General features: G+C 40.3%; 2 protein-coding genes across 2 annotated transcripts; both read right to left on the bottom strand.

Moving 5' to 3' along the window:
- Positions 1–34,487: 34,487 nt before the first annotated feature.
- On the bottom strand, positions 34,488–37,921 carry LOC111581388 (keratin, type I cytoskeletal 18-like). Its single transcript, XM_023289530.3, has 7 exons — positions 37,423–37,921; positions 36,841–36,923; positions 36,602–36,758; positions 36,210–36,374; positions 35,975–36,100; positions 35,258–35,475; positions 34,488–34,865 (listed from the first exon to the last, which is right to left on the bottom strand). Exons 1-7 carry the CDS (start codon positions 37,834–37,836, stop codon positions 34,739–34,741), a joined length of 1,290 nt encoding a protein of 429 aa, XP_023145298.2. The 5' UTR covers positions 37,837–37,921; the 3' UTR covers positions 34,488–34,738.
- Positions 37,922–38,919: 998 nt separating this feature from the next.
- krt18a.1 (keratin 18a, tandem duplicate 1) lies at positions 38,920–45,328 on the bottom strand. Its single transcript, XM_023289529.3, has 7 exons — positions 44,781–45,328; positions 42,248–42,330; positions 41,627–41,783; positions 40,332–40,496; positions 40,083–40,208; positions 39,633–39,853; positions 38,920–39,497 (listed from the first exon to the last, which is right to left on the bottom strand). The coding sequence occupies exons 1-7, from the start codon at positions 45,222–45,224 to the stop codon at positions 39,383–39,385; spliced, it is 1,311 nt and encodes a 436-aa protein (XP_023145297.1). The 5' UTR covers positions 45,225–45,328; the 3' UTR covers positions 38,920–39,382.
- Between the last annotated feature and the right edge of the window lie 26,761 nt (positions 45,329–72,089).

Raw genomic sequence — 72,089 nt, 5'->3', positions numbered from 1 at the left:
CCCGCAGGTGGCGCCACTGTCTCCATACAAACGCTGTGATTTTTAACGAGCACACCTGAAGACTAATTTGTTATAAACTACTAGTTTGTTCCCAGCAATTCTAGTTTTATTTTTTAATTTGTAAGCAATCTCTGTTGCTGGTTGGTTTCAACCTGAATCTATAGAAACATGTTAAGAACCGTGTGTAAAAGCGTGCACCATACAGCAGTGTCCTCCTTCACATAAATGTTATTTAAATGTATATTTTATTAAATATAATACTAATAATATGGAAGAATATGGAAGAATGATTAAAAAGAGGAAGACGTGATGAGGGAGATTTTCAGACTGACTCAGACCTTCTGCTTTCCTCCAAACACTAATCTTTCCTGATTCTCTTGATAGTCACTGAAATCTGTCAAATCAATTGATCAAGTTCAAGTAAGATGTGATCCTCCATTGATTGTAGTGAAATCTGCATAAGGGACGAGGCTGAATTTGATCATTTTTGTGGAACTGAGTGAGGCTATTTGAAGTAGGTTATGGTAAAATTTTCCTTTAATTTATCAGATAACTATTTTCCAATCGAACCATTTTTAGCCAATTAAATATGAAGCTATTTTTGAACCACAATATCTCAAGAACTATTAAAGATAACAGCCTGAAAATTTATACTGTCATTTATAATAATGTCATTGACTCAGAAAGTGGATAAGTAGACCAAACAATCTCTGATTTTTGGTGAATATAAATGTGACAATAACGTGAAGCAGTCATGAGAAGTCCTATCTTTGAGGACTTATCAACAACAAAATAATAACAACAATAATGATGATAAGGCAAATGTCAACTAGTGATATTTTCTGAACCACATGCAGCGCATGTTACAATATTAGAAGATAAAGCACATGGAAATTCTCGGTTAAAAAAAAGTTATTTTCACTGAACTTTCATAACTGATCAAACAAGTATGACAAGCTGTACCACAAAAATATAAGCATCACCAGGTAGCTTAATGCAAGTGAAACAGAATTCTGGAGTTTCAAAGTGGTTTCAAATGCAGGATACTTAAAATACACTCTTATGTATTCATAGTAACCACATTTAAAAGATGGACTGGGGACACAACTGTGAGGCTGTGTGTCCCAAGATTAGGAAGACATAAAACTGCTGCTGCAGGTCTTCCATATATACACTTATGCTGCAAATGATCATTGTACCACTTTATACTGCAGCAGCGTACAGGCCTTTCTCACTCATCCACCACAGACAATCAAAGAAGATACACACTGGTTTTCAACACAGCCGACCACTACAGCCACAAGTGACAATAACACCTTATGAGGCCCTGAGGAGAGGCCCCACAAGCAGCAACAGGACAAAGGTTACAAACTGCTTACAGTAGTTAAGACAGAGTGCAAATTCTTGTGACCAATATTGCTCAAAAAACAAATTATATAGGAGAATAACTGCAGTGTCTAATAGAAAACCAATGGGATATAAGGGGGATACAGAAGAAAGGAAACACTGGTTGTAATGTAATTTAGCTGACAGCTGACAATTCCGTCATCTCCATGGTAACCGGAAATACACATTGCTGGCATTTTTATGAACTTGGCCTGGTTGCCATCGTTTTTTTTTTTTTTGTTTTGTTTTTTTTCCCCAAAATACGTATGTAAATTTACTCAAATTTGATGCTCTCAGAGCAAAATAACTGAGTTTTCAAATCATTACACAAATATTAATAAAGTGTAAGCACTCACCAGGAAATTTAAGACATCATGTCCATCAAATAATCATTTTACATGGAGAAACTGTTGATGAAGTCTTTATCAGTAAATGTGCATTTTGTCCAACTGACACGGTGAGAACTGTTCAGCTCTCAATTCACAACATGAATTTTAAAGACTTTGACATGGAAACTTCGGGCTGGCTCATCGGCTTCTCTCTCCCTCTGCGTGGCTGGTGATCAGCGCAGAGGGACAGCACCTGCGAGGATCCCCACCTGAGACTCATCATCATCACCAGCTCGTTAAAAGCGAGCCCCACACAGCCTTGGGTGTGGGATCGTACTGTTGGACCAGCAGTCCAAGAGAGCACCATCGGCGTGGAGCAACAGACTGAGAGCTAGAGTGACTGTGAGCCTTTGTGAGCCGGCCTACGGGACTGAACGACACAGCTGCCGGCCTCCTCCTGTGGAAACCTCCCGATAGAGGTATTGGACCCACACAGGCCTCCGGACAGAGGACGTGCCCCTCCACCCACGGACTGCACCAACTAGCCCTGCCCCAGTTGCCGGACTCCGGATCCGACTCATTCCGCCGCCAGCGCTGACGTGTGCCTCTCAGCTGCTGAGCCCCAGAGCCCGCTGCCCTCTCCCCATTCGTATGAGCTCCACCACTTCAAATAAAATGACTTTTGACAGTGACAGGCATAGTCTTACATCTGAACTCACTGAAGTACAGGAAGAACCTTGCTCAAGTCAAATCCTACATGACAACATAGTTGTTAATGCATATGAAAGAAAAGATTGAAAAGAGTGTACTGAAAGAGACATTATTGCTTGTACTGCTGCAAGCCTTATGCTAAAATGGCAAGGCATCTCAAATGTAAATATGAAGACAAATCTGATGTGGCTAAGGCTCTAAGTTTTCCAAAGGGTTCCAAGAAGAGACAAGCACAGCTAGATTATATTCGCAACAATTGAAACTATGCTCACAGTGCTTCTGTTATGGAGTCAGGAAAGGGAGAACTGGTTACATTTAAAAGACACACTAAAGACGCACAGAGAAATGATTTCATGCACGGTGTATACTGTCAAGCACTTAATAAGTGAAAGGTCCTCCTGCAACATATGAACACTTGGAAACTTAAACCTGGATCAATTGCCCATAAACCAGGAAAGAACCGAGTTCAGTCCATGTGTACGTACACAATGCCTGTGTTATCACACATGACTAAGAAGCTATGGGGACTAATCAGTGCCATGAATCCCAGTAACAAATATATTAAAAAACAATCAAGTCATTATTGATATTGGGCAGCACTTGTTAAACACAGCAGGGGCATCAGTCAAGAATCAACAATGTGTGCGAGAAAGGATGTGAGAAATGGGAAGGCTGATTGAAAATGCCATGAGATGCACCAGCTTAAAAAAAATGGAAGCTTTCATAAATCCAAAGAAGTACATTGAGACCATCAAATCTATCAAGGTTACATGTGGGTATGATAGTGATAGTTGATTCCATCACTAGCAAACAAAACTTGGGAATACCCTGGTTAAAGTAAGCAAATTGTTAAAAGCTCAGGGTTGAATTTCAAACGATGAAGAGCTTGTGAAGAATGTCAGTGAGTTTCAAGAAGTACATCAGGAAAAGTGGAATGAGATGATCTTGGATACAGCATTGAGGAACATCAGGGAGGCAGAGTGGAACATACCCACTCTCCTGCCTTTTACCGAAGATGTCCAAAAACTGCTATTTAGATATTTTAAGTCATGGATAAACTAACAAAGCTATGGTGAGTTTGCATATTTTTTTCAGACTTCTAGGACCTTGAGAAAGTTTGTTCCCCACAGGTGATTATCAAAAACTTGGTCCTCATCTCACATGGAAACCCCTGTTTGTGTGTGTGCACTTGTGTTTTCAACATTGTGAAGACTAACCGCTGATGCATGACCAACATTGTGAGGGCATTTTTACTTGTGAGGACAATTTGCCTCATCGTTAAAACAAAAATGCTAGGATAGCTTCCTTGTCTAGGTCACTGCACAGGAAGAAAACCACAGTCTAAGACTGGTAGTACATTTAAACACAACTTTGTTGATGCCCATGAAGAACTCATGAACAAAGATGAGTGGGATGGAGTAACTGACTCTGATTACAATGCTGACATTGAGAGTGAAGATGACACAGCATTGTCACCTAGTGCAACAGTAAACACCTACGTCAAAGGAGGGAAACACAAGTAGGATAAAAGACATTATTATGTATACTGCAAAAAAGCAAAAAAAAAGAACAGAGTAAAATGACACAGCATATAATAAGGACACACTGTGATGAAAAATAGGTAACCAAAGCTATATGTCTTCCACCAAGATCAAAGAAACATCATCAAATATTAGAACAACTTCACAGAAAGGTTGATCACCCTCACCAGAGACAGGGCGAGAAAATAACATGCAGACAGCCATCACACATTGTTAATGCAGAAGATTACTTACCCTGTAACATTTGTTGTGGATGCTTCATAAAAGAGCTGAGCTACGGAGACATCAGAAAGGACACAGACAATGAGTGCATCAGTTGAATCGAAGAAGAAACAAAGCGTTCAAATTGCTGCTTTATCTCTGCTTCCAACAGAGGGCAGCCATTAGAAAGGTTCTCCAAAGTTGTCAGCAGAATGGTAATTGATGAAATGTCCTTTGAAGTAAAGAATGACCCACTAATATGTGAGTTTGGTGATAGACTGCTTGAAAACCATGGAAGTGATAGTCATATTTGTTAAAAAAATGAGAGAATTTGGCAGATTTCTGCTCAATGTCAAGTCCCTTGACCACAAGGTCAAGACTCTGCAATATATTCTGGTATCTGGTAGACATGCCACCAATGTTTTCTTTGGCTGTGACAGCTGTGGGATTTGACAAGTCTAAGCACAGGTACAGGACACCATCTCTTGCTTTAATATTAGGACACTCACTCAAGGTAGCATGTGAAATTGCTATGAAACAGCATGTTAAGGCTGAGGATGAAGCAGCTACCAACAGAGTGAGGAGCTTTTCAATCTTGGTAGTTGCAGTGTGGGACCTCTATATGCCACACCAGGCATGCACAAACTTAGAAAAGGGCAGATGGAACAAAAAGGAAATTATCCCACTCACAGAAGATGTGATGAAGTTTTATCAGGTGTTGATATCCACTGAAAAGAATGCAAAAGAGAAACTCTCAAAGGGACCTAATCCTACCACATTCAAGACACTGATCGAATGCCTTCTTTCACAAGTCATTCTCTTCAACTGCTGATGACAAGGTGAAGCAGCAAAAATGCCTCTGCAGACCTAAAGAGACAGAGCTGCAGAGGAACCAAATGCAGTTGTTATGCAGTGCCCCTCAAAACTGGAGTGGGATTTGAGCCACGAGTTTATAATGTTGGTGATAAGAGGGAACAGATGTCACAAAGTGACCGTGTTTCTCAACAAGAAGATGACTAAGTCCCTTGATTTTCCCCTTGAAAAGAGGAATGAGGACAATGGCATTTTGGAAACTAATTAGTATGTCTTTGCAAGACAGAAGTCAAAGTCCTACCTTAGGGGTTCAGACATGCACCTGCAAGTGGGGCAAAGAGGCCAGAGACTCTGTCATCAACACAATTCAGGAAACAAGTGGCTACACTGAGCCAAATAATGAACCTGACAGAGAACACACTCCAGCTTGCAAAAATGAGCAAACTGCTCCTGGCAATAAGAGCGTGGAGCAGAAGCCTACAAAGGCAAATCTCTTGATGAGACTGATTTAGGCCTAGAGAGTAAGTGTAAACAGATTTCATGTTTATAGTGCAGTCACAGTGACTCAGAATATGGTATTCCTTGCTCTGCTTGCAATATAAGAATGTGAAAAGTATGAGGGGAATTTAACACTGACAAAATGCTGTATTTTGTATCACAACAGTTAGTTTAACTGCAAATTGTATGAGCCGTGCAGGAGTCAAAAGTCAGTCAAAGCGACGTTGATGTCTTCAGTGAGCAATGTTTTGAACCAGCTCAAGACTTGGATGGTATGAATTAATTTACTGGATTACTGTTTCTCATTAGTGATGTGTATCATACTTGCTGATGATATTGGATGGTATGATTGGTAACAATTTTTCAGACTTTCCTTCTTTGGTATCCATGTATCTGTCACATAATGCTATGGATTTGTACATAATGCAGTTGTTCATAATGTGAAGGGGACATACTGTACATATTCATGCATGTTCTCTGTTTTAGAAGAACCAAACATTTTGAGTCAGAGGCCAACAACTGCAAGATTCTCAGATGAGGCCAAAAGGACAGGTAACCTGTTTCCCCACCCCTTTGTGTCCTTCTGCTTGACTGCACTAAATGTGTTTTACTATCAAACAATGTTGTTTGTCCTCAATACTTTCATTAAATAGTCTTACATCCAATCTTGACATTGCTAAATTTTATTGTTATTGTGATTTCAGGATCTTATCACTATCCAATGTTGAGATGGTTGTGCTGTTCCACTGCAATGTGTTCGGTCAGAAACACGAGGAGATGCCACTGTAGTTTGTGGCGATAGCCAAAGTATATTATATTGAATGTATTGAGAAAGTGTACATTCACCTGACCTCCAAGCCCCATCAGCCCATCTGCATTCCAGCCAGTAAAATGGTTGCTTTTCCACGCGCTGGGAGAACCGGCACTACGACTTCCTGAAATCTGCTGGCCTGCAAAGCAGTATGGGGGAAAAGTCAGCGACAGATAGTTCATGGTGTTGGCCTCCCCACTGAAACTCGACAAGTTGTCCACAGTTACTGGCTACCGATTGCCGGCGCAAGCTGGATTTTCCGCGAAGGATGCCCAGCTGCAGCACAAGCATCTCCGTCGCATACATGAAACAACAAGGACCTGTGAGTTTGGTTTACTTTCTTTTCCCTCGTTTATGTTTCATCCTCCGTTCCCAAACCGGACGGCAGTGCTTTTCTTTGGATTATTTGTTTCTTTGGAACTGAATAAACAGTCAAAACCCACTTCCTTGTTAGGATTCTTTTTTTGTGGGATTGGTTGGAAAACCTGGAGTGGATGTTTTGTGTTGGACAGGTCAGACTATAAACAAAAGGGACTAACGAAAACCAGGATTGGATTGTAAAATAAATAATTTGTGTTGATTATTGTAAACGTGTATTCTGCTCTTTATTTGTTGTATAGAAGGATTGTGATAGTAGGTTTGATAATGTTTCAACATTGTTTCAACATTGAACCTTTGTAGGGGCAACAGCATAATCTTTTTGTTGAACCGCTACAAGTTTGACGTCTTTATTGAGCACTGCCTCACATATAACACATTCAGTTGAAGTCGAAAGGTATGTCTGTGGTTCTACAAAAGAACAAACCAAGTTTTAACAATGAAATAATCTCACTCAATATATATACAGCAACATAAATTAAGTAGCAACTACTCTGTAAACTAGCCCAGCAATCTAAATAAATGCTCAAATTAAAAAGGTTACAGCCTATAATGAATTCAAACATTTAAACTCCAACACAAGAATACAATTCTACACAAACAGTCATAGTGTTTCAAGAATGCACACAACTCCAACTATGCATATTCTGTGCAGCTCTGTATCTCCCACAGCTTCAGCCTCCTCTCCACTACAGTCAGATACACTGCCAATAGCCGGAACATCCTATTGGCTGTTGGCTGAGGTGCCATGAGGGGTGAGCATGTCACTCACACGTGAGAGAGAGTAACCAGGTGGGCAAGCCTGCTGTAGTAACATCCTATTGGCTGTTGGCTGAGGTACCATGAGGGGTGAGCATGTCACTCACACGGGAGAGAGGGGGCAACCTGGCTCCCAAGAACTGCAATGAATCCTTTTTACATTTATAATGTCTCACAGACTCTCTTGTAGGGTCCTTTAAATCAAAGAAGTCAAAGAGGCATTTTGAACCACTTCCAGATTCAGACGGTATGCACCTAACTTAAAGTTAATTGAAGGTGTGTTTTTCAGTTTAGTAGATTGTAGTTAATGTTGATCTGTTGTATTCTTCATTTTTGTAGAAGATCCACAACAGATCTCCACTCGACAACCAGTGGATGTCCTTAAAAGAACAGAGGAAACTGGTGAAGTCCCTTTCTGTCTTCTTTTTGTTCCTAACCTTCTGCTCCTTTGTAAGTAACAGTCCTGTAGTGTTTGGTTGTCTTCTTTCCCTTTGATTTTGTATTCTTTTAATTCTAATACTGGCACATCACAGATTGTGCTGGAAAATAATTTGTTATTGCCTTTGGGATTTATTTACCACTAAGCTTTATGACTTGATCAATTACAAAATGGCCTCAACTGTGTAGATACAGGCATATAAATTACAAATGACAACTGCTGGTGATGTGGATATCAAGGAACTTTGTGTCACAATTCAATAATCTTGTCTCTCGCTCCATCTCCTTTTTAAAGGGTTTTCCATAAGAAAATAGACAAAGAAGACTTGGAAACCAGCTCAAGTTTCAGATGACATGAACATCAGCAAAATGTTCATTGCAGGTGTTTTATAGTATCTAAAAGCTAATTGTACATTATGCTATAGTAGCATTTTCTTTTATTGTAGAAGAACCAGATATTTTGAGTCAAAACCCCACGACAACAGGACTCCCACATAAGACCAAAAGGACAGACACACATATAAACTTGTTCTGTTATTCCATTTTGTGCCCTTCTGCTTGTGTGTAGTGATTGTCTTATACTTTCTAGTCATGTTCTTTATGCTCAGTACTTATGTTAAGTAATTTGTCATTCAGTCTTGACATTATAAAACCTTATATTGTTGCACTTCAATGTTGTCACTTATTTTTTGAATCAGCTCAAGATTCAGATGGTATGAACATAATTTGGAGTTTACTTGTAACGTGATCATCATGATTTTTGTAGTAATGGCAAACTTGACACATTTTGTCCTTTGTTGTAGATGAACCTGACATTTTTAGCCCGAGAACCACAACTGCAGGACTCTCAGATGAAGCCAGAATGACATAGAAAACAGGTAAACTCCTAAACCCTAATCTGGAACCTTAACTCTAATTTGATGGATATGAGGATGTGATAAATGTAAATATATGTAGGGGTGGACTTGACTTTTCTATGTGACTGCAAGATGAGATGGACTGCAACATGGCAATGATATGTGATATTTCAATAATAATGGGTACTTTATTTAAAAAAAGAAAAAGTATGCTACCTGTTCCATGCCCTTTTTTGGGAAAGGGCATGTAAATCAGGAACATTCATGCATGCCCAGTGTTACATGAGTTGATGTTGATATCTTACACAGGTAAATGATAAACTAAGCACCAGAGCACTGTCTGCAGCACAGGCAGTAGAAAAATTTCAGACTGCATTTCACTTATTACAGAGAGCTTTGAAGGATCTAAAATTGATTTTAAACGCCCAGAAAGCAAAATGTATGATTTTATCAAAGGATTGCTTACAAAATTTTGACAAACTAAGAATCTGATGATAGGTTGATCGAAAGGGTGTCTTCCTACAAGCACTTGGGAATATGGATTAATGAAAAGCTTTCATTTAATGTACATATCTCCAATTTTGGGGGGAAATTTCTATCAAAATGGTAAAGCTGATCATTCACATGGATGAAAGATTTGTAGCAAGACAGGTTTGTCTGTTTCACCTCTGCGTCAACCTGTACCACACAGTGAACCAGGTGAGGAACCAACTCAGAAGGACCAAAGTGAGAAAGGCCGTAGGTCCACATGGCATCAGCTCAAGGCTCCTCAAGTCCTGTGTAGATCAGCTTTGCAGGATAGTTGAGCTCATCTTCAACATGAGTCTGAGACTGGGGAGAGTATCACAGCTGTGGAAAACAGCATGCATTGTGTTGTGGAAATTCAAGATGTTGAACAAATACTTGCAAATAATAGAGTGTTCTTTGTGAGTTTAATTGGATGCACCTGCAAAATTGAACCCAGTCACTCACAAAGCAGTCTTTGGCTGAATGAATGCCTCAGATCTCTACATCTTCCATCTTCCCATTTTGATGGAAATAATGACATTACTAAATTTGTTATTTGCCTCCTCACCTGTCCCTCTGATCCTCCAAAGAAGACCTCATATAATTTCTGCCCTCCATTATTGCATGTGGAGCTCTGTGATGTTTGTCGCACAATAAACAATGTCTTCTTTAGCTGACACAAGGTTTTATGAGATTTTGTTGTGGTGCATTTTTTAAAACTAACTTATACACACATAGTTCATGCCTTTGTGCAGTTTTCTTGTCTTTAGAGTGTCAGAACAGGCAAATGATCAATACACATGTTTGTGAAACAAAGACATCACTTGTGCATTTACATTATCAAGACATCTGCATCCAAGTAATCAGGAACACTCATGCATGCCCAGTGTTACATGAGTTGATGTTGATACGTTACACAGGTAAATGATAAACTAAGCAGATTACATAAATAAATAATGAAACACAAAGTTTCCTTCACAGGTAGTACCAGTGCTAACAAACTCTCATCTCAAGGACTGTAACAGGCTGGTAGCACTGACATTCCACCTGAAGACCTTGGAGAATCTGGTTCTAGTCCATCACCTCTGAGTGACCTCATCAATGGACCCACTACACTACGCTTATCAACCTGGAACCAGGGTGGATGATAGCCATCCTTCTTTCATATGGAAAAAGCTGGAATCATTGTAAGAACCTTGTTTTTGATGTCTCAAGTTTCAACAGCAAACAGCCCACAATTGACCACATTATAGAATTGTGAGCTATAACAAGATTTTGGAAACTCGACTTTATTCTGTGATGCCATTTAAGATTTGAGATCTATGATAACATTCTAGAATCTTGATATATGACATGATTTTGCACAGGGGTGTCCTCACTTCAGTTGTATACTGTCCTAGAACATCCAGCAGCTGCACTGCAGGCTGATATTTTCAACTGTTTTAACTGCTCAGTACACCACAGTACTACAAGAAAGGTTTTACTTGCCACCACACTGAAAACAAAATTAAACTTTTTCATCTTCTGACAAACTTCCGGAGCTTAGATCATGTGAAGAGCCAAAACAATCCTCCCTCCAGCAGACATCCCCACTCTACACCAGAGCGTGACATCACCACGGTACTCATAGCTCCACCCAGTTTGAAAAAAACAAACAAACAAATAAACAGCCATTGATATCTGAAGCAGGCAAGCATCCATTGAAGCTGACTCACTCTCTAAATACACCTGGAAACGCTTGTCACGCTGGCCCTACACTCAGGACAGATCTTCTGGTGACATCCCTCAAAACAAAATCACTGACTGGGTCACCATTTGTCTTTAGAGAGCTTTAAGAGGAAAACTTCACCTGCTGCCACTCTGACAACAAAGCTAAACTGTTTCTCTAGCAGCAATCCACCTTGTCAGTCTCTCATCTTCTCAACAACCTTTCCTCCTTCAGCACTGGGTTGTCAGTTCCTCCCCTTCATACCATACCACATTCCCAGAAACTTCTCTCTCTTTTGCTACCACCACAGGGTTGTCAGTTCCTTCCCCTCAGTCCCCTATTACCAGAAATCCATCGCGTCCTCTCTTTCCCTCTCGCTATCAGCACCAGGTTGTCAGCACATCTCTCCCCATCGCCCCTTCCGAGCAACTTTTCTTTCTCTCATATCTGGCACTAAGTTGTCAGCTTATCCCCACATGCTAGCCTGAGTAATTGTTTCATTAAACAACCAATCCCCTAAACCTCTTTGAGTTTTAGCCTAGTCTCATCCACAAGTCTTTACTGGTAAACATGTTTACCTTGTTACTCCTTCCCTCTCTTGGGTAACCATCTCAACCAAGAACAATTGACAGCCATGAAGGTGTTCTTACCACGCACACAAAAAGCCTGGCTCTTTTCAAAGACCTTTACAGCATTAGAGTTGGCTCATGCAGAAGGGAAGAAGCTCATCTTTATCCCTTGCTTAAACAATTTTGGCTCATTCTGGCACCGGGATGCCAGTTGGACTCATTTCTATTCCCTCATTCAACAAGTTCAGGTCTCATTTTTCCAGTTTCACTAGCATCTTTATACCTCAACACTCTACTTCTCACGCTCCTGGCACTGGGTCACCAGTTTCTCCCACCATCTTACCCTTGTCAACCTTCTGTTTAAACTTCCAGCAAAAAATAGCAGTGGCACATGCCTTCATTGGCCACGCCAACAGATTGCCAAAGAGACATCCGAACCATTTCAAGTGGCTCCTTTTGATGCAAGGAACACAACTATACAGGAAACTCCCTCAGGTTGGCGAGGGAGATCATGCCCAGCCAACCTACGGAGGAGGCTCATTTTGGCTGCTTGTGCCTGCAGTTTTATCACTATCTAAAGCTCATGTGCATAGACTAGGATTGGAATGTAAATTAACCGGTAAATCAGACTTAGCGTGAGCGTTGCCGATGCAGCACCAAATTGCCTCTCCACCTCACACTCCATTTTTCCATCACTCATGAACAACTCCGCAGACATTCACACCGATAACCTCACCCTCATTGTCTTCTTAAGCAAATGTCGAAACTACTCTCCCACAGTCACAAGGCGCATCATGTGGTGGTCACTCTCCAACCTGTTCTTCCTCTATGCTGAACACTTTCCAGGCTTCTGCAACAACATCACCAACTCTGTTCACTCCCTTCAGAATTGTCCCTCCTTTCCATCATTCAATATAGAGCCATTATCCAGCTGCATCTTATATGGCAGACCTCCATCTGGGACTCAAAACACCCACGATACCTCTGCAGCATAATTAATTAAGGTCATTTTCCACTGACATTTGTCCTTCTATGCCAAGACATCAACACATTCCAATGTCCTATGTCCCAACCTCCACAGAGTTCACTGCAGGTCACCACCATGCTTCACTGTAGGGTTGGTATTCTTGGAGTTAAAGGCCTCACTGTTACAGCAGGTTCAAAAGGCTCAGGAGCAGGAAATGAAACACCAGCATAAACGTTTTAAAAATGTTTTTATTCACAACAAGAAACTCAATACAGGAACTGGAACTAGAATCTTAGACAAAGAAGAACTAAACTACTACTAGAACTAAAAAAACAAATCCATCTAGAGGTACGGAGAAATAACTACATGAACATGGAAACTGAAACTAAGGTTAACCCACGTATGGTAACACCAAGGTAGGGAAACAATTGAAAATACAAAACTAACCCAGCCCTGACTACCAGTAATTATGAGCTGAAACCCCAGACTAAAGCTATCCTATGCAAAGCATAAAATACATTAAGTTAAATACGGAACGCTGATTATTTAATTCAACATAACAAAAATAATCTGGTGATACTAGGGCTTGGAGACTTAACTGATGAGCTGAGAACAGTCCTTTTGGCTTGACTTCATCTAGAACTCTCCCTCCCGGTGTTTGCCATGTGCTTGGTAAGTTGGTGTCAGTAGAACCTGGTCATTGCAGATGTTTCCAGAGAAAGTCCTCTTTCCAGGTGTACGTTGATGTTCCCAGGTTAAGCTGGCAACAGGTGGAGATCCTTCGGAGTAGAAGGCAGAATCCGTGGTAGGGTGGAAAACCAGCAGATGAAGGAACCCAGGCAACTCAGCAGGCAGGAATCAGCTTTCTAAACACAGAAAACAGAATTACTGGCAATTCTAGGCTGGAGGCAAAGACAGTTCTACTCCCAGCACTAACTGGAGATTAGACGACGGTCCAGCTTTGAATGACGGGTGCCATCTGCTTTTATAGAGACATTCAGAGACCAGTCACTCAGCTCCACCTGCAGCTCGTCTGCTGATTACAATGAACCACACCTGCTGCCAGCTTCACCAAGAACACACCTAGGAGAGAGAGAGAGCAGGAAGCACTACCACAGCCCACAGCCTTAAGCTGTGGCTATGACACTCACATACAAAAAATAGTATATAGTACCTGATTCCAACCTTGTTAGTTCATAATGATTTATAGCCAGCAAAGGTAGCTCAGGACACCTCATCTACATGTGTATGAACTATGAGAGTTCAATTAAAACTGATGCTTCAGGATCTTACAGCAAAACAACAAAGATTGCCTTGGGAATTCAAAAAATAAAAAATAAAAAAAAACAAAGAAATGTTTCATTTTCTTGCCTATCTTGTGAATCATGTTGTAACTCCTTGAGTAGGTCTTGATCACCGAGACTGGGAACCACTTTCATGCAGTATAGGCTTAGACCACAAAGGGAAGCGGGCAACGTCTGTCCACATTCTGACCACACTGTGATGTGAAACATTTTTACGCAAACGCCACTAGGGAGCAGTGCAGGCAAAGACATCTGTGGGACCAAAGCGCTTCTTGACTCTTGCTTCGGGTTTCAGGAAGAGTTCAGTAGGTTTCTGTGCCTGAACCTCTGCTTTCAGTTTACTTCAGTCACCAAAGTAATTCCTTATACAATGATAATTATGACTGTCCAAGGATTTTCATGAAATATCAACATTGTGCAGTAAACAGGGAAGGCTTTGCACTTTGCTTAATTTTGAACTATCACATTTGTGGACATTTAGAATGCATTTATACCATAGTAATGAGAACTACTATGTTCTAATTCTTAAAATATTTTCTGTTGTTATAGAAAAGAATGAAAGTTTAATCATGATTTTGGAGCAAAGTGATAAAAAGTTGGTTTCATTTCTTAGCACATCATGTTTATTTTTCTGTGTGTCATGTACCATACACTAGTCCACTAAATGAGCCATCAAACCACAGATCCATATCCTTCTGACAAACATCCTCTGCCACATCCAGCCAGTTCAATGACTGTTTCTGTTTTGCCTAAAATAAAACCATTATCTGTTTGGCAGAAACTTCAAAGGGACAAGGTGCTGTTTGTTTTCATGCAAATGCATGTCAGAGCACAAAACTGCATTCATAGGGGCCTAAAATCTGTGAAAGCAGGAGAAAGAGAAACCTGGCAAGAGAGGCAAACAGAGAGCAGAAAAGAACACGAGCTAAAGAGGATTTTATTACTGTTTTCTGAATTTTTCCTGCTGGTCATCAAAACCAAAGCCTGACATTCTTAGTAACTCCCAAACAGTTCAATCATTGTTTTGACAACAGCGACACCCCCTCACATTCCAGCAGCGGCTGTTGGACCTGAGCTGCTGTAGACTAGACAGTTTGATATGTTTTTCATTAATGTACCAACCATGCTCAGCTTGCTCATTCTTGGACGTCGCAGCTTCTGTCTGGGCAATCATACGCTGAACTTGAAGTCAGGAGAAAGACAAGACGACCCCCCCCCAAAAAAACCCCACAGAAGTTAATTTAAGAGTGACAGTGAAGTGTTCCTGTACTGAGAAAGAAATCCATTATTCACCCAGTTTGGGTGGGTTTTTGAAACTGCATTCAGGACATTTACATGCACAGTACTTCTCCTTTATTTGTAATTGTCATGGCAACACCCGAAAGCACAACTGCACGTCAGTCACTTTCCAGTGCCAGACAGGCAAGAGAGGAAATGAACCCTTTATCCTGCCTTTAGTTTTGACATTTGTGTGAATGAGATATTTGCAGGACAAGAGGCAGCTGTGACTCTGATACAGACGAAAGCGCTTTTTAATAGATGAAGACAAACCAAGTTAACTGGCTTGACAATGGAGTGACTTGCACAGAAGGTGATTTCTAATTAAACTTAACTAAAGTTTGTGTTTAGTGAGACTTTGCTGATTGTTCTGGGTCTCAGTGCTTAAAGTTTCTGTGGATAAAAGACAGATTCATATCAGTGCTGCAATAATTCTCATCAGAATGGCAAGGAAGACATTTTAATTTGTTTAAAATGTGGCATTCAATTTCTAGAATCATTGTGCTATGAATAGACTGCGTGTGTGTGTGTGTGTGTGTGTGTGTGTGTGTGTGTGTGTGTGTACGGAGGCAACATGTCTACTTTACTGTGGAAAATTTCCTAGAGTGGTTTTAACTGTCATTTTTCCCCCAGTATTCTTTTTTCCAAGATTGAACTTTAGCAGAGGCCCATCAAGCAGTGACTTATTTCAGTTCCAGAAACCTTACTTAGCTCAAGTTACACTAAAAGACCAAGGGTTTTTTAGAGGTGCTAGTGATTTTAAAATGCAGCCATGGTGTTTTAGTGACAACGTTTCAGTCATCACTTCCTAATTGACATTTTCTAACAACAGCTCATAATTAGGCACTTATAAATCCTGTAAACTTTGCATCATCACCTCAGCTGTATTTAGACAATCAAATAAAACCCCCCACACATAATATATGACAGTGTATTGTACCTGATGTTCAGATGGTCCGTCTAACAAAATAACAATGTGTTGAGGTGTGCTTGAGGTTATATCAATGAATAGTTCCAGGAAACGCAGCTTTCCACCCACAATGTCAGCAACACAGCTTGTGTACTCTTAGTAAATACACTTGTCTAATAATAATTGTAATACAGCTTACTATGTGATAATGAGTTCACTGAGCACTATGACCTGGCCACTGGTGGAAAGTAGATAAGTACATTTACAAGTGCAATTTTGAGGTTCTTGTACATTATTGCAATATTTCCCTTTTGCAATACTTTATTCCTCCACTCCACTACTTTTTAGAGGAATATAATCTACTTTTTACTCCACTACATTTACTAGAAAGATTTAGTTACTTTGAAGATAAAGATCTCACGCTACACATTGTTTAAGATGAAGCCAGTGGTTCTGACTTCTTCTAAAAGAAGGCTGACATTTCAGATGTCTGTGAGTTGTTACAGCAATACCAAACACTGATTTTTACCTTTAGACTTCAATAAATCATCTCCCAAACCTCCAGATTTGTCTGTGTACACAGTTACCATTAGCTGTCACTGAAATGCCAAATAATTCATAACTCTATCACCTCTCAATAAGTTGAACAATAGAGTATATGCACTTAAATATTAAAAGTAACTTTAAATTTTAATATTAAAATGATTAAAATATTAAAATTAGAGGCCCCACGGAAGGAATGGTACAACCAAGGTCAGTACACCTTTCGTTACTGAGGTGCAAATCATTTATTTTTTCAGTCCTTCATATGCTCAACTTTATTGTCAGTGACAGAGTAATGTTTCCTTGGTGTGGAGGATACCAGATTTCATCTTTTGCCCAACTTCTACAGACTGGTATTCATCTTGTCTGCCAGTGTTTTGTTATATACATTGGCATTCATGGAATCTGCTATAAATGTCACCTCCCCAACATCTTCTGCCCGATATCATCACACTCCCACGTCTGTGCTTCACTGTCAGGACTATGCTTTCACTGCAGTAGTCTTGATCGTGTACATGCCAAACATGCTGTACCCCATCTGGGTTAAACACAATTTCTTGGTCTTATCTGATGGAAGAATGTACTGCCAAAATTCATTCAGCTTCCTTTCATGCTCTTGAGCAAGGCTTCGTCTTGCAGTTTTGGGCCAAAGAGCGAGTTTCTACTTTAGGGCCTATATTTTCGATATTCTCTTTCAAAAGTAGCTGGGTGTTTTGTTCAGAAATGGAAATAGTCCTGTTGTACATGTAGTTATTGAGAGATGATACATTTTAAAAATCAGTGAACAGCTACAACTGCAACAATTGCAACTGGAAATCAACTTTCAATTGCAACACGCTGTTGATGCTCTGATAAATAAACCAAGCCAGGATTTTGATATTTTAGCTACATTTTACTGCTAGTACATGCATACTTTCTGACATTTGACATTCTTACATAGGTAAAGGATCTTAAGCATGTGCATGTTCACAGTCAAGAAACTAAAACACTTAGTTGACCCTCATTCTGATTAAGTCTAATTTATTATCACCTTTAATTCATTGTACTTTAAAATTCTTTCAAGCCTCCCTTTAAAAAAAAACAAACAAACAAAAAAAACCCCAGAGGTTAAGAAAGTTAAGGTTGGGATAAGATTATGCTCACAGTTAATAAGCAACTGACCATTATTTGCAGGTCTGTGACATTATGTGAACTTGTGAAGCACTGTGTCCTGTCTGCAATGCGCCCCTGTGCTTTTTTCCCTTATGATGACTGTCACAATTTAAATTTTTCAGTAAGAAATCAGATGTGAGCTCTTAACAAGGCGTCACATCAAGCACTGACCACAGATGCCAGCGTGATTATCTCCAATGGAGAGAAACATGGCTTGATTTCAGTAAGATCACTGTGTGGCTTCTGGCAGAATCACTTCCTAAGATTCCTCAGCATGCAGCTCAGAAAGACTCCTTGCTGAACTTGAACTGAAGGGCTTTCATAAATTCAGATTCACTCAACCACATTACCCCCTTTAGGAGAGCCAGGCCAAGCAGAGAAAGAACTACATTGTGTACATCCTTTTGCAGTGCATTCAGAACAAAATGAATCCTCTAAATTGTTCCCAAGATTTTATTGAATATTTTTGTATTACAGTTTGGTTGGAAGGAAACAATGATATTTGTATTATGTGATTTATGGGAGTCAAAGTGAAATGAACACCATTAAGTTTGTCCCAGGATGACTCCTAATGCCATGTCCTGAATCCACAGATAGAAATTACTGCGTGATGGTGGAATTTATGTGTTTGTGTCTGTGTATGTGTACACTAGGACTTTTAAAACCTGCACTTTCCTACAGATTGTTAGTGCATGTTTTTTGTCTGAGCATTGATGTGTGAAACCCCACAGAAAGAACTCCTGCTGGCATTACATAAAGTGGGCAGACACAAAGCATGATTGGGCGATGATTTGTTCTTCTGCACAGAGTGGGCAAACAAACCCAAATGATTTGTTACAACATAAAAATGACAGACCTAAGTGCTCATTAGTTTTGTGCTCAGAAGCACTAAGCCTGTAAATTCAGGAAGATAAGTTGCTGCAGGCTCTGACAGGACTGCAAACAAAATGATTAAGGCAATGTCTTGGCAACTCACAGTGGGAGGAACTGATCTTGAATTTGACCTGTGTGGTTCCATGGAAAGTTGCTTTGAATCACATTTGCTGACATAAAGTAAACAAGGTCACAGTGTCAAAGATGACTGCTTAAAAGAATGTCACTGTCTTATTTCTTATAAAAGTAACAGTTGCACTTTTAGAGAACTGCACGTATTTGCTTTCTCACTGGGATGTGGATGAAAAGGATAATACTTCTCATGTTTAAAGTCAGATAATTCAAAAATGTGCCTGTAGTCACTCACACATAAGTTAAAATCCTGTGATCACTGAAACAAAAATGAGAACAACTGTGATTCCTATGCAGGTGAATTGGATCTACAGGGTTATAAAATGGCCTGTGAACATGACCTGAGAACTTTCTTAATTGTGGACCTATGGGCTGCATCAGTCTCCATGTCTGCGTCTTGGCTTCATGATACATACAAGACTGTCAGAGGAACAGGAAAAAAATAAATGTGAGACTACAGGGAGATCAGTGACCAACTAAAAACTAATGCCAGCAGTAATCAGGGGACATGGGATGAGTCATAGTACCATGGCCACAGTGGCCATCAACCTAAAATGATGCCACAGTGAGCTATTTGTGCAACCTAGCTCTGTAAAACAGACAGTCAGTGCCTCAGACTCTCCACAGAGATTATCAATGGAAATCAGTTTCTGTAACAGCAGACAGCGTGAAGCACGTCGCATGAAATCAGCCTCTACGGATGGCATCCTAGAAAGAAAAAATACTGAAACTTGCTTTCTTTCTAGCACAACTATAAGATGAAACATTCAAAAATGTATTCCATGACCCATCTTCCTCTTTATACCTGATAGTGTTTATCTCTTTTTCACTTCGCTCTTTACAAAAAATACAAAATCTCCTTATATGTTTGTGCACTTCCACTTGCTGAGAGCATACTGTGCCATAATGCCGTCTGTAGCTTTACAGAGATTCCCTGCAGAGACGCAACTTGCTTACCTTTTCATTACGCACCATATGAGGCAGTTGAAGTGAAAGGCTTACGATGGCACATGAACCCTTTTAATTAGCACTTGCCATAATTATATGTTCCCTTATCTCGACACTTTTGGAAATTTGCTGCGCTCCCCTCCTCTTTCTTCCACCCCATAAACTTGGCAAGCAAAACAGATGTCATGAGGTTTCCCAGAGGTCCGACTCACGGAAATGTCAGCTCCATTCATATTCTGTTTGGAGTGAAGAAAGACACGAATCAGTGACAGCAGGAACTAGACGCCCCATTTATAGCCTTGCATTTATTTATCCCTGCTTTCTAAGCCTGATATCACCCATTCCTGACAATCCAAAAACCAACTCCAGACGTAGTAATTTCCTAAACCAGATAAAACATTCTAATATCCCCACCAAAGTGCAAGTTAAACAAGATAAGTTTAAGTATTTTTGGCAGCCGATGAGGCCATTTCTGGATTACATCACCTGTAGAAACACACACCCCTCAGGTCAAGAAAAGCTTGGAGGATTATAGTATCATACAGTGACGTCATAGAGGGGAAGGTTATACAAACTGACATCATCATTTCGGAACCATTTCCCGAACCTTCTTGTTATTGTTTAATTAAATGACAAACCAACACTTTCAGATAGGTGTACGTCATGGAATCTAATTTTATTAACCGTACTCGCAGATTCTAAATCCTTCAGATGTTACCATAAGAGACAGAAATAATACTGAAGTGATTTTGTTTAATATCCTTCATTTATTTGATGTGTGGCTGCATTGTTGTCTGACATGCCCAGGCTTTAGTCGGGGCTTCTGCTTCATGTTGAGTCTGCAGACAGCAGACAGTGATACCAGCTTAAGGTTTTGGTTTTTTTTCAGGTATTATGTGCCTCTCGGTCTCCAAATTGTTCTGAGATTTGATGGATTATTAGTATGAGTTTGGGTGAGGTCATATAAGAATGTGTGTGTCTTAGGTTTACACAAGTGTCCTTTTGTCTCCACAGTTCATGGGGTAACGGAAAGCTGTGAGTGCCAATTTTGGGATTTAATGGGTTTCCATGTAGGATTGGCTGGTTTGCAAGAAACATTTCCAGAATAACGGTGTCCACAAGTGAAACAAATGAGAAAGCAGCAAAGTCATGACGTCATGTCCAGGCTAGCCTCTGGTTTGCTACCTTTAGCAGCTCAATATAATATAATCTCATATTTCATTGTTGTGTTGTAAAAATAAATAAATGAACATGTGCTAGGAATTGCATTCTGTGTTTTAAATTTGAAGCAAGTTCATTTGAGACTACAACAAAATTAACAATTATTACTGCGCTCATGAAAGAAAATGAAATTTACTCACTGACTCATCTGTTCTGTCGAGCGTGATGTTTAGCACACATACATTTGGAGCTTATGGGAAATGGTGTTGGTTGAAGACAAGTAAAAAAACTGATCTATTGAATAAACAAAGTTAAAATAAATATATGTATGTATGTATTATCTTTATCTAAACACATGAAGTAAGGAATTCAAGATACCCTTTATAAAGGCACTGTTCCAACAGCATCATTGAATGGTTTTTGAATAAGATTTTCTTACTTTTGGAACAGAACCAAAACAGTCTTTTTTTTCTGTGTATAGAAATAATAAAGACCATTAGACAATACAGAATGGGTCCTTTAGACACACAAGAAACTTATATTTTCTTCAGGCAGCCTACAATAAGATAAGATAAGATAAGATAAGATAAGATAACTTTATTGACCCCACAGTGGGGAAATTCACCATTGCAGATACGCCCCAGTTTTGTCAGGCTACGCTTCCTAATATTTTTATAGTAACAGTGAATCGAATCACTATGGATAATGTAAAAAATGTTACTCATAGTGATGAATCCTTAGAGAATTATTACCCGGCTTTGTAGAAACTTCACAGCTCTACAGACATTTTAGCATTTTTCACCTCATTGTCTTGGACACATTCCACCTTTAGCATTTTGAGTCATTCTCACTGCTCTCATTGGTGAGATGTTCAGCCATAACAGGCAGCTGATTTCAGGATAAACACTCTGACAATGTCTGACTAGGACCAGACAAAGCTAGTGACTAGTTGGTGAAAACAGCGAAATGTTTACCAGTTCAAGATGCAGAAATTAAGCTCAAGGTGGAGACCAAAACTGAGTTAATTAAAGAGTGATTGTTGGAAAGCAATAACAGTTGATATGTTGTAATTTTCCCCTTGTCTCTGAGATGTCTAAATACACACTTTTAATAACATGTCACTGATAAATGAAGGAATCTTTGTATTCCTGTCTTTTCTTTGCATCCGATCTACTTTACACTTGGTGGGTGTATTGCAGGGGCCCTGAGGAAATGCAGTATTTAAGTTGTTTTAATGGGCAGTCTTTATATTTTGACAAAAAGTTGTTTTCTATGTCACTTTCACAACAATATCCTCAGCAGGCCTTTAGCAGCTTGTCAGCAGAGCCACAGTTGCTTCTTTTGCTAGACAACACCATCATCAAAGGCAAAATTCTAGGATGCTGCCATCGACTGAAGGTTTCAAGTGAAATGCTTGCATTCTAATATGCACACATTTGTAGCAATCCTGAATAGAAGTCTATGGGAAGATTTTATCACAAAGATGGCAGTTGTATGACACATGTCCCACCCCTCCTCCCAAAATGGCAAACCAAGAAACATCCAGTCAGTTGTGTTGTGGCACTAATACAGTGCCATAAAAATATGTGCATGCGAGATATAATTCATGGGAAAAACAATTTTTTAAAACTTTGTTTGGGGACAAAGTCACAGAACTTTTTAGGCAGTTTTTTTGCCCAATTTGACTTGCTCAATACCATTTGTTTGGATAAGGACCTGTTTTGTAAGCTTAAAAAAACATGCCCCAGGTGGTGGCTGAGTCACAAGATGGACTTTGGTATACCACATTCCTCAAATAGTCAATTAGTAAGTTAGCATAATGGTCAAAATGTTTCGGGTTTGATACAGGATCAAAACAAAAAAATCCATAAATATATATATAAATATATATATATATATATATATATATATATATATATATATATATATATATATAAATTTAAAAAAAAAAATATATATATATATATATATATATATATATATATATATATATATAGTCAGTTTATCAAAAAATACTATCTTAGTCTCAGAGTCCACGTTTCAAACTAAAAGACTGACTAAAAGCAGAGGCAGCATTACTGTAATCTGCAACAAAGTGTCTTTTCTTCTTTTCTATCCTCTGTTTCTTCATCGCATCTGGTGTAGTGTTTTTTTGGCTTTGGTGGCCTGAAATGGGTCAGATAGTCTGTCAATGTGCATTACGTCAGAGTTAAAATGTCAGCGCCGTCATATCTGTTTCACAGTTGAGTAACATTTTGCGTCAGTAGCAAACTAAATATGACGTTATTCTTTTAACACTTTCCCAGTAGGAAGCACCACTGAGCTGGACTCCCCTCTCTGCTCTTATAAGGAAGGCTTGTTGTTAACTTAAGCAGCCTAAATTGAACACAGAGGAAGATGAAGAGCTGTGGGTATGCAGTGGTGAGCCAAATCCCTCGAGGCGCACCAGATTAGGTGAAGTCAGGGCAAAACATTTAGGGGTCACCTCAGTGTGTTCACATGACAGGAAAGAAAAAATGCAAAAAAGGCAAGATGCCTTTAAAATGAGATCACTGCAGGAGTCTCCCCTGCATAGCCTCAGTCACTCCTGTGTCCAGAAGTTGGCCCCAAAGACCACAGTAAGACCAGAGTGCTCTCATGCCTGCTTACGTAACAACACCACATCTGAGCCAAGACTGAAAGTTTGATTCTCCTTAAGAGGCTGTGATCAAGCTGTCTGCTGCGATTTGAATTAATTTCCCTTCACTCTCTCTCAGCTTCTCACACTCTTTTGAAGTTGTTCCTCATTATACTGAGGGCGTACGTGTTTGCACAGTGTGATTACAGCAGGCATTTACAAGGGGAAAAGATCATCGCCTGGTATTCAGTTCTCAGTTAATCCCATAACTTTTTATGTGTTGCTGCTATATCCACTGTCCTGTCGTATCAAGGTAATCTCCAGTTCTGTAAATGTTTGCTAGGACAGAGCTCTTTTCGCAGTGTTTTTTGTTCTCACATACTTGCACTGTGTCAGGTGGATTAGATAATAATTATATGACCTGGGTCTAAGAAGTCCGATACGTCTCATCATTCATCATTATCTATCGAGCTGCTTTCAAAGGTCAAACACCCACATGCGCATGCACTTAAACACGGACGGTTTTACCTTCTGACTGACTCGTCCCACCTCCTGCATTTGCCACAGTTCTTTGCAAAGCTCCCATGTTCACCTCTAGCGGCATTTTGCAGCGGTCCAACCCCATGTGGATGAGAGATAAAGGCCGAATTCCCAGCAGCAGTGAGCAGTGAAGGGCCTTTTTTGGTCATATCAGAGTAATCGGAGGCCACATAAGCCAGCTGTGAGGAGGAACTCTGTAGACTCAGCACTGAGCTTCATTATTACTGCTTGACCCACCACTGGCAAAACTCATTGGCATGCGCTGCCTGTCTGAGTGGGGCTGTTTGGAAGACTTGCATCAAGGAAATAGATCCTGATGATTAAATTAAGATTTATAAAACAGTAGATACTTCACCCTCAGGGCATGACATCTTAAGAATCTTGTTTACTTCCTTTTGTCTTGTGTAATGTCTTTGGCAAATACTGTGAAATAGATATGGCCAGACTTTTGTGGTTCTCTCTGGAACTGCACAGATACAATTGTGCAGTCTGTGTGGAAGTAAAGTGCTAATATTTACAACAACTAAATAGCTGGCTGAACTAGCTTTTCTCTACATAGTCCTGTTATTCACTTATTACCTGTCCATCATGTTTCTCAGAAAGTGCTGCTGTGTAGCACTTGTTGAAACCCGGCAGCACATCCTGCCCAGCGCTTCCAGAAGAAAAGAACAGACTGTGGCACGTCCTGTCTGTTAGTCACTGCTAAAAGTGGCTCTCTTGGGGACAACACTTCCACTGGAGAGGATGTGCTAAAGAATAGGGGAAAAGGCGGAAGTTCACCACAAGAGGAGATGATCCAGCCGAGATAGTCCCATGCAAAAATCTAAAGTACAAAACATTCAGGTATTTAGTACCAGACAAGTATTTTGGAGAAAGTACTATGAGGAATTACAGAGCTTCTGAAGTCAAGAATTAAGAGGCTGTCCTGCATGACTGGTGTGCAGAAGACTGTGACAGTTTTGTCCCAACTCTGTTGTTTGTGAGGTTATGTGGAGGTGTTGATTTGATGACGGACACTGTTTGGCTTGTTATCACTGTCAATGGGCTGTCATGCACAATTGCATACAAAAGCAGACACAAAGAGATTGCTGAGGGACATGTGAAACTGACCGAAAACTGTTAGATAACTGTACAGGTGTCACTATATTTACCTCTCATATGCTTTCCAGCTGTTTGGCTCATGATTATTCTCTCTGCAAAAACTAAACAAGCTCCGAACCCCATTATTTGCTTTGTGTTTAATATACAATGTCAGTTTCCCCTTGCCACTGTGTTACCACAGCAACCAAGTAAACACAGTGCAAGAGGAGCCCTGAACGAACCTAACCTTTGATCCAGACTTGTGCAACCATCAGCCAGTAAGATTAATTACTTCTCGTTTTCTGTGTCTTTGAGCTTATTCCAGCTCCAGAGACACCTAACACCCCCCCCCCCCCAAGAGCATCCTGGGTAAACAATGATGTCAGGTGAGCCTCTGGTGGCTTTGTCTTGTCAGAGAATATATAGGCAAGTAAAAGGTTTTGGAGAGAATACCTCTTTATGAAAGGAATGTCAAAGGGTTTTCTTTTAAGACCAAAGACTTTCACAGGGAACAACAAACAGTGATCTGCTCTGAGTGTCTTAATGGTGCGAACAAAAGGCCAGACCTCCTCTCTATTCTTTATGACCAATAGCATAGACTCATATTACTGCTCATCCTTCCTGTGTCCTCTGACAGTCTGACATGGAAACTGAATTGTTTTCCTGTTGGGTAGCTGTGCACTTGTTGAAATGTTTTCTGGTCATGTGCAGGATAGGTTCATTTAACCCCTTGATGCACAACATGGGTCAAAGTGATCCAAATCCAGTGGAAAATGGGTGTCTCCTGACTCATGCTGCACATCAAAGGGTTAAAACTAAAAAAACAAAAGGGAGAGCGACCTCTCATCTAGTATACAGTATGTAATACTAAATGCTGGTTGTCCAGTTTCCTGATTTACCTTTTCATTTTCATATGAGCCTGTAAATAACATCTAAATTTCTTATCTTTGTTTAACTTGTTATACACTGCCTGGCCAAAAAAAAAAAAAAAAAAAAAAAAAAGTCGTACACTAATATTTTGTTGGACTGCCTTTAGCAGTGGCATCGTTTCGATAAGCTTCTGCAATGTCACAGCATTTATTTCTGTCCAAAGTTGCATTCATTTTTCATCAACATCTTATATTGATGATGTGAGAGTCGGATCGCTGAACAAAGTCTTCTCCAGCACATCCCAAAGATTCTCAGTGGAGCTGAGGTCTGGACTCTGGTGGGATATCCATGTGTGAAAATGATGTCTCATGCTCCCTGAAGCACTCATTCACAACGTGAGCCCTATGAATCCTGACATCGTCATCTCGGAACATGCCATCAGGGAAGAACAACTCCATTGATGGAAAGACCTGGTCATTCAGTATATTCAGGTAGTTGACCTCATTCTTTAGGAACATAATGTTGCTGAACCTGACCAAGCCCAGATTATAACCCTGACCCCCACAGGCTTGTAGGCACTAGCCATGATGAGTGCAACACTTCATCCACCTCTCTTCTTACCCTGATGGATCCATCACTTTGAAACAGGGTAAATCTGGACTTATCAGACCACATTTGTTCCTCGAAGATGATGGTTCACCACTATCCTTCCAGGTTTTAATGATCCGTTGAACAGTTCTTAGCCTGATTTTAGTAGTTTCAGAAATCTCCTTAGTTGTTTTATTTGCTTGATGCAGACCAATAATTGAACTCTTCTGAAACAGATTAGCATCATTTCCATGACTACAGGATATGTCTTCCAACATGGTTGTTTAAGAAATGAGAAGCTCCTCACTGCATCAGCTAGGGTTAAATAAGTTCTTGCAGCTGAAACATATTCATCATTGCAGTAATTATCCAATGGAAGGCTCTTACTTACTTATTTGCTTAGTTAAATCCAGGTGGTGACTCTTTTTGTTGGCCAGGCAGTGTATTTGTTTAGCTCCCATAGGCATGCCAGGTGTGTCACAGTGGCAAAATTTTTTGGCTGGTTTGGCTTAGAAATCCCAACAATATTGGATTGATTGTCCTTTTGTATGAATGTAGATGGACATATTGGTGTATATTTATTATAAATAAGGTTCACTATTATTGTTATTGTTTGCAAATGGTAGTATTTTGAAGAAACATAAAGAACAGATTTACAATCATTTGTGTAAGAAGAAGGGGTGGGATTAGAAAAGCTTCAACTTCTTCCCACTGCTTTTTGAATAAGTTATTCATTGTCTTTTCCTGTTTTCTCTTTATGTTAAAATGTTCAAAATAAATTTTCAAAAATAAAAAAAATCTAATCAGAAATGTTTGTATGTTCATCGTCTCAGAGGATGAGTCTGCTTTAATGTTTTGATTGTGGTGACAGTTTGGTATGTACCACGTGTCCTGTTTGCATTAATTACCCATTGAGAAGCATCCAGGATTTGCCTGAAGTGCACCTATGCCAAAGTGAAATGACTATAGTCTAGAAAGCGAGACACCTGTGTAGCTTAAGTCCCTCAATCCACACTACATGTCAGGACAAAACCATGAAATCCAAGAACTGTGGAAGAACTGAAAGAACGGCGAGGCATAGATCTGAGAGTTTCCACGAGCACAGTGGCCTCAATACTTGTGAAATGGAGAAAGTTTAGACTCTTCCTACAGTTGGCTGACTGACAAATTGAGCAAGCAGGGAAGTAGGTCATTGGTCATTGAGCTGATCAAGAACACAATTGTCACTGTAACTGCTTCAGAAGTGCAGAAATGCAAGAACCTACCTAAAGACGACCATCTCAGCTACACTCCGCCAGTAAGGTCCTTTAATTGCCTTGAGTTGTTGCCTTGAGAGCAGGAGAAAAAAAAAGCTCTAATAAAACAATAACTCTTTTGGACACCAAGCACCACATTCAGTGTAGATCAGGAAATGCTCATCACCTGTTAACACCATCCCTAGAGTGAAGCATGATGGTGGCAGCATCATGCCATGAAGGTGCTTCTCAGCAGTAGCAGGGACAGGGAAATTTATCAGAACTGAGGGGAGGATTAATTATAGAAAACTTACTCCAGACCTCAGACTGAAGAAAATTTAATCCTTCTTTTTTTTCAGCATGACAATGAATCAAAGCATACAGACAAGGAAACTTTAGAGTGCCTTTGGGACTAGTCCTTGGTTGCCCTTGAGCAGCCCAGCCAAAGCCCAAACAGCACATCCATCAAGATACCTGAAAATGGCAACTTACAGACACATCCCATGTAATCTGACAGGGTTTGAATAGATCTGCTCATGCTAAGCTCATAATACAGAAGTCCTCTTCACATTAGGAGGAAAAAATTGGTCTGGGTTCCTTGATCTGAAGCAGCATTAGGCCTAGATTATCTGGTAATGTGGAGAGTATATAGAGTCGGTAAATCTGAAGTGAAAGTTGAAATTGGTATGTTTGTGGCTATCACGCTACTACTAACAGCAGCGAACACTGCTGTCAAGCAGCGTTTCTGCTTCTGTTTGTCTCACTGTAAAATATTATCATCACAGCAAGCTGTTTTACCACAGCCTTCATTGTGTCTCCTTCTGCTTCCTAACAAACAAAAAACAAAACAAAACAAACAAAAAAAGAGCTTTGAAGTCACTATATGGAAAATCATTAGATATTAACCAGATTCATTCTATGTTTGAGCTATATAGGTAGTCTACTAAATGCCTGTTGTTTTACTGCAAACCATTAGAAAGAAGCCTTAGCAGCTTAGTTCCTATCTTTTGTGGTACTTGTTCTAACTCTCTGCCTCATCTACTTCGAGTTATGCCTCACAAGGGGAAACAAGGTGAAGCTTTGTCAAGATTATGTTACACAGATCTTTTGTGTGATAGTAGACTGCAGGAAAATGAGGTATGCAGATGTGCCTGTGTGTGGCTTTGAACCAGATGTATTTGTGTTTGCGTGTCACCCTTCCTGGGCATGCTGTTATGACAGAAGGTCGGTGGAACTTTTTGGAGCTCTTTAAATATGGACCTTCCCTTCCTGTGATGGAATTCCTCCCATCAAAAAAAATCTTCCAAACAATCTCTATAATTAGAGTTCCCCCTCTTTGGAACAGCATCCAGCAGTAAGTGGATTAACCGGGGTTAGGTAAAGAGAAGTAATAAGGAAACAAAGAGGTCTCTGTACAATGTGCTCTTTAAAATCTGATGGTGGTTTTAAAGCTAGAGTGTGGGATTTATAAATATAAATGAACATTCTTTGTGTTCAAGCCAAACAAGTTCACACAATGCTGATTAATCCTATCTGTTCCCGGTAAATCTTGGTGTTTCTCAGTGCACTGGAGCTTTAAATCTGATGTCTGTGGTAACAATCCGAAAGTCCATATATAAATGCATCTCTAGTGCAATGCTGCTGGAACATCATATGACATCAGCAAAGGCAAATCTATGGTGTCAGAATGTAACATCATTATGTGACATCCTAAGTTTGACTTTGATGATGTTGCCTTGCAACAGGGGTGACTTGAGTTCCAACCACAAGCAGCCAAAGGACAACTGAGGATACTGATGTGAAAGCATAACAGAAAACCACTTTGAGCCACAAAACACTGCACTTCCTCAGGTCCCCAGCAATACATCTGGCAAATTTCAAGTAGAAAGGATGAACAGCTGATGAGAAAAGTGAAGAACAGACACACTCACACATACAGACATTCCTTAATTTATCAGCAACATGGATAGGAGTTTAGAAGGGGATAAACGCAAGATATTTCTCAACAAGGTCCAGTGTTATGTCATAGCGAACTAGTCATTCTTGGCTTTTGTAAAAATGTAGAATGATACGTTGTCACTTACACTCCACAAAACTATGGGCCACCATAGGCCTTGTGGATGAGGGTGTGTGAGCAAAGATGGAGGTAAACGTTAGGGTGGAGCTGGGTCTGTGGCCATAGTGAGACAGTTTTATAGTCTCCACTTGCCACTGAGAGCTGTTTAAAATTTCACATGGTTTATTTTTCACCTTACACTTGCGATAGTCTGTGTTTGCTTACTCTTCATTTTATTGAGTAAAACACTTATTCTACATTTTCATCACTGATCTTTTTAGAAACTAAATTTCTAGCTTTGTAGAACCGTGACATGTCTGCAGAACATAACAGTTGGAGACAAAGATAGATTTTTGTACATTCTGTCATTTAAAGTTCACTAGTTTCACCTTGAAACAGAGAGGCATAGCTCCACATGTAGTTTCAATCATTTACCCTTTGCTCTGGAATGTCAGGGAGTTACTCATTCAAAGAATGCCAAGGTTAGTGAAACTGCCTCAGATAACGACATCTGAGTGTATGAAAGGAAAGAACAATCGACTGATGCCTTAAACTTGATGAACTCAGCTTTGGAGTGTCTTCCTGTAGGAATTGTTTTAGGCTGGTTTTATCCACACCAGAGGGCTGCACTGCTGTATTTTTAGCAGAGGATAGGCGGCAATCATCTTAGTCCTTTGGGTGTACAGCTTGCAACTTTCTGGTCACAAAGTCCTTTTGGTAAGTTTCCACGGAAACCAGACGAATGAGTCACTCAACAAGTTCAGCCAATTCATCTCTTCAGTTTGGGAGCTGAACCTTGGATTTCCAGCTCACTCCCCACGCAACAGGACTGGAAAATGAAAGTTGGGAGAGCAAACAGTGGCTGGGTGGTGGCTCACTGCCCAGTTGTGTTCTTACTGAAACTGCCCTCTCTGCCTCCTCCTCCTCCTCCTTGGCCTCCTCTACATCTCTGCTCTCCCACACTCTTGTTTTCCCACCTTTAATCTTTCACTCATTTTCAATTTCGTTACTTCTCCCTTAAATGAACTTTTTTATTCCTCACATCTCCCATGCGCTCGACCTCCGCTGTGCTAAGCTCATTTGCACACTGGCACAAGCTCCAAATAGTGGCGAGACATACCGTAACTGTTTTGAAAAAGATTTTCTGTTCCCAGAGTTCATTTCAGGTGACATCAGTATGTTTACTAATCTGTCAGCCTGTGATGCTGTGAGAGGACAAAAGTCTCTCTTTGGTGAGTAAATCTTTCTCCACGCAGAGCAATTATGCAGCACTGTTTGGATTTTGATTGTAGGTTTTGATAATGAATGCTTCCTGTGTGGGCAATCTGCGCTTTGTAACTTTCACGGAGAGTTTACTCAGCCAATTAGAGAAAATCTGCTGCAGCTTTAATCAGTTTATCGTTTTCTACCTGTTTTCTCACCACTGATCCCATTACTTAACTTCTGCTGTCCTCAAGTCTCACACACACACACACACACACACACACACACACACACACACACACACACACAGACACACACACAGACACACCCTTCCTCCTTCCACTAGTGGTCCCTCACTTCTCCCCCTTTTTTGCTCCCACTGGGAGGAGGCCCAGTGTACTGGGAGCACTGGATGACTGACTTACACTTGACACACCCTACAGATGTGTGGGGCAGAGGGAAGCATCAAGAATGAGTGTCTGTGTGTGAGCGAGAGATGATTCATGTAGTGTCAATGTGAAAGCCTGTTAACTGTTTTACCATGGAAAGGGAGGCAGAGATGAAGCAGTGGCGGTTTATACTGCAGGCCTCTGACCTGTCACGACCGACTCACGCTCAACTTGAAGAAAGTTCTGAATGAACTCCTACGCTCCAACTTAAACAGTTTATCTAAACTCATGATAGGAGCTGATAACTCTTTACAGGCCTGCTCTTGTGCATAACATGGTCTGGTTAAAGGAGCAGGAGGAGTTCAGGAATTTCTACACTCTGGGTGATGCAATCTGCTTGCAACAAAGAAATGTGGAGTTTATCTTTAACATGTAAAATTTAAACAGAGCCACCACCCTTACAGATAATGAGTTTGAAACACTTTTATACATTTTTCTCAGTGAGACCTTTGGGAGTTTCTTTATCTCAGCTGCAGAAACATTTTACCTCAGCCTTAAACATTTGATTTTATTGCTATTTTAAAGATGGGTTCAGAGTTTTTACAGCCTGTAATAACACAATGCTGATGTGCTATAAGTTGAACAGTTGCTTTAATCATTTTTGCTGTCCATAACATCCTCCTCCTTCCCCTAGACAGTTGTAAATCTACTTTTTACTCATGTGCAAAACCATACTCTAAGGTCCTATTAAAGCTGACACGGGGCTTCAGTAGTCTGAATTAGCTAAACAAACAGTTATGCTCTCAAATGTTTGCCTTTTTATTATGTTATCCCCATTTTAGTTTCCACAGACATCCGTCTTTCTCAGCTGGGGTGGAGGGATACATATTGATAATTGCAAAGGTTTGCCACATATAAAGCTGGTAGTATCCCTACACAGGACTATTATTAAAACGAAATCAACAAACAGATGCCATGTGAGCATTGTGGTAAGACGGCCTTGTTGACCCTTTAAGTCAGGTTGTCATGGGAAAACGAAACAAATAAACAAACATCGTCTGACTTGTACACAGCTTTGGGTTGAATGAACTGATATGAAATGCCCATTAATTCAGGTCAAAACTCTAAAGTTTCTTAAGGGGGGGACAGCATTTGCCCAGCCTATCCAAAGTGAAGCCTTGGAGTGAAAAATATTCTGCCAGCTCTCTTTAGGGTTTTGAGGTATTACATACAACAGTGACATGCACTTCTGCCCATAATGTTTTCTATCCTATGTCCTCTTCCTGCCAGTCCTACCATTCCTTCTTTTTTTTTTTTTTTTTTTTTTTTTTTTATGAAATTCCTTCCCTCTCCCTGGTTTGCCTGCAAAGTTTCTTTCAGCAAAACTATAATATGAGGCGTCTGGCTGCAGGGGATGACAGAGTCCTCCAACAAAGACGCAGAGTGTCCGGGACGACAGTTGGACCGCTTCATTCATAACAGCAATTACTGAGATTGTCACATGGAGCGACTCACAGCAGCCATGCTTCCACACACATTCTACACAATAAAATAACAACTTTGGGGCACTGGGAACTGGCACAAACCCATCAGCAGTCTGAAAAAATAGGTCCTTGATTAGGAACAGACAGGAAGATATGCTGTGTCTTCTGTGGAATGTTGAAATTGTGTATTTCCAAAAATGAGGCATTGTGATGATAAGCATCAAGTTGATCTGTGAAGGCTGAGTTCATGCTGTATAATCTTCCCCAAAATATTTCCAGCCAATTACCAAAATCCTCTGCACCGCATATCTTCATTAACAACACATGAACGGCCCGTTAACACAAAGTTATGCAGTGACTCAACTGAGAGCAAAAGAAGTTAGTTTGTATCAAGTGGCTCACAGGAATCAGTCTGACTAATGTGAATGTAAATAAACAGAAAGCAGGGACAGGACTGCACTGGTCTGCTTGGGTATGGCCTGGGAATCACAGCCTTCTGCCTATAATGGGACAAGGCTGAAGAACTGCAGGTCAAAATGTGGATTTCTCAGAAGCTGGAATAATTTCCTGCACTCGCTGCAGACTTGTATGTGTGGGAGGATGATGGCAGGATGCCAGATAGTTATCAGTGTGTGTGTGAATAACATAGAGGTTGTTTTACATCTAGTCTGCACTCGACATCTGTCTATAAAAGAATCATTCATTATTGCTAGTGTTAGATAAGAAGATCAGGACCATTCCTCTGCCAATAGATGTTTAGCTTAGCTTAGCATTAAGACTGGAAGCTGAGATACAAGAGCAGCTAGCTTGTCTTAAGTGTAAAAAAAACAAGGTGTGTTTTTAGAGGAGGCTCTGTGAGGGATAATGTCAGTATCTCCTTGGAGCTTTTGTCATCACTGTGAGGTTAGGAACCAGCCACAGAGGTTCAGAGGAGTCACTGCTCCTGAACATAAAAACAGTCCAGCACATAAACTGCAACTTGGCTTGTTTAACACACAAAAGATATACTATATATGTTTGCGTCCCAGCCTGGGATCTTCCTGCAGAGTTTGCATGTTATTCTTCTGTGCATGTGTGGGTTTTGTCTGGGTTCTCCAGCTTCCTCCCACAGTCCAAAAACATGCTGAGGTTAATTGGTAATTCTAAATTGTTTGTAGATGTGAATGTGAGTGTGATTGTTTGTCTCTATGTGTAGCCGTGTGATAGACTGATGACCTGTCCAGGTCTTCTGCTTTTGCCTTAAGTCAGTAGGGATAAATTCCAGGCCCCCCGCAACCCAAATGAGGTTAAAACAGTGTATAGGTAATGGATGTATAAATCCTGTGTATACATACTGTGCATATATATATATATATATATATATATATATATATATATATATATATATATATATATATATATATATATATATATATATATATATATATATATATATATATATATAATGTCTAATGCCGTCATCAGTGAGCTGTAGCCGTAGAGGTTTATAAACTATTGATGTTTGGGAATTGTGTAGTATGAATGTGAAAAAAATTTATTAGTTTTACTGTGTAACCAATGGATAACTAGCGAAATGATTTGCATAATCACGAAAGCAGTGCTTGTTTTTCTTCTGAAAACAAATCTACATAAACAGTCACAGGCCTGATACTACATTTTTTATGGTTCTTTTTATTTCTTTATTTTATTTTCAGTTTTACAATAACTAGTTCCTCCAATCTCTGTACGTGTCCTAGCAGAATGTGACAGTGTAAACTGGCCAAAACTCATTTCTTCATACTCAACATTTCACATTCCTTAGGTCACCTGCAAAGCAAATTTGTTGTAGATGGGATGTATGGTTGTTAAAATGTACAAATAATACATACAGAGACACACAGACAGAGATTCATGGAAATATAGTTACATAGCAAGCTTTTCACTGGATTTGACATCCTTGCTCTCTGACACTATTTTGCCATCCACCAAAGTCTGAGTGACGGTCACCACTTTGGTCTGTACTGTCTTCGGATCAACTGCATCCTCCAGTCTATTAGAAATAAAAGCAGAAAAGTAAAGAACAAATTTAGTCACAGCTTTTACACTGAAATCCGACACTTTCAGTCACAATTTTGGTGGCATCTGTTCTGCCCTTTAAAATTATCCAGTATCCACATGCTGAAAAACAGCAGTTGAAATGTAAGTGGCTGCATGAGTATTCTACTGAAGCAGATGAGTCAGTTTTACTTTCCATATCAATGCTGCTTCATGTTTGCATGTAGGTTATTTGAATTGAATTTGCAAAAACTCCCCTGGGACGAACAAAGCTGTTTTATCAGGGAGCTCACAAAGCCACACATTGAATGTGTAGCTTTGAAGCAAAGGTAATGAGCCATTTTCAGTGCTTCACCTGTACTTTCCTCCTCCTCTCCTCATACTTACTTTAAGTCACCATCCAGCAGCCTCCTGTACTGAGTGATCTCAGCCTCCAGTTTCACCTTGATGTTGAGCAGGTGTTCATATTCTCTTGAGTTTTGCTGGATGTTGGTGCGGATCTGAGTCAGCTCCTCCTGCAGCCTCACGATGATTGCGTTATACTTCTCCACCTCCATGCTGTGGCGCATCTCGATGTCACGCAGGGTGGCCTCCAGGGACGCTTTCTTTTGAAATGGGAAAGAGAGAATGCAATAGATAAGTGATGTGTTTTATTTATTTTTTACTGCTGTCTTACAGAGAGTTAGATGAGTTGTATGACAAATAAATATCAATGAATGTAGCTGAATTTTGCATCAAGACTGAAAAAAACAGGGAGACAGCTTACCTGTCTAAGATTGAATATAATAAAACTCAGCTTCCAGCACCTTTACGGCTTACTGATTACACCTGTAAAACCACACCCTGTCGTACTTGCTCTTTAGTTTCTATAAAGTTTTAATTAGTGAACGTTGGTAGGTGTTGGTAGTTGGAATATCTGAGCTGCTAATTTCTAAGGAGTATAACATTTGATACACCAAGAACACTTTGCTAGCTTCCAGATGATGAGAAAAATCTGACTGCTGAAGAGAGTGTACTGAAGAAAGGCTCATATCTCAAACCATAAACAACAGTGATACGACAAGAGTTCAAGTTAACTACATAAACCAACACAGGACTTCTTACCAGACTAAGTGCAGACTGCAGTTCAATCTCCAGGCCCTGATACCGCCTCCTAGTTTCGGTCATTAGACTTGTGGCGTCCTTCAAAGCTGTCGAGCTCTCTGTCACTTGGACCTGCACCTCTGTAATCTGGATGAAAGTTGAAATACATACACTACTTAGAAATGGAACTTAAAGACAGCCAAAAACACATAAAAAAGGCATCAATCAACATTTTCTCAGGTGAATTCTGTTTTACCTGAGAGTCGTGCCATGCTTTGAGCTCCTCCTGGTTCTTCTGTGCTATCCTCTCATACTTAGCTCTCATCTCCGCCATAATCTTGGCCAGGTCCTGACCTTTAGGAGCATCGACATCCACATGGACGCCAACCTGAGCGATCTGGGCACGCAATTCTGCAACATCCTGTTGATGAGGAAATAGTCAGGGTGTGATTTCCTGATAAAGGTTATTAGGGTTATCCTGTGCAAAGAGGTTAAGGAACAAACAGAGGGCACCACAGTGGTGATTGTAATGCATTGGGCGTGTATGGTCGTAATCAAATAAGTTTTTCTCTTTGAACTGCAATGTTGTACTTCAGTTAGATTGGACCAAATATTTTTTACTATTAATTTCAAACCAGTGTTCCTCACTGTCTCATGGTTCTTCTTCAGGTTGATCAACTCTTCCCTCAGAGACTCGATGTCGCCCTCCAGGTGCAGACGCATTATGTTAGTGTCATCGAGAAGCTTCCTCAGTCTGGCAACATCAGCCTCCACAGTCTGCCGCATGGACAGCTCATACTCCAGCCTAATGACACACAGTGCATATCAGATATATTCATACTATATGAGGAGCGGGTTTCATTTTGCGTACATAACTGGACACTCACTTGACTCTGAAGTCGTCTGAAGCCAGGCGTGCATTGTCAAGAGAGATGGCAAGATGGGCGTTGCCCTTGATCATGTCAAAAATCTGTAAAAAAATTGAATAGTTTTTGTAATTTTCAGGCTGAAATTGTATTTTTCCACAGTCATTTTGATAGACAACAAACTTCTACTTTGAAGGCCTGAGCGGGTGAAAGAATGTCCTTTGGCAGCTCGTAAATGCCGATTATCTTTTTGCTTTCTATCACAGCGAGATAAGAGACAAACCACAGGTAATAAATGTTGAGAATCAATGAGTCAGAGCAATAAACTTTAAAGTTTCAGCAAATATGATAGTAAAAAGTTATAGTGATTCAGGTGGAGCGACTTTTACTCCAAAGGAAAATCCGATCTCTGCCACAAAAAAGTGCTTTACATAAACTACAATGTAACAGACATCCTTTAGCATTACTTTGTCAAAACTACCTCATCCATTGTTTTTTTTTTTGTTTTTTTTTTTTTAATTGGTGTTCTTGCTACATGACCACTTCTTAATTCATTTTCTGCATTATGTCGGTCAAGACTGAGTGACTGTTTCATTAACTGACCTTGCCCCTCAGCTCGGTGATGATGGCGTAGAATTTGCCGTAGTCTCTCCCCTCTAGGGGGCCTCTCGTCTCGATGGCCTCTCTGATCTTGATCTCCAGCTGGCGGTTGGCCTTCTCCAGATTCCTCACCGTCTCCAGGTAGCTGGCCAGGCGATCGTTGAGGTGCTGCATGGCAATCTTCTCATTCCCGATGGCCAGGGCCCCAGAGGTGGACATAGAGGACTGGTAGTCATACCCACCGCCGAAGCCGCTGCCAACTCTTGAGGTGGTGGAGATCCTAGTTCCATGGCCGCCTGCTCCTCCGGTGACGCTATGTGCGTAGTACTTGTTCATGTGTAGAGGTCCAGGAAGGATTCCTGTTGATGAAGAAAAAACGAAATTTTGAGAGCTTTGGCGTTTATTCAGGGGCTCCATTGTTGACAGAAGTGTGCTGATCAATCAGAGGAAGAAGCAGGACGTCCTGGCACAGAGGAGGTTGATGGCTGAGAGTGGAGTTTGAAGGTGGAGTTCGGGGTCTTATATATGACCCTGAAAGGCAATATTCCTCGAGCCACTCCTCTGTTATCTATTACATTTTACCTTTATCCCTCTTGTTTAGACTTTGTCCCTGAACACTCACTGATGATCGATCTCCATGAAAGGTGTGCTGACATTTATAATTTGATAGTGTGTAGTAAATAAGCTGTATCTATGGTAACTAAACAGCATTGTAACGGATGAGGCTGGGCAGGCTCTGGATTCCAGGATAGCATATTAATTGTAAGAAAAATAAAAAGACCGCATCTTCTTCTAAGTGCTCTGTAGGACACTGTTGTAGATTTAGTGTTGAATACAAATCACTGAGCCACACCAGGGTATGGATTCCTTTACCATCATTAAATTGGGCACTTTACTGCCAGTCATTTATAATGCATCATCTTGTTGTGGTCAAGGTATCACTGAAAAATAACCAGAGCACCTATTGTGTATTTGAAATACATCAGCTGCGTCCTTTAACTGAATGCTCCAGTGAGATGCACAGTCCATAAACCTATATACTGCACAGCAGTTTACAAAACCGAGAGGAAGGATTTTATAGCTTTGGAGAGTTACCAAGAATAATTTTATCCTCCAACTCAACAATCACAAGGTAAACAACACAATTATCTTGTTATGGTACACAAGAACCTACAAGGAATTGGCTGGTCTCTGTTTTCAGTGCAGAACCCTTCATTTACAAGAGGCCATTGTTTCCTCTAGAGCTACTAGTGGCTCCCTGTGGTATTAAATGTGGCTTAAGCCTTGTACAGTGACTGTAGTTTTAACACAACTAAAGCAAAGAGGAATACTTTTCAAGCTAAATCAGTGTCCACACGAATGAAGTAATCTAATTATGGTAAGCATTCCTGTTTGTTTAGATTATTGCCAACAGTTCTATTGTCTATTATTGCATTATGATTGTCAAATGTATGTGACATATATTATTTAAAATTTCAGACAAGACACCATGTCCACAAATAAAGTTTCTCAAATGGACTTTATTAAAATGGTTGAACATTACAGGACAGCAGGCAGACTCAACTGGACAGAAAGAAAACAAAGACGATGAAATATGCAAAAAAAAGAGAAAAATGCAATTTACTGGATTCTTTTATTGCTTTGAAATATTCAATGCCTTCAATTGGTTTGTCTTCTCGTTGTCCAATTCTGAACTTTAGTAAACATGTGCAGATCAACATACAAACACATAAATAGATTGTGATGAAATAAATAAAAGATGATTTGTTTTCCTCTAATCCAGTTTATTATCTGCCTGTGAAAGACCTGTATGGCTAGGATGTCAGACTAATGATGGAGACAGCTGAAGGTCTGTAGGTTAGTGCTGCATGACTAAAAAGTTTGGAGAATTCGATGGAAGTAAAATTTGGCCAATTGTGTGTTAGTGTCATGATGTACTGATAAGGATTGTTGCTTCTTGTATTCACAGGTTCTTGGTCTCTGTGCTGGAGGACACCACCTTGCCGTCCACCAGGGTCTGTGTGACAGTCATCACTTTGGTCTTCACTGTTTTCTGTTCTTCCAGAGCGTCCTGGAGCCTAAATGAAAAACATCAAGTACCAGTTAATAACCATGCAGTTTCTATTGACAGATTTTGATAACCACTGTTTCTGCAGGGTCATTCTGTTTTAAAGTGCAATACACAATGAAAGCCCTTCTTGGTTTTTACGCACTTGAAGTCTCCACCGTCCAGCAGCCGTCTGTATGTTGCGATCTCAGCCTCCAGCTTCATCTTCATGTTGAGCAAGGCTTCGTACTCCTGCGTCTGCACCTGGATGTTGTTACGCAGCTGTGTGAGCTCCGCCTCCAGACCCAGAATGATGCTGTTGAGAGACTCAATCTCCATGTTGTAACGCAGCTCTGTGTCCCTCAGTGTGCCCTCCAGAGAGGCTTTCTGTGAGCACAAGATGAACAAAGGGAAAGGACAGGACGAGTTAAACTTTTACAGAAGACCCAGCTCTGCGATGACAGGCTCCATAGCGACGGGTCACCAGAGTGTAAAGCTTGTGTCAACAAAGTACATGCGAGCAACTTGAAGTGAGAGTGCTGAGTTGGGAATGCAGGGAGTTCAGATAAGCGTGTTTTGAGGTAAATGAAGTGTGTGCTGACTGAGTGCTTCTCACCAGGCTCCTCTGTGACTCCAGTTCAATCTCGAGGGTTTGTATCTGTCTACGGAGTTCGTTCACTTCTGTCTGGGCACCCTTCAGGGCCTCTGTGTTCAGGTTGACCTGGGTCTGCACTTCTGTCATCTAAAATTATAATATTCAAATCACAAGATAAGAAAATCTATGTAGGATTTAATTGAATACTTTGTGCTTGAGAGAAACTTGCATGTTTGTACAATAGATGATACTTTATTGTTAAACATTTACCTGAGATTCATGCCATGCTTTGAGTTCTTCTTGGTTCTTCTGTGCCATCTTTTCATACTTGGCCCGAATTTCTGCCATGATCTGAGACAAGTCCTGTCCTTTAGGAGCGTCAACATCCACATGGACACCAGACTGGGCGATCTGATTACGAAGCTCCATAACTTCCTAAAGAAACAAAATGAAGGAAAGAAGAATAAGTAGCCAGAATCACAAATTTTGAGTTGCAAAAGAGTCTTTGTGAATATTCTAGTGTACTTCAAAGGGGAACATAAAATCATCTTTAAATAATTTAAATCAAAAAGAATACTTTGATGTCTACCACGGAAAGACTTTATTGAACTTTGCCCCAGTAGTGACTCCTAGCCTTTTCCAACCATAATCATACACTGTGGTTAGGTAAATATACATGGGATGCATATAAAGCTGTGTCTGGGTTCCTTAACACTTAATTTAATATTTCGCTTAGTAAACAAATGGTTACATTTTGGCTTATGCACTAAAATCATAGTCATTTAAATTCTTTGGTAATTTGTGCGTTGCCAAATATGGATGGGAACCGGTTTTACGATGAGGCTTCCCACAGGATTCACACTCAGATATTTCAGATTTCTTAACAAACCTCCCTCTTCCCAGTGAAGTTTTCTGAAGCTTGTTTTCAAGAACGCCCATCCTCTTTTTCAGGATGTGTGCAGTCGTGGCGGAGTGCGTAGCATTTGTGTGTAACTTAAGCACACACGGTGACAATGAAGGGGACTACTGAGAAATCCATTGAGCAAATATTTGTTAAGGTCTTCTTTTGTGGGTGTTGTTCAGAAGTACTTGAACCAAGTAGTTTTGGTTCAGGCTTAAATTGTCAACAATCAAGGAGCATGAATACAGCTTTATATTGCCTTTCACTGACAAAATGTCCAAAAGTGGAACCCAAAGACCTATTTTCAAAATCATCTTGTTTTGATAAGATGGGGTACATCAACTGCTGATGTCAGGAGAGTTTTGAGTTACTATGTAAGAGATTTCTGCATTCTTGTTTTTGTCCTTGTTTTGGTCACTGGTTTGAAGTGGGTGGGTCTCAGCTGGACAGCTGTGTCACCATGCACCAGACCTTGGTGCACTGAGAGTTGAGGATGTTGGCATTACTGTCAGTCAAATCTGAGTACACCACATATACACAATCCGAAGAAAGATTAACTACAATTTTCAACGTTAAACTCTTATTAAGAAATATCTCACAGTGTATTTTTTTAACTAAAAAAAATAATAAATTGAGATATTAGGAACACTAAAATCAAACTCACATTTTCATGGTTCTTCTTGAGGTGGATGAGCTCCTCCTTCAGGGCTTCGATCTCACTCTCCAGGTTCATGCGACTCATATTGGTGTCATCAATGAGTTTCCTCAGACCCACGATGTCGGCCTCCACAGACTGGCGGATGGCCAGCTCAGACTCGTATCTGGCAATACAGAGCGAGGCAGGTGAGGAGAAATTCAAAGTGTTCCACAGCTGATCAAATTCACAGAGACTGAGCTAACTCACCCTAACTGTTAATCTATAATCTATAAACGCTATTTAATGTCTTGCTGGACCTAACTCAGACATACAGTCTCCAGAAACCTGTTCTGAGGTGCCTGTTCTTTAAATTTTAATGTATGTGGTCATTGTTTGGTCAGCATACAATATTTTGTCCTCCACCAGTCACCAGCTGTGTTTGCTATGACGTTTGATATATTACACAACTGCAACGTCTCCACCAACTTTTATGCAAAGGTGATGATTTATGACTACAGGACAGAGGGTTGTCTCTTTAGATCATGCCACTATGTATTCTTCCTGCAGCCCATTCAGCAGTAAAACAGGGTGTGTCCACAGCTGTCTGGCGTAGTCTTTCACACTCTCATTGCTACAGGCGGGTCTTACTTCACTCTGAAGTCATCGGCTGCCAGGCGAGCGTTGTCGATGTTGAGAACCAGGCGGGCATTTTCGGTGGTGGCATCAAACACCTAGAAAGGGTTAACAAAAGAAAGAGAGATTGCAAATGTTGGAACATTTGCACTAAAGAAGCGACATAGATAATAAAGGAATAAATGCACAGTTGTTTTATTTTTTATTATTTGTGTCCCCAAGTAACAACAACTTAGAAATGTGTTGTTTTGCAATGTTCAGTGAAAGGATTGATAGCAGAATCATGTCTGGTAAATGTCAGGCTACAGTTAGAAACCACTTAACTTAATCTAACGTAGCGTACAACCTGGAAACAGGTGTTTGAAGGTAAGAAAATCTGCACACAAACACCTAGCCATAGGCCTTAGTGCTTGGAACCTTAGAGTAATGGACAAAACTTAAGAAAATACACAAGTTGTTGTATTTACACCTAAGTTCTTGTTGAATTTAATATCACATGCTAACTAGCTTAGCTAGCTGTTTCCCTCAGTTTCAAGTGTTTATGCTACACAAAGCTAACCGGTTGCTCAAAATGTCCGACTTCTTCATGAATTTTCGGGTAATGTGCTAGTTATATTGATAGTATTGTAAGGTTTGATAAAAACTGTGAGGACATTTCTGGACACTGGTAACGCATTTTTCAAACAAAGTAAAAAAAAGGTCATCAAAATGTGGTATTTATTTCACTGGCAGAAGCAGTAACAGGTTTTGGTTAGAGAATAAGGATCACTGTCTACATGTATAAATGTGAGTAGTGCCAGTGGGCCCCTTTCAAAAGGCAGATGGCTGCAATATTTGCTTTAGAAGTCATGGTGCGGTAGATAAAGGATGGGATGGATGGCAGGGAGACATCCAGGTGCCAAAGTCCATGAGCCAATCAGTGGCTGCCAGGTAGCGACTGTCCTGTCGCTGCAGAGAAACAGGATCTATCCTGTCAGCAGGTAATTTGCGTGAGGATGGTGGTGATAGTGGTGGTGGTGGTTTGGGTGTGGGTGCATGCTTGGTCATATGATTGTGTACGCATGTGTGTGCTTGGGTACTCGACTTTGCCTGCTTTGCTGGGTTGGTTTGTTTTCATGCTGCCTTGAGAGTCTGTGTTTTCTCAGATGGGGGCTGGGGAGAAGGCCGCCATCTGAGTGTTTTTTTTTTTTGCCTCACACCAGGAGAAATATGTGACTGTTTTGACCCTGGGCTGTTTGGATAAATTAAGGTCCTCGGCTGTTAGTAGAACAAACACAACCTAATTTCAATATGTATTTGTTCTTATGTAATGTTTTGAGAAAGATAAGATTTTAAGGAAATACATTTCAAACTCCCTTTTTTACTTTGTGTATGTGCGTGTGTGTGTGTGTGTGTGTGTCTCTAGTTTCAGTTGTGTCCTTATTTCAAAAAAAGGATTTGCTGACCTTGATGTTTCTATCTACTGCCCCACAAGGAAAAAAGATTAGAACATTCTCTTTGTGCACATTTTCCCACAGTGAGAACATGCAAACAATAACAGCTTTCCCATGCTGAACTGCTACCATGGACACAGTAATTAAGTGGCTCTCCTCCTGGAATGTTCCATTTGGACTCTTGACTTAATTTTCTGAAAGGAAATGACAGAACTTCTCTTTCAGTGATTTTGATCTTTTATTTTTCCCCGTGTCACTCACTGGGACAAAACCTGTAATTAATTATTAACATGTTTTCTGTTTGTGAACTGTCTTCATTTACTTTCGGTTCTTAAACCTTTTTTGTGCAAATTTATTGCAGAATGTATATGTATGGGATGCATCTGTTAAGTGTAAAATGAAACATGTTTTCAATTAAATAATAAAATACAAAAGAGTGAATCAAGTTTTTCTTCTTAACCATTTCCCTTTTAGCTTGTATTATATGTTCACACAGTAGGAATGATTAAACTGTATGTTTAATCCTATTTTCCAATGTGCAACACTAAACAAAAAGAATAACGGTAGTTAAAGTTATGATGTATGGGCCTGCAGGTTGACCCTTTAGTCCGCAAAGTCCCTGGACTCTCCTAATTTATGTTTCACTCTGGTTTCCTGTCTCTGTAACCCCTGATGCTCTGACATGCCTCCTCCATACTGTTTCCGGTCCAACCCTCAGCCCCCGGTTCATAGAGTAGCAGCAGGCACTGTGCCAAGGACCGGCAGGAACCCCACGTTTAGGAATCTAGACAGTGTGTATCCTTGAGCACTAACAATGTTATATTTAGGTCAGGAGTTGAGCAATGTATTCATTAGAACACCTTTCCAGTGTAAAATACCTTCAAGCATTCAGGTATTGTTCCCTGGTCACGTCTTAATCTGCTACACTGGCGTCACATCTTCTCAAAACATTTATCATTTCACCACATTTCTTCCTGGTTTTCATCTTTCGGGTCACACATTCCTCATTCCCTCCTTCCGTCAAATTTCCTCCACATATGCTTTTGTTCAACACTTAATACATCAGCACATGCACATTCCCCTAGTCTGCCCACGGCACCCATCCCCCTCCTCACCTTCTTCCTCAGGTCATCCAGGATCACCTGGTACTTGCTGTAGTCTCTGAAGTCAGGTCCGCTCTTCTCCAAGGCCTCCTTGATCTTAAGCTCCAGCTTGTGGTTGGCCTGCTCCAGGTTCCTCACTGTCTCCAGGTAGTTGGCCAGGCGGTCATTCAGGTTCTGCATGGCGAACTTCTCATTGCCCATGATGTCGGCGCTCTTCCCACTGGCACTCACCTGGATGCTGCTGGAGAAGCCCCCGGCTCCGGAGCCCACTCCCATCGCAGATCCCAACCCCATGCGGCTGCTGGAAGAGATGCTGATGCGGTTCCCACCGGCCCCGCCATGAATAGTGGGGGCCCTGTAAACAGGAGCAGAGGTACGGGTGACTGATATAGCCGGAGGCCTGCTACTAGTGTTGGAGGAGTACACGGAGTATGTAGATTGCCTGGAGGTTTTCATTGTAGCTGTAGAGTGTGAGACTCAATGAGAGACTTTGAGTAAGAGAGAGAGGCACAGGCTGGGCAGGCAGAAATTGGAGCTCACAGACACAAGGCAGGAGGAGAGGGGAAGCTGTGTAACTATATAAACCTTGTGGGCCTTCAGGTCCCTCCCTCAGACCACTCCCCCTCACCCTGTCCCCTCCCTCTTTTCCACCGGCCTAAACCGCAGGACTGCTCAGAGCATGCCTTTATCCTTCACAACCTTCCTAAGCTGGTCAATTTTGAGGACTCAGTGGAATTCAATAACTTAGAGATTTGGGGAAAATTTAAGAAATAAAACTGAACATTTTTTATTAGACAAGAATGACACAAAAAATGACTTGGACTTTACCGATAGGATGGTAAAGTCCATGAATGTTTTAGCTACTTATTTCTCACCTGAAGAGACTAAAGCCCATTTCTTCTTGTATGGTTTTTGTGTGCAGTGACGCAGCTACACATTTAATGAATGAATTTGTCCTCAGGTAAAGATAAAATAACCGAAGCCTGTTGTGTGATGCCATACTGGCTTTGTGTTGACACTTGCTACAGAGGGTAGAGATATTCAACAATCACAATAAAAGTGAAAAAGAAAACTTGCACAAATATGTCACAATCTAACACATATCTGTGACATATCCTTGAGACATCATCACTTTAAGTCAAATAATTTCATTGCTGTTTCTAAGTCATTGTGGGCGGTTTGAGATCATGTCATACTGACCTGGATGATGATGTTTCATTTGACGGTAGTCAGTTGAGGAACATGTTATCTGAATCATCCGGATACTATAGTCTTGTTATCTTTTAATTTGAAGTTCACATTATTTGTTTATGTGTGTCGTCAGGTTTACCATGGACAGAGCACAAGGTTTGAAAGAATCTAATCTTGTGACAATGAAACATCTGCAGTCACATAAAGCGGTTCTGTATATTGGTGTCAGTTAATTTCTGTACAGCATGAATACATTTACATAAACAGAATAATACAGGACACCTTTAAGACGGTCCAAACACAACAGTGTGATCAAAGTCTTGCTAGTTAATAATAAGAAGAAGAAAATTTAAAAAAAAAAAACAAAAACTGTGAAGTCAGATGGGACTTTTTGAGGTGTTAGATAGCTCCAGATGTTATGTGCAGCACAGTTTGTTATCTGTCCTGCGTAGCCGGATGTGTGTTTGATTGCCCCCCTCTCATAAAGGATGTGGTCAAACAAAGGAACAATTCCACAGTTTGTCTAGTAGATACGTAGAAACAATGACTTTTCTCCACCAGTAAACATATTTCAGGAGCCCCCCTGCAGGCTTTTAACACAAGCACATTCCGCACACATTCCAGTACTTGGTATTGGCTTGGAACAAGGACACAAATCCATCTTGTCGATTTCTACACAGTTTTAAATGTTCCTTTGTTTGATATTTGAAGGTAATAAAAAAAAACAGAACAAAATCATGTGTTTTGTAATATACCTTTCCATCGGTAAGCCTCCAAATTCTGTTTTCCAGTGTGCAAAGCATTGAGCAACAACAAGTGTTATATAGAAGTCTGTCTTCCCTCCCTCGGTGTTCTGAAACAGCATCTACTTGTTCTCAGGTATTCCTCTCTAATGGTTCAGATGTTTTGTCTCATCGTTGCCCCATGTTTTTGTGTTTATTTTTTTTCAAGAAGGAACATGCAGCAGGATATTAAAGTATAAAGAGCTCCTGATGAAATCAAAACAACTAGTGTACTGTCACTGAGCAGGCAAACAACAAGGGATTCCTGCTAAGCAGAGCAATAAAGTGAGTTCATAAGAAGCTGCTTCAAAAAAAGTAGTATCATAGTGACCATACAAACACATCCCAGTATGTTTGTAAAGTTTTACTTTTGATAGGCAGATAAACATCAGACATCTTGTATTATTTTTATCTGAAGTCAGTAAATAGACAAAAACAGTGGCAGCCACACCGGGTCTTTTTATGGGAAGCCAGTTTCAGGGTTTTGGTTTTGTCTATCGGTGGTAGTGATGGCTGTCGTGTCTTGTCTGGTCCTGATGGCTGCCACACCCGGCAGAGAAAACAAAGATTAAGGTACAGAGATGATAAGGGCTGCAGAACTGTTCAAGTGTCAAGTTTCAAACTCATATGTATGTGTAAGATGAATGATGGAGATTAGCCTTAGTCTCAGTGCTTTCCCATGTAATGTGACACAACAAAGACATGAGCCAATATATTTTGTACTGCACAATGGAAGTGACTATTATGTAGGAATAGTCAAGAAAAACATTGTTGGAAAATTGGGGATGAGAAGAATAACATGTCTCTCTTGTCTGTGTGTTAATAACAGGGTCTTCTGATGAGCCAGGATGTAGTTAGCTTAGCTTATGCTCACTTAATTATGAAAAAAAAACAGACGTTTTTTTACACACGTCTCGTTTCTTTTTTTTTGGAAAAAATAAACAAAGAAATGGAAAACTGAGGGATTAAAGAGTTTGTTGGTTTCTAGTGAATTACAAGCAGTGCACAGTCACTATGACATCATACTTATTCTAATATATGTGCACAACAAATACAGAAATACATGAAAACTTGTTACATTAAAAAAATGTATACGTGTTAACAGTTTTAATTACAAATAAGTAGCAATTACACATGTTGGTAGGCATGTTTAATGAACTTTGGTAAATTGAGCTAGCTTTTTCCTCCTGCATCGAGCAAAAATGCTAATTGCAAAGCTAACCACAGCCTCACTCCAGCTCCTTAATACACAGACGTGACCTTGGTGTCTATTTACTAATCTCACTCAGAAATAATGAGAAATCCTTCCCAGAGGACCTGCCCTTAGTTTCACCAGACCTAGTGATGACATACTGGGGAGATTTTTGGTTTGTAAAGTGTATTGCTATTTTTGCACTTGTTTCTTGGGAGAACTTCAATTTTACTACATGTCAGCTGCCTATGATGCATTAATTCCACCTAAAATCAACTTTATCATAGTGTTGGAAAAACCACCCATGTTCTGACACGGATGATGCACAACAGTAATGACCTTTTGACTTCTGAGAATTGTCGTTGCACAATGATTCAAATGGTCCCATTATGTCCGAATCCTACAACTAACTGCCATCACCTATCAGCTTAAAAAGGATTCTTACTTTCTTTACCTAACTCCTGTTGAGGTTCATGTTACTTTGAACTCCGTGTCTCTCTAATGATTTTAAAATATAAAAGGGAAAATCCCCACCTTACTGTAATGTTAGATGTGAGACATTATCCTGTCCTTTGTCACAAGTTTTGGCAGGCTGCTATGCCAGCTAAGACTAACCTCAGAGGATCTGGCCCAAAATCAAGAATTTTTGTCAGTCATTACCCGGATAGTCATCACCAACCATCAACAGCCCCCCTCCCAGCTACATGCTAATCTCTGTTCCTTCAAAGGACAGATCACAGTTTGTTCCCGTAAGTCTTATCATAGTTTGGATGGCTTCAGGTTTCATCAACGTGTTAACAAGCTTTCCTTATTTACAAAGAACATTTTCACAACTGTCCTTACAATCACAGCCCATCATTTAGTGTGAAATGTGGCGACGTGCAGGGTACACAACCTGCACAACATCACTTCACATGAATAAGAACATAAAATCTGAGTGAAAATCCATTCGTACTCGTCTGCTTCCTTCTCTTAACTGAGTGTCTTGAATGTTTATGTGCCAGCCAAACTTGATTGCATGATCTGAGAAGCTGATTATCTGATTGTTTTATTGATTGAGTGGTTCTATATGGAAATGCATCTGATAAAATACTCAAAATGAGAGGTAATCTTCAGTGTGTGTGTGGTGCTGGGCCTGGGAAGGGCAATGCTAAGCCTCTGTTTACTACAATCCAACACCTTTATCAACCTTGTGTAATAATGCAATTAACCAGGATGGTGTCTGGAGTCACAAGACAGTCACACCTAATGTTTGACAAATGTTCTGGCCCAATCACACTCTCACTTTTGCAAGCTATGTGTGCGGGAAGAAGGATTTTAATAGATTTAAATGTGATTGCCGCTGTAGGAGATTTAAGCTGTTAGCATGAAATTCACTTAAAATGTAATGTTTTTTTTCAGTTTTGATAGTGCTCCCATGGAAATAGGATTTGTGTTTGTTGGTAATGCCAAGTTATTGCACTCATTCATAACAAAGTTTGACTCACGACCATCTGATTAAGTGTTTAAACTCTTCTTTACTGGGAAAAATGAGCTATCAGTAGCGTGGCTGGCTCCAGCAGTTTGGTGGGACTATGAAGTTGTTGTTCTGTCAGACCATCCTTTCTCTGTTCTGACCTCAGGGTCCAGAACACCCACAGAAAGTGGTAAATCAGAGCAAGCCTGACAGAAGCAAAGGATGGGTACTGAAAAGTCTCATTTACAGGCCCGGCCAAGGGATCGTCAAGTATCTGACCTCAGGTCAGATACTGACTGGACCCTTGGCTATTTATCACTCAACACCTCATTCCGTAGGAGGACAAACCACCATAGATGATTTCGGCTGAACTCCCTTTTAAACTCTTACTGACACAAGACACTTCAGTCATAACAAACTGACACATTCACTTACTGTCACTGCAAAGATATCTTCTGACAGCACTGTATCTCTGTGGTACCTCTGACTGGATGTGAGAATATGCAGCACTGTCCACACAACTCACGATGCCATTGTGAGATTAGTACAGCATAAAGAGGCTCATGATGACTCACTAGGTGTGGGGTAACACAGATGGCAAACACTTGTGTCCAGACAATTTACAGGTGTGTGGAACATTCCCACCAGGTGCAGTGGCCCATTGCAAAAAGTGGTGAATCACTCATCTGATCCAGGCAGGAATCAGTTATCGGGAAATATCTCCGTCGTTTTCCTGTGTATCTGTGAGAAGATGCCAAACACTGGAGCGGTGTCAGAGGGTGTTTTTCAGAGAGTGCTCATGATTAAAGGAACAACTGCCAGGAAGCCATGAATGTAATTGTTCAGGTCTGCAGGGGCCGGATTATGCTGCAGGTTTTCCAAGATCAGACAAGGAACTTGGTTGGCTTTTAATGGGGTTTTAATGGAGAGTATACATTTCAAAAGGGTTCAAATGAAAAGGGGCAGATGAGTGTTTTTGTGAAGTAAAATATGATTCTGACAGCTTTAAACTTTAGCTTTAAACTTAATTTAGTACGAGTGCTACAGGTTTAAATCAGAGTCTTCATTGAAAAGTTCTAGGTTTGCCAGACAAGAGGAGAGGACAGATCCACAGACAAAAATGAGGCCAGAGATCACTGGACCAAGGTCAGACATTGGGTGTGTGGTCTTTAGGATGTAGCATTGGGGGGGGGGACAAAGAAAACAACAAATGATAAGTGCAAATAGGGTGTCATAATTCTAGCATATGTTGCTGTTGGAATATTTTATGGAAAGACAAAAATAAACTAAAGAATGTTTCGACAAACATTATTCAAGGGTTTCTGGCCTTCCTTGGCTTCTATCTAGTTCTGTTTTGTCCAGTTTAGTTCATTTTTGTATTGGAACTCAACAAATTTGTATTTTTATGTCGAGTTTGTTTAATAATAGACATTAGCTACATTCTTGATGAGTGTCATGTAGGTAGGGGCCTGATTCGCACAGTTATTTTCTGCACTGCCACATATTGTTTGTGCTTTGCCTCTTGTCTCTGCTTATTTCTGGTATAATCTTAATTGTTTCCAGAAATGTGTTCTCTGGTACCAGGGTTGCAGATGTTTGAAAGTTGACAAGCTGGAGGAGCCGGTGATATGGGTGGGGTTTTGGAGAGATGTACTTTGTTGTCTTGTATTTATTCCAACCAGTTGGTTTTCATGGGGCTAAAGAGTTACTATGTGGCTTAGAGTGGAGTCTGACATGTAACCGTAAATTATCATTGCTTTACCAAGTCAGAGGTTTATGATGGAAACACTTTTTTTTATGAGGATTAATGACCCTCTCTGAGGAGGCCTATTACCCACTGAGTTCAACTGCTGCTCCACTATTCAAGGTGGTGGTAGTCAGCCTGCCCTCCTCTTTCCCTTGGGTTTCAGATTGTTTGGTTTAGCTCTATTTTGTTTGATTTTTTGTTAAATTCCCGTTAGCCCTGTAAAAATAAATTCACTTTTATTGACAGTTCATGTGTGGTCTCACCTAATTCATCCAGCCTTGAATCAGATTGTGAAATCGAATTAAGGAATGAGGATGATGACTCTGAATAACGCTAGAAGATACTCTGTTAGCATACATGTTATAAACTTCACTGGTTGAAGGCAAAACAAAGCCAGGGAGATTACAATCATGCACAACTGTCAGAATTAATAATTTAGTTTGATCAGACAAGACAATTTGCAATTTGTCATTACTGCTCCATTAATATATAGACTCATGTTGACCCTTGTTTAAGGTGACCCCACTCTCAAATCTGTCCATTAATCTGACGCAAAAACTGGGAGAGAGTTAGCCTAGCTTAGCACCAAGAGAGTAAACGGAGGGAAATTTGCACAAAAGTAAACCTACAAGCCCCTCTGAAGTGAAATATTTTTATTTGCTATCTGCTAGTAGCTGTTTTAAGCTCCCACTCTTTGTGCTAAGCTAAGCTAAGCCCACTGGCTCTAGCTTCTAAAACTGCACACATGCTTGGTGCTTGTATCACTCATATCTAAACAAGGTGAATGAGAAGATCTCAAAACACATTCACATAGCCCTTTAAAGACCTAAATAAAGATATAAATTTGGCTTTATTTTGCCAGAAAGTGATTCCAGTTTAAGTTATGCTACTCTTGAAAAGATTACATACAAAAGCGACACAACATGTTTAAAAAAAAAGACATTGTTTGGAGTATGTTACCAAATATTATAAATATTGTACATTTATTTTGGTGGAGTCAAGAGCAAGGCACTAATTAAGCAAAGTATTTTTGACATAAAGGATGGGTGTGTTGGGGAGCTGGCAACTGAGTCTACAGGAGAAGAATGATAAAGGTGTCGGTTCTTTGTAGGTTATTTTATGTGGCTGTGATGGATAAACAGTTCTGAATAGGAACAGGATGTTTTTTTGCATGATTGCCAACTCCTACAAGGATTTGAGAGCATGTTGCAGGAAAATCTCATGAAGGGTGTGTCCATTCTGGGTAAGCATCGTAGGGTGGAGGTTATGTCAGTATGGATGAGCATTATGAGCATAAAGGGTGTGAGTAACTATTTTAAAAAGGGCACGCCAAGTATCTGACGCATTATTTTACTTCATTTTCTGAGATGTATTCGGATCCAGTCACACACAGTAGCAACTCTACTGTATGCTGTGTCAGTGATTTCTTATTCACTCCCCCAGTTAGCGTCCTTCACACACTCAGACATTCTCAGCAGCTGTCTCCTCCTTTTCCCCATCGCAGCCCACATACCCGCTCTGTAATTGCTCCCAGAATGCCTCCCTCTGACGCAGAACGCTCCTAGGAAAAGAAAATTCCAAACTGGGTCCCTACCATGTTACCATGGTGATGAGAAACAAATTTTTCAAGTTCACTTTGGGAAAGCGCTCTGCTCAGGCCGTTATTTTACTACCCCCGCTGGGCACGCATGATGGGCCTATATAGAAGCCTCTTGGCAAATGCCTGCTGAAGTTGACACACTACATTTCACAAGCGTGTGCAAGAACACAGTGCAGTAGCCATGGTCCAATTCTTCAGAGCTGCTTCCCTGCTCCCCTCTGTGTCTGAGCTGCTGGGCTGCATGTTTTCAGACACAATGGGTTCATTTGACTGGACAGGCACAGTGTGGAAAAAGTTCTCCAAAGAGCTCTCAGTCTCAGTGAAGGATAAAAAGAATGAAAAGAAGGGGGAGAGAAAGAATGACCACTGTCTGGTCTCAAAGAATGTCCAAACCGGCGAAGTCTGACTCTCAAGAATCAGGCATTGATAAAGATGTGTGTGAGAGACGAGTGTTCCTGTGTACAACACAGGCTTTAATGTGAAGCCAGGTCCAGGGGTTGTATCCATGCTGGCTAATGTGGGATGATACTACATTTAATAATGGTTTAAAATGACACATTAACTTTTGTAACTAGAAATAATATGTACGGTACCGTTTAAAAGTTTGGGGTCACTTGGAAATGTCCTTATTTTTGAAAGTAAAGCAGTTTTTTTTTTTTCAGTGAAGATAACATGAAATTAATCAGAAATCCAGTCTAGACATTGTTAATGTGGTAAATGATTATTTTGGCTAAATGGCTGATTTTTAATGGAATATCTACATCGGGGTACAGAGGAACATTTCCAGCAACCATCACTCCTGTGTTCTAATGCTACATTGTGTTAGCTAATGGTGTTGAAAGGCTAAGTGATGATTAGTAAACCCTTGTGCAATTATGTTAGCACATGAATAAAAGTGTGAGTTTTCATGGAAAACATGACATTGTCTGGGTGACCCCAAACTTATGAATGGTAGTGTATGTGTGTTCTTTGTGTAAACTTGGTGGGTTTATTACCAGGAACCCGAGGACTTTGAAGCAGAATAGATGAACTAGGCTGGTTTTGGGGTCTTTCTGGGGGCTTTTAGGATTTTTTCTTTGTGGTCCTCAGCCTTGGTTGTGCATTGATGTGACATTGTAACAGCAGGCATTGCACTGGTTTTCTTAAAAAGAAAAAAAAAAGTGATGTTCCAAAATTGTTCCTCACTCCAGAAAAACTATTCACTACAGCAGAGTGGTCAGACTCAAAAAATCCATATCTATCTAAAAGTTATGGCCATAGCCACGATATTAGACAAAGAATGTTTCTCTGCATATGAGTAAAACACTTCATTTGCATAGTTGGACTGTTGTATATATCCTGTTTATAAGCTACAAGCAAGTCACACAGCCTTTCTTCAACTTGAAATGAAAGTCTAGAAACTAACTACCAACTATCTGATGTTATTACCAATGAAAATACTTTGCATAGACCAAGCTTTATGAGAAAAAGATTTGTTCCATCCAGTCATATACTTTGTCACAGGCAAAAACCATGGAGATGAATTGGTTTACCCTTATTTTCCCTTATTTCCATTGAAAGCCTCTATTTATGTCTCTCCCATCTGTTAACGGCTTTTTGCAAGCTGTGTCTATTTCAGGTGGAGCGGCTGACTCATTCCTCCCATGTAATTACCTCCTGGCTGACCAGGCGCCGCCTCGTAGATTGTACAGTAAATGAATCGTGCAGGGAGGGAAGCTGCCTCCGGGAAATCCCTCTAAGAAGGGGGTATCCCCATACCAAGGAAACCCTCTATATCCCCCCTTTTCCGCACCACCCTCAAACGTACACAACGGCCATATGTACTTCTGGAAACCATTACATCTTCCTACAGCTTTCCACTCCTTTTCTGTGAGTCTTTCCAGTCGTTTTTTCCATGCCACGTCACTGTGGTCATAGATGTTTTATATTTCAATTCATTCCAAATGGCGGGAAAAGCACCAGCCTCTTCTTCCATATTCCTCTTGGTGTGACCTTTGTCGCTTCTATAATTGACAGGCAAACACACCGAAGTGTTCGTACATGCTTCCTCACACGAGGCCACACATAGAGAGACAGTGAGAGGAAAAGAGGGAGTAGCAGAATGACACAAAGCTGGAGTGGAAGGAACAGAGAGCCGGTTGGGGGAGTTGATAAATATCACATATGTTCACTGGCTGCAGCATATCAGTATGAAAATGCAAAATGACAATTTGCAGCCACCTCAGTGTTTCTCAGATGGTGCTGATGTCTGGTCCTTGAGGAATTTGTCTGTCTGGCAACCATATGCTGGCATGTGGGAGGACAGCCAATAGACCATTCACTGACCTTTGGCGAATTCACCCCTCCCTGTGCTCTCTTATAGAGCTATGGAAACGCTTTGTGGCTCAGTAAAATGTAACGGCGAATGGATGTAGATCTTTTCTTCTGTGTGAACTCATCATAATATATTTAAAGTTGAACTGAAATTTCAATTCTATTTTTTTATTTATTTTTTACAAGAAAACACAAACTATAATGATGCCACAGCTACTGTGCATATTATCCATTATTTAATGGAAACAGTGTTTTACCTTGAGGCCGCTGGGTGGGCTAATTCCATGACTGACATTTAAAGGGCTGGTGTTGCTAGGGGATGTACTCTGCTTGGGGCACTTTGTACTGTATAGCCTACAAACACTGATACCAGACATCATGGTAATCCTTTTTTTTCACAAAGTCAACATAGCATTGGTTATATAACAACAGTGATTTAAGACTTCTATTCTAAACAACCCCACGGAAAACCCCCACACCCAGTCCACAGTAGCAACATAATCATAATATTGCTCTGAGAGTGAATGTAAAGCTGTACAACATAACATAGTTTATTTGCTTCCGAGTCTAATTTATTTCCATTAACTACACCAACAATAAATGATGGGTGATGCTCATACAGAAAGAGATACACAGAAAGAGTCTTGGTTAATCAGAACCAATTGGAGCCATAAAAATAATAATTAAAAAAAAAAACTTTATTCTTTGGGGCTGCACAGTGGCTTGGTGGTTAGCACTTTCACCTTACAGCTAGAAGATCCCTGATTTGTGTCCTGGCCTTCTCAGGATCTTTCTGCATGTTCTCCCTGTGCATACGTGGGTTTTCTCCAAGTACTCTGGCTTTTTCCCACAGTCCAAAAACATACTCAGGTTAACTGATAATTCTAAACTGTCCGTAGGTGTGAATGTGAGTGTGATTGTTTGTCTCTATGAGTAGCATTGTGCTAGACTGGCAACCGGTCCGGGGTGAACCCTGCATTCACTGTAAATCAGCTGAGATAGACTCCAGCCCCCCTGTGACCCTAATGAGAATTAAGTGGTGTATAGATGATGGATGGATGGACTTTGCTCTGTCTCTTACAAAACCCATAGTGTTGTTTAGTTGCATTTTGCTCCAGGTGTCAATCCCACTCCTACAGAAATCATTACTTTTGTTCATGTTATAGCATTTGTAGCATCTGCTAGCAGATGTGATGACGACAAACAACAAGATTATCCAAACTGATAGGAGATGCTTGTCCAGAGTAGATAAAGTGCAGATTCTTGGATCTAGGAAGTCCTTACATACAGGCTGAAGCAACAGTCCACATAGCTGCTCCCCAGATAGTTACCTGCCTGTAGTCAGTTGAATAGATTTATGTCAAAGACTCTGTCAAATGCCAACATCATTCTGTCTCTCTCTCTCTCTCTCTCTTTTTTAAGCAAAAAACCTTTATTTATTCTCTAATTTTCTGTTTGTTTTGACCTCATGACATACTCTTGACAGTCTCTTGATCAGCATGCACATTTTGTTCAGTGTATTTGTTTGTGTATTTGCACATAATAATATTAATATGTTTGTATTTCCCTTTGTGCTTGTGAGTGTCCCAGCATTCTAATATTAATGGCTGTCATCATGCATATGCAAACATTCCTGCTTTTGTGTTTGCATGCGTGCATCCATTTGTGTTCAGTTATGGCACACACTGCACACGTGTGTTTTTTCATTGTTTCAGTGTGTAACTTCAGGGTGTGGAGTTTATGCTAGTTTATCTTTTTCCTGACCTTTTGACCTGGGAGTGGCAGAGGATGACCAGGAAATCTGTGGACGAATGCAGAACTTACCAGTCTTGGGCCTCCGTTTTTACTTTCCCTGCTGCAACTATCACTTCCCCATGCTTGATATTTTTTGATTTCAGTTGTTGTATTGTTGCCTCTTTTTCTGTACCAACCCTGATGTCGTCTTTGTGTCCTCTTATATTTGTAGTTTTGGCCTCTTCTCTGCTTCATTTGCTTCAGACTTACATTCATTTAGAAGTCCTTCTCCCTCTCTTCCATCTAGCTGTAGCTACACAGTACATTTTGCTGCAACATTCTGTCTCTGCTCCCTTTTCCTCCTATGGCCATGTTCCGTCCACTCTGTCTGTTGCTCTTTCTGTTCCTCCCCTGTCATCCCACTCAGTTCTTTTGTGCAGTTCTTGTGTGTCCTCTAATCATTTTCTGGCTCTGGTGTGTCTCCCTCCTTCTTTACCTCCCTTCTCCCTCCATCGCCTCCTGACCTTCCAGCTGCTGAGCGATGCTTGGATCCTGTTCTGCATGTCAGTCCCCCTGACAGGAATGTGCTGTTTGTACATAAACACAACAAACGAACTGATAAGAGTCCCGTCTTGCACAAGGACATGCCGTTTAAGACCAGTAACACAATACCACCAGGGGAACTGATGAGGAAGGAAGACAAGATTCGTCATTAAATTCTAGGTTTTAGTTGTGTCAGGGGGAATTCCTGACCCCAAACAAAAGAGGTTAAAAAAGACCACTGAGTGGTAGCTGTTTTAGAAATAACTGCTTGATGAAACTAAATGAAGTATCTGCTAATGTCAGTTTTCGGTGTTTCAACTTTAACTTGGTACAAATATATAAACATTATTTACATAATTTTATCCACACTGAATCAAACATCAGTCCAACATTGCATGAATATACCCATATGTCGATGGATATCTTTGACCCAGTGTTAATGTGTTTTCTAGTATAACCCTTGGTGCTATTTGTTATTATTTCTGTATACTTCAAGTTTACCTACAAACTTTTTGTATGACATGAAAAAGTTGATATATTAACACAACAAATATATGACAAAGTGCAATATTTTAGTATAGAAATGGCTAAAATGATGGATGTGGATCATGCAGCACAAACATTCTATGAGGCTTTGATTCTACTTGAGAAGACAAAAATAAAACTTAAAAATGCATAAACTCAAGTTTGAGCGATACTCTTAATGACAAATTCCAGCTAAAACGCTTCGACGCTGTCCTTGCTGTGTGAGCAGGGCACTTGCATAGGGAGAACAGCACACTGCATGTATTCCCGACAACAGCATGCAGTCGTGTGTTTGTGAGTGCTGGTAGGTGCACTTGTAGGATTCAAGCTTAGAATTTAAACTGAAACAGAGAGCAAATACCATACTTTGTGTCAGTCAACCACTGGGACGATTCCCCTTTCATATCCAGGACCATCACTGGTTAGAAAAGGTGGGTCTGCAGGTATAAGCCACAGATTATAAACAGCAATCTTCATACTGGAAGAGTCGCAGTTTGCTAAACCAGAGAAGGCCCATCAGGTCCACTGGCATTCATGTGATTATGCACCAGGAATTAGTCATCCAAGGTCGCACTGTTCAGACAAAGTTCTACTGTAACATTCTAAAGCGTCTGAAAGACAACATTCGGCATAAACAAACTGAACTGTGGCGCAATCGCATATCAGTTCCCCAGTGCACTGTAGAACTGGTCAAAACCTTTTCACACAGGTTTTTTAGCCACAACAGCACAACCGTTGCTCTCCACCTACCTACATGCACTCTCTGCAATTTATTCCTCTTCCCAAAAATGAAACGCAAGTTGAAGGGTCACTGTTTTGGCACAGTTTTAGAGATTCAGCACCCATTGCAGATGATGCTTGACATGTTTATATAGCTGAACTTCCAGAGAGCGTATCAAGCATGTCAGCAGGCCTGGGAGCGCTGTATCACTGCATAAAGAGACTGTTTTGAACTGGATGGCGGCCAGATTTAAATCAGCTCCAGTTTTGGTTTATTTATGGGCACAGACTTCAATAGCTGACCCGACTCAAAATTAGTGCCATCTGCTGTTTATCTCAACAAATCAACTCCTATTATTCACATAACAGTAGTGAACAGGCACTAAAAGATGAAACAGTTCCCATAATCTGGGTAAATCATACAACAATAATGTAAAAGATGCAACTATCACTGATTCAGTTCAACCCCTTGTGGAGAATAGTTCTCAGCCTATAAGTGCTGAGTTAAACCAGTATTTCCTTGGTGCTATATTCATCTAATCTGGATAAAGTCTAATAAGTTAGTTAAAATTTTGTTTTTGGCATGTAGCTGTTTTACTTTGTGAGTAATGATTCTAACAGTAAAAGTAAAAGCAGTTTTCTCTTAAATTGTGTAACTCATTTGGTGTTTGTTTTCTTGGCGCTTTGCAGAAACGCCACACAACCAAATATGACCAAACACACTGGCCCGATCTTCATCTCAACAACAGACTGAAAGATCTGGAGCTCGAATGGGCTGCAGCTGGCTGTCACTACTTAGTCATGGATGCCTGCGCCAATCTCCCGTGAAATGACGGGTGGGGACGCACTGGTCTCCATGGAAACAGGACGTAGCAGCTGACTCACTGATTAAAAATGGGCAAATCTTCAGCCTTCCCAAAAAATAGGAAATGTTGCTCACTGCTGCAAACATCCAGCCTGTTTGCTCGTCCACAGACTGCACATCCACAGGATTCTCGCTCCTCGGATGCACAAAGCTCAACAGGAAGGCATTACATAACGGTGTCAGATTACATGCAAACACATGCAGCTGGACCACACAATAGCTGTGTTTTCTTTTGCCACTGTGGTGTGAAAAGCAGCTGTGCATGAGGAAGTAATGCATACACTTGTACTATTATTTTTTTTACTTCTTTAAAATCATCTCAACTTTAACTGTTGCTCAGCATGTGCAGGTTTAATAGAATAGTGACTCAGTGTCTTATTATAGCAACCGCTACAGCAGAAGGGGGCAGTAGAGTGCAGGTGTTTGCTGTACAGGTAGATCCAGCGGGTTGAATCACAAGAGACGTGAAAATCTGTCCCACTTTAGTCTTTCTAGACCTTTGCGCTCCTCTACTCAGAGTAGGTTTTACCTGTTGCTGTCCTTTATTGCGTAATGGTCGTTTCCGCTCCTTGGGCCAATGTGGGCTAATCTGATGCGGGTTCCTTTCGGCCAATTGAACTTGTGTGTGTGCGTGTGTGTGTGTGTGTGTGTGTGTGTGTGTGTGAGGGAGAGACAGGCATCCAGTGGAGAACAGAAAGTACCTCTGTGGGAATTTGAAAGTGTGTGTGTGTGTGTGTGTGGGTGGGTGGGTGTGTGTTGTCTGTATTTTCTCGGAATCGGTGTTCTTATCAGCACCAGGGGAGCCAGCAACATTAAAGGTGTTGTGACTGGTTTCCACAACAATGCCTTGCAGAGCAAATAAGCTGTGCGTTTCCACATGCCGATTAAACAACAAGAGTGTCCGACTGTTATCTCAGCGCAACATACAGACTGGGTAGGAAATAACAGGTCTGCACGGTGCGCCCCTCCCTGCTTTATTAAAGCTGACTCTCTGTTACCTTTTCCTCACTGCTCCTTGAAGCTTTGGTTTCATTTAACTCTTCTACATCTCTTAGTCTCACAGTTTTTCCCTAACTCTTTTGTCTTTCCTTTGTCCAGAGAGAATAACCTCTTTGCACATACTGATCAGCAGCACCCTTCCTCCCTCCTTTCCTATCTGCAGGTATTCCCCCTTAGGCCAGACCCTGTCGTTTAACCCGTCGGCCTGCTTTCTTTCAAACTGCTTGTGCGGTGGATTGAGCTCTAAGAAAGAGAAGCAGCTCCACAGTTTTGGTAAAATGAGCTGCAAGTGTGGTCTTGGAACAGCACCATGTGGGGGAAAGGCAGGCGTATGATATACTGTTAGAGGAAAACTTCATCTGTAAGTAGAGTCAGAGGAGGTGGAGTTAATGTTGGCAAATCATATTAGCTTCGGTTTTATTTTGTGGATTTAATGGGCCGTGAAGCTGAGGTCCCATTCTCTGAAGGGCAAACTTAAGAGGGAACGTCACAAATACACAGTGTCACAAATACTAATATACAGCATTCTAAATATTTAATTAATGTATTAAAACACTGAAATTCCTATGCATAGAAAATCCCCTCATCACCCAATATGACACTGAAGATAATCAGTCTGGCTTCATGTTCCCAGTCTCCCACATACAGCTCTCCCACGGCCAGTGTCCATCTTTGCTACAAAGACGGAAGAAGCAAAGAAAGAAACACTAAGTGACACAGGATTAGCATAGTTTATGTAACATACAGCTGGTTGATCCTGTATGTGCAGGTGTTCAGTCTCTTTATTTGTCAAGATTCTAATATGTCACACAATACCCTCGGGTAGGCGCGAAACTGTCACAAACTCAGAAGCACAACATGCCCAAGCATAGAGCCAGAGCATTAAGAACTATGTTCAGCGACAAGAGCAATGAGGAGTCCTGCAGCAGATGGAATGCAAAAACCCACCCCCATCCCGCCGGCCCCTGAACCCCCCAGGGTTAACTTGTGTAACTTTTTCTTTTCGGGTCCATTAGCCATTGGACTATAGGTAGCCTGATTTTAGAACAAATACGCCCAACCCTGAAGTTAAATTCAAATTTGCAGCTTTTGCCTCAGTTGTGAAGGTAAAGTCAGATGACAGTAGAGTATTTTTGATCTATTAATTGCAGTTCAAGCCTGTTTAAATTCTATTTCTAGATTTAGGAAGAGCTTGCAAGGCAAGATCATCACAGAAAAGGTATAATATAATGTGATGGTGAAACAGACATTGGTAGAGCTATTGCATTTCTCAGGTAAAAGGAAAAACTCAACATGCATTGCAGTGGACTGTGTGATTATGGAATGTTCTATGTGTCATACTCTCATAGCACACCACAGAATTCCAGCCCATTGGCTTAAATAACTAGACGATTCTGCACCCTCGGGTCTGTTCAATGACAAACTTTTTTAGGTACCATTTCAAAATCCCAAAGCCTGGGAACCAACCATTCACAAACATTTATCTAATATGTGGCTGGTCTGAGCTGATTAGCGCCAATGAATCGCTTTTGTGATTTGATGCTCCATCACACATTTTCGATTGGTTGCAGGTTTAACCAATTGCTTGCAGAGAAATTTTGGTCTGAGCCTGCAGAGAAACTGAAAATGCACTGAGGGGTTCTACACTAATGTACATGTGCATTTTGTTGTGATAATATGGCACTGTATGGTCTTGAAGATAAGGTGGAGCTTGGACTTTACAGAGAGTCAGTGCAGAGAAACTTATGTTGGAGAAATATGATCTCTCTTGCAGGTTCTATCAGAACTCCGGTTGCAGCACTTTGGAGTGTTTTTGCGACATTCTAATAATCAGGAATTACAATAGTGCAGCCAAGAAACATCACTATAACACGGGATGTTTCTAACTGGATATATATTGTGCAAATCATCCACTGATGAGGTAATTCCAGGGATGCTGGGCTGTGAAAATAACCCCTAGCAGTTGAAAACCATAACAAAAATAATGTTGTGTATGGTTACAGTTCTGATAAATGCAAAACACTATTGCGTCATTTGAGCCCATTAGCCAGAGTGTGTACTTCATCTTAGCAAATCCTCATATTTTCTTTAGATAAGGCTGAAATGCAAAGTTGTGAAAGGCACTTTTATTACGGTCACGGTTTGGTGTGAAGGTATAAACAGCCAGACCAGGTGTAGACCCGTATCAATAACTGACACAGTTTAAGGAACCACAGGAGGTGTTGAAGCATCAGCAGCAGTCATGTGATTGGACACGCAGAGCCTCACAAACACAACAGATGACTACAGACACACACACCCACATTGTTCATCTATACCTATGTAAATAAAATGAAACTAAATGAATGCAAATCAGACTGAATGCAGATCAATTGTTCGTCAGGATTCTTTTGGCAAAGTTTGAATGCAAAGTTCCACAATTAATCAGAAACAGTTTTGTGACATAAAGGCTGAATAGCAAGTTGTGAGTAATTTTCTTACACAACAAAATCCAGCCTCTCAAGCTGTGAAATGATTTCTTATTTGCCCCCAAGTGGCCCCTCAGACTCCAACTGTGTGTGCTGATGTTGACCCTATAAAAACCCCAAACAAAATTCCACTCCCCTTCCGTCACGTCACTGAACAAATTAGCTTACTGTCAACAAACCTGAACCCTGTGGAGACAGCAAGTGTGTTCGCTCATCTTGTCATGTATTTGTGTGTTCGCTCATCTTGTCATGTATTTGATCTATCTAAGCACTAAAGTGGGCAGATCTATCCACAAAGCACTAACACTATATGTAAATCAGTGGGATTGTAGGAATTTATTTATTATTTGTTCAGACATAATTTAATCCAATCAAAAACACAAAACTGGGACCTGTTTTGAAATGCTTGACAGATATTTAAATACAGAACCTAACACTGATTAAACATTATATTAATGTAAAGCTGTCTAATGCAGTTTAAGGAAGACAGTTTGTTCCATCAGTTACACAAAAGAACTGTTTTGCCATCTCCAGTTACATCAAAAACAGATATTCACAATGACATGATTGTGTTTTAATCAGTTTTTTTTTGTTGTTTGTTTTTTTAGACAGAAACTGGTATGTCCATGTCTCCATCATCTCGGCCCATGATATAGTAGCAGAGGTATGATCACTAGTCCCATGGGATTTTGGTCAAATTTACATCAGGTATTTTTTAAAACTTCTACAGGCACAATCTTCAAAATGTGTTAATCACACTTTATATCTATGGGAAACAAATAGTTGATATGTAGCTAAGTAGACATCATCGTGTGTAGATGATGACAACAAATTGGGTCAAGCAGTAGGTGAGACACTGATATCACCTCTCCACGCCCTGGTCACTCCTGTGCAGACTGCATATGATCCCGATGACAGCACCCATTTCCAAGACTGTGACACACTCACACACACACACACACACGTAGTCTAAAATCTAAATTTCTAATACTGTGTTGACCCAATTCAGGCAGGCAGTTCAACCTGTTGGTCGACAACCTTAAATCCATCAATCATCAGATCTAGTGACACAGGATGATCACTTGTGTTTGTGGGTGTGTGTTTCATTTCAACCCGTGTGACCGGATGTGGCAGGTTACACACAAACCCATAGAAACAGATTAGTAGGGTACAGGAGGAAACTGCCATGTTGTATTAGGTCGGTCAAGCCCTATTGTTAAGTGTGTCGGCATGCAGCCAGATGTGCATGCATGCGAGACTGAGTTTTTTGCGTGCATGTGCACATGTGGTGCCAGAGAAGTTAAAAGACTGGAACAGACTTCAAAGACGATTCATCTGTTACAATAAATACATTAGGTAACACCCATAGTCCAACGCAGCAGGTTTTCCCCCATCACCATGCACACACACACACACACAGACACACACACACAGACACACACACACACACACAGACACACACACACACACACACACACACACACACACACACACACACACACACACACACACACACACACACACAGACCACTCCCAAACAGGCCGTCTCCCCCTTCGGTTCATGTCACTCATAATTCACTCCAAATGCTTGAGTTATTGAACTGGGCGTAGTATAGTGCACTGAGAGAAGAACAACGTTATGTTATAAATGATAAGACAGATTACAAAAGAAGTAAGTCCAGTAGAATAGATTACAATAGTGAAATAGTGAAATGATATGAAGGTAATATGCTATCATTACTGCCTTTGCTTGAATCACGTAGACTTAGACTGACTTTATTAATCCCCAGAGGGAAATTCTGTTGTTACAGCAGCAGGGATTTTTAACAAAAGGGTAAACAGGATGACAACACAGAATATTAGAGTAGAGTATGAAGTGAAGGTAAAATAAAATAAAATAAGATCAAATAAAACAAGATAAAAAAATGTGGAAAATATAATATAGAAAGAAAAATCCACAAAAAATATACAAGTATATGCAAGAGTGATGCAGAAATGTGCAAATGAGAATGTGCTTAGATGTGCAAATGGCATAAGCAGGTGCAGATACATTTACAGATATAATGAATGGCATTAGAATGTAAAGTGTCCAGTATGTAAAGGGGTTTCATCAGCAGGCAGAGCGACAGAGTCCTTTTGTGATCTGCCAGATGCAGACATATTGAAAAGTCTTATTGCTGTGGGGAGGAATGACCTCCTGTACCGTTGGAGCAGCTGGGTTGTTTCAGGCTGTTGCTGAAGCTGCTCCTCGGATTGTCCACAGCTTCATGGAGGAGGTGGGAGATGCTGTCCATGATGGCCAGCAGTTTGGTCAGCATCCTCTGCTCCACCACCTCCTCCAGGGTGACCAACTGACAGCCAATGACAGACTGGGCTTTCCTGATGAGTTTGTTCAGTCTGTTGACATCCTTTGCCTTGACGTCTGCACAATATAAAGTGGATTTAACTAGAAAAATGATTAATAGTAAGACAGTTATTTGCCTGGTCATCAAAACTATTTGGTCTCCCAACACAGTACACTTCGTCCTGTACCAGTATCCTACAAGTCCACCAGCAAACTCTCACCTGCAAACACATCCAAGCTTCCAAAACCACTAACTTTTAGAGCAGACTTTTTCTTTCCCTTTATGTTAACCCATATGCCGTTTTGTGTCCACTGCTTTGACCCTAAAGGAAAAAAGTTCATCTGGCAATATGGCAAGTCTGTTCAAGTCAAAATACCTTCTTTTCAGCCAGTTTCTGAGAGTAAGATTATGGCTTGTGGACGGAGGACAAGTGAGGAATTGGACACCTCACATTCTTCCCTGAAACCCATAAATCTCCCTCCACACTGAAGCTCTTGTTTGGCTCTGACTCGCTCTCTTTTTTTTATTGCACTTTTACTTCATTCCACTCCCACTGCTTATCCCATAATCCCATGCTTGTATTCCCCACCTCACTGTTTGCATGAGAGACAGTTTGTGAGGTTGTGAAGACTCTCTCCCTCCCTCTGTTTGTCTCCCTTCCTCTCTCGCTCTACTCTCTCCAGCCTTGCTGCTTGCATTCTGCATGTGGTGCTCAACAGCACCCCCTATTGCATGTTATTCATGCTAAAACCTCTTGTCTTGAAAGAAATAATGGGGCATTTTGGGAAATATGATTATTCCTTTTGTTGCAAAATGTTACAGGAGATTGATTGATACTACTCTCATGTGTGAGTGTGCAGGATATAAATCAACAGGCTGCTTAGCTTAGCATAAAAACAAGAGCAGCTAGCAAGCAGCTAGCCCAGCTCTGTGCCAGTACTACAGCTACAACTACAATTTTCCTAACTTTCTTAAAATATATGTTATTACGTTAAGCTCCTACAGTTTCTTTGAGTACCTAAAGAGGACAAGGTGCTCACAGGCTGTCTTTCATTGATTTGATTTTGAAATAATATTGTTGACTCGCATGTTGGATGATGCTAGTAGGCTGTCCAACAGAGCCGCTCCACTTTAACTGTAACTTCTCCACTGCAAAGGCCCAGTCAAGGGCAACTTTAGCCCAGGGGGTTCCTGGCCTGCAAAACACTGGCAGAAGCCACATTTATAATGTTTTGCTGATCAGTGTTTCGCGAGTTCTCCTGCGCTGAGATCAGCAGTGAACTTGGTCGACTCTTGGCATATGACAGCATTCTAGAATCTTATCTTCGGTGGTAATGTGGCAAAGAAGCATGTATTAATGCCAGAACAACCAACAAATCAACAGATAAAGTAGCTGGTAACTAATTTGGTTGTTGATTTTTGTCAACTACATTGATACAAGCTCTATTTGCAGCTTTTATGCTAAGCTAGGCTATTTGTTTCTGGGCTACAGTTCCATGTTCAACAGATGGACATGAGAGAATTTTCCCTTTTAACACTTCTTATAGCATGAGCTGCACATTAGCAGAACAGGAGTAGTGCAATTAGACTTTATGAACAAAACTAACAAATTCAGTTTGCACAACTTGATTGGTCAGTTGCAATGACAGTTTTGAAGAACCGTGTAGGGTCAACAGAATTTTTACAACTTTAAGAGCCCAGGACAAAAATACTATGTTCAAAATAGGAAATCATTGCATTCTTCATTCTAAAGGTAACAGAAACATGGAACTTCAGATGCATTTTCAGAAATCTGTGGAGAATAAGTCATTAATTCATTTTTTTCCACTCTCTACACACAAGACATGCATGTTGTCTGATCATTAGAAGTGATTGGATTTATTATGGAAAGCCTTGATTTGTTTGCTCATTATTATTATTATCATTATTATTATTGAATTACAGAATTTAACTGTAAAGCTTGACACCAGTTCAAAAAGTTCAAGACTCTCCTCTCTCCTGTCCATCTACACTCCACCACCCACATACAGTCACTCCCTTCCACCCCTGATGACGTTCCCACCCGTTTCTTGTCTTTCCTGGCTCCATTTGCCCATTTTGGTGCATTCCAAAGCTCTGCCATCATACCTGCTTTTCACACAGGCAAGTTTTCCTCTCTGCAGTAAACCAGGTTTTGGACAAAGACTCTTTGGTGTTGCTTTGGACTCTCACTGTTCCCTGCTACTGCACATACAAAAAGAGCATAAAAAGCGGATGGAAGTGCCAGTAAACTTGGCTTATTTGTCCAGTTGGGGGACTTTGAGTGCACTCATGTGTCTCATTGTTCGTATTGTAATGCTGAAGTTTAGCTTTTCTGGCACATGTTCACTGGTTTTATAAAACATTGGAGTCCAGTGCCAAAGTCTGCAAATTCTGGTGCAAAGAGCTGCACAGAACCTTATCCGCTCCACATATAATAGCCCTTTATGAGTCATTCGTGGTCTGAACAGGAAGCACAGATCCAGATTTGAGGCTCAGATTTAGAGATGTTCAGTTGATTTTTTTTCTACCGCTTCTTTTTTCTCTTCCCCACCGAGGAGTGGCCATGAGGGAGTGAGTCATGTCAGCTTTATTTCCCTTTCGTGAGTGCCTGCTGTTCCACTATTCACCATTGTGTTTCTCTTTTATTGTTCTCCTCTCATCGTGCCAACGTACAATTTTGCTTACTTTGGAAGGTGTTAAAGGCTTAATTGCATAACCACATTTCAGGTTATGTTTTTGCGGATGAATGCTGTGTTCGAGATGCCAACATCCACGTTTTTTTATGCTTGGGAAAGCAGTAATGTTTTGCAAATACGGGCTGAATTGGGATGTTTGAAGGACCAAGCCTGGGACCAAACAGGAATCTAAAGTGCTTAACAGATCACGATGATGCCTGAAAGTGACAAATTCTGGCTGTTTGGTACAGCTAGTGCTCCAGCAAACAGAAAAAATGCAGGTTAATGGTGTTTATAATCTCACTGTAGCTAAGCCAAAGTGACACACCTTGGCATGAATACAATAGCTGACCGATTACACTTTACCCCTCTGTTTATGTTTAGTCTCTGAACTCCTTTGTTACACCAGTTGGCATGTATTATGTATCACAAAGAGAAATTCAATCACCTGTTTCAAAGAGAACCACAGGGAATTCAGCTGTAACAGCCATATCCCATTATCCCAACTTTCTCCATAAGTTCTCCATTAGCTTCCGACACAACCATGGTAAATTCCTCATATTACAGCAAACAAACGTCCTCAAAGTTATGTAACAGTCATGTTTGGATTTAAATAATTTGGTTGCACACTGCCTCAGACTGTAAGGCACATGTCCACACTGAAGCCTCGCCGTCTTCTTTTACCCCTCACTGCATTTTCAAAGTGCAGATTTGTGCTTTTATGGTGAACAGACTAGGAGCCCTGCTCAACCTCTTTGGCATTTTTCTCTCTGAGCTGTTATCGTCTGTGTCAGTGAGGAGGATTTGTCAGAAAGTATGCCTCTGCAACTCACGCTCAATCTTTGCAACACTGCACACAGATTTTTCATATTTATACTCTTACAGAGGAGCATTTTACTTTTTTATTGAATCGTCACTCTGTACAGGGAAGCATTTCTTGAAGGTGTATCAAAGCAGAATATTAGAGCTGCTAAAATTCTAAAAAATAAAAACAAAAAAAATCAGAAACACTATGAGGACATATGAGGTTTAAACAAAAAGACAAAGATTTAGCTATATGTGGGGAGTTAAAATATCACTTGGCTTTGTTTCAAGGTGATATCCTCTGAAGGATCAGATCATCAAGACTGAAATAGGGACAATAAGCTAGCCTGATTTCATCACCATCCCATCACCTTAAGCCCACTAATTAACATCATGTATCTGATCTGGAGTTATGCCACCAGCATGATGTTGACAGGCAACCAGCAGGGTCTCATAGAAACCACTCCACCCAGCCCATAAATTCCAATAGTTCACCCTGAGTGAACTTGGTGTTTTTAGAATTTGGCTGTAAAACTGAGTAAAACACAAAAAAGCAAGATTGGACGCATTGATTAATGGTCTTTAGAAGGAGTGGTTGTCAGATGTTTCAAACTGGATAGAGCCAAGCTAGAGGATTCCTCCTGCATTCAATCTATGTGCTAAGCTAAGCTAAACCACTGCTTACTCTATGTTTATACTTAGATATGACAGTGAAGTCAATCTTTTCATCAAGATTTAGCGAGAACACAAAAAAGCTAATTTTCCACACTGTGTTTTGGTAACGCTATATCTGTGTCTTGAATTTCCTAGAAACCTTCCTCATGATGTTTTGAACATCAGCTGCAAATAGGAGATAGAAAATGCTAGGATAAATTCAGAATTTGGATTTTTCATGACTTTGAGCTGCCCAGCATTACATACATTTAGTAAAATGATTAATTTAATTGATGTTTATGCTGACTAACGGTTGATCTACATTCTTACCTGAACCACACATAAAGAAACACTGTGGCCAGTGATATATCTAATGAAATTAAGAAGTTTTGTTCAACTTAAATATGAACACTTGGCATCTAATAAGTGTAACACCTAATAATTTCTCTATTTGTCTACAATTAATATTAAATTCTGTAGACCCAGAATCTTGCCTTTGATCACGATGTTTCCAAGCCATAGGCCATGCTAAGGAGCTCAGAAAAAAACATGAACATAAACAGCCATCACTCATCCAATAGACTTACCTAGCCACCAAGTTTGAAATTTGTACATTGGATGAGTAGTTGTTGCAGAATGCAATCAGAGACACACACCAACACACACACAAGGAAAGAGCAAAGTAGGACTACTGAGCCCTGAGGATGCTGATATGAAAGCAGAACAGAAAATAGCATTTAGCCAAAATATGAGAATTAGTCATCCAAACAGCTTTGAGCTTGAGACTGCACTTCCTCAGGTCATGGCAGTACACCCACCAAGTACGAAGGGTTGAGCATTTATCAGGGACGTGTCCTATTAGATAGTTTTCAGGAAATCTAGATCTCCTGTTTTGTAGCTATGAGATACTAAATAATACTTCTCTTGTGAATGTAATAAGCTTCTGGAAAATACAGTTAACTTCTAGGAAATTATGACAAAGATTTCTAGGAAATTAACTGAAAACATGGAACCTGTAAAATAATGATGTTGTTTTTTTTGTTTGTTTGTGTTTTGAATGGCAAAAATATTTCAGACTACAGATTATTCTCCTGCAAGTAAGATATAAAAAATTCACCCCCGGGCAAATAGAGTCATGTTTCCATGGTAACAGTCAGTCACACTTGCAAACCATTGGCCCAAAATGACAAAAAGAGGAACACATGATAAGTAAGCAAGTAATGAGAAGGATGAGGGCGTGACATCATTTGTTTCATTTTTCAAAGAAACTATTCATGACCGACCACTACAGCAGCTCAGCTCCACTACTGCTGCCCGCTCTAAGCTGCTACTTAGTCAGTCATGTGTTTTAGACTGGAAAAAATTTACTTACTTAAAATTATTGACAGAGACATTCTACTTAGTTAGAAGTCTATCAGAAGCCTTTACAGTTACAGTCTTTGTTTGTGGATCCGATACTTCATTGTGCAAACTTTTATATATAATATTGACACAAAAAACAATTCCTGTATCTTGGAACTCTAATTAAAAAAATCTATTTTTTTTTTTAATGAACTTTATGAATGACCTCTAGTTAATATTAGTAAATTAAATAAAACCACTAGCGGTGTCTGTTGTACTTTAAACAATATATTATCACCTCTCTCACTACTATAATGACATAGCACAAAGTACAAATGATAAGATATGGCCCAAATTGTTATGTAACTCTGTTCTTGCCCATGCCACCCACACTAATCGCACTCTGTTTTGTCTTTAAACCCAATTTACCCCACATCACACCAACGTGAAGAGAGCCTCACTCAGCAGTTAAACATTAGAGGAGGCCCAACTTAAACAGTGCAATCAGCCTTTGTATATCATACGCTCTGGTGTGAGTTTAAACACAGACACACCCAGCTGCTTACTTTAAGGCCAAAACAAGCAAAACCCAAGCTGGAACATGACTGTATTTACCTATACACTGAGCTTTCACCATGTTTGCTGAGTAGAGAAGAGAAGATGTGAAAAGATGCAAAAAAGAAAAACGGGTATTTTTTCTATTCGCTTTTCTTTCACCAACATCACACCATGATAAACACTAAATGAAAACATGTTGTGGAACTGAGCTCGCAAATACATTACTTATAGTCTGCACACTACTAATCTCCTGTCTGCTGACTGAAGTGTGTCTGGAGGATAATGTTACACAAAAAATGTCCTCCTGTCAGTGGCATAATCTTGTCTCATACAGCCTGTTCTGACACTATTCCCTTTCTTTGTATTATGCATGCTGTTTATTCTTTGTTGCTGAATTGCTTACAGTGGGTTAATACAAATGAAATGTATTTATGTATTTGATGCATTCAGTAAATATACACCCTATCATTCAAAAGTTTGGGGTCACTTAGAAATGTCCTTATTTTTGAAAGAAAAGCAGTTTCTTTCAATGACGATAACATTAAATTGATCAGAAATACAGTCTAGACATTGTTAATGTAGTAAATGACTATTCTAGCTAGAAACGGGTGATTTCAATAGAATATCTACATAGAGGTACAGAGGAACATTTCCAGCAACCATCACTCCTGTGTTCTAATGCTACATTGTGTTAGCTAATGGTGTTGAAAGGCTAATTGATGATTGTAAAACCCTTGTGCAATTATGTTAGCACATGAATAAAAGTGGAAAACATGACATTGCCTGGG

The sequence above is a fragment of the Amphiprion ocellaris genome, chromosome 8 (assembly GCF_022539595.1).
Source record: "Amphiprion ocellaris isolate individual 3 ecotype Okinawa chromosome 8, ASM2253959v1, whole genome shotgun sequence".
In the NCBI taxonomy this organism is placed as follows: Eukaryota; Metazoa; Chordata; class Actinopteri; family Pomacentridae; genus Amphiprion; species Amphiprion ocellaris.
Note: the sequence above shows the minus strand (reverse complement) of the source record. Positions and strands in the feature narration are given on the sequence as shown.

Bases quoted from the DNA above. Each gene is read 5' to 3' on its own strand.
- LOC111581388 (XM_023289530.3), bottom strand. From the start codon at position 37,836: ATGGAGCCCCTGAATAAACGCCAAAGCTCTCAAAATTTCGTTTTTTCT. The intron at 36,924-37,422 runs GTCAGTTAATGA...ATTTTTTTACAG, and splicing joins TCACCGAGCTGAGGGGCAAG to ATTTTTGACATGATCAAGGG. The intron at 36,375-36,601 runs GTGAGGAACACT...CCTCATCAACAG, and splicing joins TGAAGAAGAACCATGAGACA to GATGTTGCAGAATTGCGTGC.
- krt18a.1 (XM_023289529.3), bottom strand. From the start codon at position 45,224: ATGAAAACCTCCAGGCAATCTACATACTCCGTGTACTCCTCCAACACT. The intron at 42,331-44,780 runs GTGAGGAGGGGG...AACCCTTTCTAG, and splicing joins TGGATGACCTGAGGAAGAAG to GTGTTTGATGCCACCACCGA. The intron at 39,854-40,082 runs GTGAGAAGCACT...TTGTGCTCACAG, and splicing joins TGGAGTCACAGAGGAGCCTG to AAAGCCTCTCTGGAGGGCAC.